We start from the raw sequence: 72,089 nt of genomic DNA, 5'->3' as shown, positions 1-72,089 counted from the left end.
TTTTCCGGATACCTTAAGCTCTTATTCTTTCTTTTTCTTCAGGGGACCTTATAAGCTCTTATTCAAGGACATCGAGTGACGAACTAGAATTTTTCGGCAAGCTTTAGTTGTTATTATTGTGTTCTTCCAATGGCGTCAACATATGAACATCCTGGCTATGTTGGCTTGCCAGTTGCACAAGGTCAACGGTTGGCAAAATAGCCGCCTGCCTGATGCCCTCATCGTCATCTATGACGACAGCGATGGATGTTTATCTTCGATTAACGACAACGGCTGCTAAGCTTTCTTTTCGGGATATGTATGTAGCATCATCAGGTTGCTCCGGTTGGAACCTGGAAGTTTCATGCTTGATACTATATCATTGTTGACCTTTTGTAATTCTGTCGTGCAAAGCAAGCGTCATTCTGAGAGCAGCGTTGCAGCGCCCGAGCACCAGTGCTTTCTATATTTGACTTTTTCAAATTCGTATTTTTGAAGTTTCAAAAAAATGTGAAATTATTTCCCGGGATGCATATACACATTTCGAATACCCGTTGCAAGTTTCGGTACAAATCTCGTTTTGTTTTGGACTATAGAAAAAAACAAATTTCTGACAGTATATTTCTCTTTTTTGTATTTCCCAAAATACAAAGTATTTCTTCTCTAGATTTCTACCAGTCCTTAGGAATATGTGTATGTATTTACATATTTGTTTTCAGATTTTTTTGAGCATCGAAAGTGTGTTTTTCAAAAAATTCAAATATCAAGAACAGTGGAGCTCGGCCTCTGCAGCCACTTTTATGCGTCATTCTAGCTTACTCAGGCCGGCACATATTGTTGTACATACACCCCATTGCAGCCCAAGGTTTGGGTTTTCCTTCAGGGCTTGTTCGGTTAATCCTCTCCCCAAGAGGATTAGAGGGGATTGGCAAGGATTGGTTAGTATTTTGACATATAATAGGTTTAAATCCTTCTCAAACCCCTTCAATCCACTGGGATTCACATACAACCGAACAAGGCCTTAGTGTTTGAACATTTGCTGGTTTTCTTGAAACTGTTGCACCAGTACAATCATACATGATCAATGATTATATATACGCTGTTCCTTTTAGAAATGATCATACACTGTTGCCTTTCTTATTAGTGTTTGTTATACAATGTGGACTCTCTAGGTGCACTTGGGAGGAGCTTGTAGTTTGGCTAGGCCTTGTCAACGCCCACATAGTGCATTGGCACAACTACAACTCAGTCGTGTATTGGTGGTGTAAAAATACATCATCAAATTGTACTTTGAGTAAAATTTACATCACCAAAACGTGCATATTAACATCATAAAAAAAACTCCAACTCCACACGATGATTTAAAGTTTACATCACCAAAAAAGCTCCAACTTCAACAGATGATATAAAATTTACATCACCGCGGAGGCGGCCATGGTGAGTGCGCCAAAGCGGCGTTGGTGGTCGCAGGGTCTAAAGAAGCGTCCATGGGGCCTAGCAGCGGCAGGAGCGCGGCGGAAAGGTTCCACGCGGTAGTTGGGGATGCGTGCGTTTTGCTTGAGCTGCCCAAGTGATACAAATTTGCATCACTTGGTGCCCTATTTTACATCACGAGCAAATCTCAAGTAATTTCTTTGCATCTACATAATGTGTTGGAGCAGCGGTTTTGTGCCTTGCTGATGTAAAAATATGGTATTTTTACATCTACATCATCTATTGAAGATGCTTTTAACCATGTCAATGGCATAACCATGAAAGGAATCACATCTCTTCTCATGCTCGCTTCATGGAAAATTTGAATGAGTAGAATGCGAGAGTTTTCTAGAAATATTCCAAACATGCCTTGTGTCATTACGTCTAAGAGCATCTCCAACAAGCGCGCTAAATAAGCGCCGCGCCACAAATTTAGTCAGTTTAGCACGCGCGGTATAAGGAGTTGGGCGCGCGGTCGGATTCACTATCTCGCGCGGTGTATTTGGGGCGCCCGCTTCCGCGCGCGGCACACTCGAGCGCTCGCGCTGCACTCTCTCTTCTCCGCCTCCTACTCCCCGTGCGCGCCGGCGCCGGCGAACTGCAGTCAATTGACGCACACGTCGGCACCCCGCTCACCCCATTCTATAGCCGCGACCCCTCCACCGCCGCCGCCGCAAACCCTAGCCCGGGTGGCGTTGTCCTCGCCTCCGCCGGAGCTCCTCCGACCATCGGCCTCGCGCGCGGCCTCTTCATGCCGCCGCGGATGACCTCGACAGCAGGTGGCGTCGCGCCGGCGCCGGCCCGAGCCGCCGCCCCCTCCTCAAAGCTCCCCAATGCGGCGCGGCCAAAGAAGGGCAAGACATCGGCGAAGAAAAACAAGGCGGCGGATGGCTCCGACACCTCGAAGGCGAGGGGGAAGAAGTTTGCAGGGCGTGCGACGGGTGCGGCGGCTACCGAAGCGCCGGCGAGCTCACTCGTTGAGCCGGCGGCCGACGCGCACAACATCTTCGACGAAATGCCCCCAAGGTAAAAAAATTCCAACTTTTCATTTTTTTTGTTATTTTTTCAATGCATTCACATATAGATAGCTTATTTGCATTGTTCAAAAAACTTTGTAGTCTCAATGATGATGCATACATGTCAACAATGGGTGTTGGCTCCAACAATTCGCATTGGTCTCAAACCAATGACATGCATTTCGAAGACCATGAGTTCGAGGTGGACGAGGAGGGTGAGGGAGTCCTGGATTAGGGGGTGTTCGGATAGCCGGATTATACCTTCAGCCGGACTCCTGGACTATGAAGATACAAGATTGAAGACTTCGTCCCGTGTCCGGAAGGGACTTTCCTTGGCGTGGAAGGCAAGCTTGGCGATACGGATATGTAGATCTCTACCATTGTAACCGACTTTGTGTAACCCTAACCCTCTCCGGTGTCTATATAAACCAGAGGGTTTTAGTCCGTAGGACAACATTCACAACAACAATCATCCCATAGACTAGCCTCTAGGGTTTAGCCTCTCCGATCTTGTGGTAGATCTACTCTTGTACTACCCATATCATCAATATTAATCAAGCAGGACGTAGGGTTTTATCTCCATCAAGCGGGCCCGAACCTGGGTAAAACTTCGTGTCCCTTGCCTCCTGTTACCATCCGGCCTAGACGCACAGTTCAAGACCCCCTACCCGAGATCCGCCGGTTTTGACACCGACATTGGTGCTTTCATTGAGAGTTCCTCTGTGTCGTCGCCGTCAGGCTCGATGGCTCCTACGATCATCAATAGTGATGCAGTCCAGGGTGAGACCTTCCTCCCCGGACAGATCTTCGTCTTCGGCGGCTTCGCACTGCGGGCCAATTCACTTGGCCATCTGGAGTAGATCGAAAGCTACGTCCCTGGCCGTCAGGTCAGATTTGGAAGTTTAAACTACACGGCTGACATCCGCGGGGACTTGATCTTCGACGGATTCGAGCCACTGCCGAGCGCGCCGCACTGTCACGACGAGCATGATCTAGCTCTGCCTCCGAACAGTGCCCTGGAGGCCGCACCCGAATCGGCTTCGACCCTTAATTCGGAGCCTACTGCGCCGATCGAGGATGGGCGGTTGGACACCGCCTCGGGGGCTGCGATCCCAACGGCGATCGAGCCGAACACCAGCCCCGCACTCCGCGAGTCTCGTGACTCCAAGGGGCCGGACTCCTCTCCGGACTCCGAACCCTCCGCGCCCCTGCCGATCGAATCCGATTGGGCGCCGATCATGGAGTTTACTGTCGTGGACATCTTTCAGCACTCGCCTTTCGGCGATATTCTGAAGACGCTAAAGTCTCTCTCTTTATCAGGAGAGCCCTGGCCGGACTATGGTCAGCAACGTTGGGATACGGACGATGAAGAAATTCAAAGCCCACCCACCACCCACTTTGTAGCCACTGTCTATGATTTAACCGACATGCTCGACTTCGACTCCGGAGACATCGACGGTATGGACGCCGATGAAGGAGACGATGAAGAACCAGCGCCTATTGGGCCCTGGAACGCCACCTCGTCATATGACGTATACATGGTGGACGCACCAAAAGATGACGACGAGGAGCAAAAGGACGAACCAAAGGCTTGTTCCCTCGAAAAGCAGTCAAAGCAGCGACGCAAGCGCCGCCCCAAATCCCGCCTCGGCAGAAACAGCAATCACACAGACCCAGCGCTGGAGCAGGGCGAACCGCTACCGGACAACAGCAATCCGGATAATCAAACCGAACAAACAAATGTTATCAAGGATAATGGTCCGGACGATATAACGCCGGACAGGCACCCGGAGCAGTAGAATGCCCATAAGGCTTGTTGCCACCGCGAGGAGTCTTAGAAAGCAGAAGCAAAGGCTCAAGGCTGCGCAAGACACACTCCAAATCAGATGGAGTAAAATACTCAACACAGCAGCGAGGTACAGCGACAATCGCCCCTCCAAGAGCTACCCAAAGCGGAAGCTGCTACCAGAATTCGATGAGGAGGCCTCAGACCCCCCACAACCAAATATCAAAGCAGCCACCTGGTCGGATAGACGACCCCTCTACCAACACAGAGCGGCATACAACGCCGCTCACAATACAACACGCGACCCATGCGAGGGCTCGCACCCAAAGGACGGCGCAACAAGATCCATCTATGGACCACGCAAGCGTACCCTAGCATACAATGCAACACAACAAGCATCCGAACAACGCGGTACACCCAGCTACAGGGGTGCCACACACCCCCTATGTTTCACCGATGAGGTGCTGGACCATGAATTTTCAGAGGGATTCAAACCCGTAAACATAGAGGCATACGACGGAACAACAGACCCTGGGGTCTGGATTGAGGACTACATCCTTCATATCCATATGGCTCGAGGAGATGATCTCCACGCCATCAAGTACTTACCCCTCAAGCTCAAAGGGCCAGCTCGTCACTGGCTTAAAGTCCTCCCCAAAAGCTCCATTGGAAGTTGGGAAGAGCTCGAAGACGCCTTTTGGGCAAATTTTCAAGGGACTTATGTCCGACCTCCGGATGCAGACGATTTGAGTCATATAACTCAACAGCCCGGAGAGTCAGCCCAAAAGCTTTGGAACAGGTTTCTTACTAAAAAGAATCAGATTATCGACTGTCTGGACGCCGAAGCCTTGGCAGCTTTTAAGCATAGCGTCCGTGATGAATGGCTCGCCAGACACCTCGGCCAAAATAAGCCGAGAACGATGGCCGCATTAACAAACCTCATGACCCGCTTTTTCGCGGGTGATGACAGCTGGCTAGCCAGATGTAGCACCAGCGATCCCAGTACATCTGAAGTTAGAGATGGAAACGGGAAATCACGGCGCAACAGCAATGACAAACGCCGGAATAAAGAAGACCGCACGAAGGGCACGACAGTAAACGCCGGATTCAAAAGCTCTCAGCCAGGTCAAAAGCCGCCCTCTAAAGGCACCAAGGATGAACTATCCAGTCTCAACAAAATTCTGGACCAAGTATGCCAGATCCATAGTACCCCTGGAGAACCTGCTAATCATACCCACGGAGAATGTTGGGTCTTCAAGCAGTCCGGCAAGCTCAACGCCGTACACAAGGGGGAGGATACACCAAGTGAAGACGAGGACGAGCCTCCCAAGCAAGACACGGGGGAACAAAAGAAATTTCCACCAGAAGTCAAAACAGTAAACGTGTTACACGTGATCAAGGGAAAAAACAACGCGGCACTCCCAGGAAAATATACCCAAGTGCCTGTCACCGCGAGGTCCTGCCACTGGCCGTCTCAACCGATCACTTTCGACCATCGCGATTACTCAGCAAGTATCCGACACGCAGGATGGGATTCCCTGGTATTAGACCCAGTAATTGGCAGATATCACTTAACACGAGTCTTGATGGACGGTGGCAGCAGCCTAAACCTAATATATCAGGATACAATCCATGGGATGGGGTTAGACCCAACACAAATTTGCCATAGCAATACTACCTTTAAAGGAGTAATGCCAGGCCCAGGGGCCCGTTGTACAGGCTCCCTCCTACTACAAGTTATATTCGGCTCCCCCGATAACTTCCGTCGTGAGCATTTAACCTGCCACATCGCTCCGTTTCAAAGTGGCTATCAAGTACTGCTCGGACGCGAAGCTTTCGCTCGCTTTAATGCAATACCACACTACGCCTCCCTCACACTCAAGATGCCCGGTCCACGTGGCATCATTTCAGTGCACGGAAATATCAAGCGATCTCTACGCGCCGAAGAGAGTGAGGCTGCCTTGGCAGCCGCACACTAAAGGCGCCCGGACCAGCGAAAGCATCCAATAGGTCGTCAAGGCCTCAGACACAACTAATCGAGTCCGGCGCCGTTACTTATACCGAATAAATGGTCACACCCCTTTTTGTCAATACAAGGGGCTCAACGCGCGCAGACAAGTGGCAATTTCTTCTCATCTTGAGTTATATATGGTTTCTTTAAAAAACTATCTTTTTTGCATGACAACTTTTTCACCTAAATTCCTCTCTTTTACAGACGATCATCGTGCTACACCCGTCCAGGATACGGCACAACGGAGACACAGGCGCAGACGTGCAGCAGGGACCCGCTCCAAGGATTCCTTTTAGATTAAGACCCTGCGTAAACCTTTTTTACTGTCTCTTGTTGATACATATCCACCGCTGAGAAGGATGCTGGCGTCTTGGCATGTGGCCACGCCAGAACAATGCACGTACCTGGACACAAGGGGCTTCTTACAAAGGCCATTATTTAGGCCCGGTTTATACCACAAAGACCAAATACCTTAGGGAGTGTTCGGCGTCGCGAGTTTGGCCCTATATGCATCAGCTCCGAATCATTGTCTTTGGTCAAATGTTGGGTTCGCCCAGCTCCTGTGTTTTGGTGCCTTACGTTCCACTTTACCGGCTAAGGTAGCACCAGGAGAACTACTGCGATTGTGCCCTGGTTCATCCGGACGAGCACCTCAGTAGAGAGAGCTGAAAACTGACTGTCATGATATAGCGTGAGACTGGTCAACCACTCGATGACCTGTGGGAATGTTAGAATTCATCCGCCTTAACGAAGGGCCGTTTTCTGGCCAGGCATGTACGCACCCCGGAATCGGGAGAGTGCGGAGCCACCAGGGGCTATCTAGTAGCCCCACTGTCAAACTCCTATGGCTAAGTGAAAGTGCTAAAGCATTATAGTCCGGTTGCCTCGCTCGCTCCGCTATCACCTCCTTAATAGGACCAAGACGTTGGGTTAAGTGTGAACGCGTGTTTTTGCGAGCACCTCCGCATTATGTGCGTGGGGGTTGAAGCCGACGACTGCTATCTTTTAGGTTATACACATGTATACATAAACGGCCGCCCAGGAGGCATCATATTACTTTCAGGCAAAAGTATAAAAATAGCCTTATAAAAATTTATACAAGCATTTCGCTTACAATGAGATTACATATCACTCAAACATAATATTTTTTGAGCACTGGGTCTCTATTAAACGAGCACCCTCAAGAACTTCTTCAAAGTAGTGCTCAGCAGCCATTCGACCTATGGCCGAATCCCGCGCTGCAACAGTGGTAGCATCCATCTCCGCCCAGTATGCTTTAACACGGGCAAAGGCCATCTGTGAGCCCTCTATGCACGCCGACCTCTTCATCGCATTAATGCGCGGCACCACGTCAAGGAGCTGCTGCACCAAGCTGAAATAGTTATTAGGTCTTGGCCTTTCCGGCCATATCTGATCCACAACAGACCTCATGGCGAGTCCGGACAACCTATTCAGTTCGGCCCATTCGGCTAATTGGTCAGTCAATGAAAGCGGGCGCTCGGGAGAATGGAATCATCTCCAAAACAGCTGGTCTACTTCACGGTCCGTCTGACCCTGGAAGTACTTGGCCGCATCGGCAGCGCTCGCCGCCAAATCCATATACACATCCTCCGTACTCAACAGCCGATCCAGAGGGGCATACCGTGGATCTCCGAACTTCCTCCGCAACATAAAGGACTTCCCAGCTACAATATCCCCGGCTTCCCGCAGCTCCTCCTTCTTTTCCCTCATAGCAGAGCGGAGGTCTTTTCTCGTCGCAGCAGCCTTCTCAAGGTCCGATGCCTTCGCTTGGTTTTCCTTTTCAAGAACCCGGCAACGGTCGGCGGCGGCTTTTAATTCTATGGCCATCTTGTCTCGGCTCTCGCCATGCGCGGCCTTCTCGGCTTGCAACTCTTCGGCCGCCTTCAAAGCAGCCGCATTACCCAACCTCGCTTGTTCCTTGGCTCGGGCAAGTTCTGCCCGCAAGGCTTCAACAGTGGCAGCTCCATCTGCAGTCACAACATATTAAAGATACTGGCATCATGCTGCTCTTCCTATGTGGCGTTTACCAGATAATGACACTTACCCTATGCCTCGTCAAGCCTTTTGTTAACAAGCTCGATGTCGGCGTCTGCCGCATCCAACTGCCGTTCTAAATGGGCAAACTCGCTAGTCCGGCTAGCCACCGGAGCTTCCATCACCTGCACATAGAGGCAGTATGGTTATTACCTGGGAATATGATCCTTTGTTCGTCGTCGTTTCCAACGACAACCAGAGTCTCAGGGGATACTATCTACACAGGGCACACCTAGCATGTGTAGGACTATCATACATTCTTTTACATACCTCAAAGCCTGTTAGTAGACTCATAAAAGCTTCATGCAATCCGCTTTCGGCGGACGAGATTCTCTCCATCACCGTATTCATCAGCACACGGTGTTCATCTGAGATGGCCGCTCGCCCCACCAACTCCCTCAGAACATCCGATCGCACACTAGACGGTGCCGGACTCTTTTGTCTGCTCTCTTTGGGAGCCGGACACTGGGGGCTTCGGGGGTCAATGGGATTATCTTCTGGCCTCACCGGACTCGGAGAGGCCCTCCGCGACGACACTTCAGGGTCGCCCGCTTCTGGAGCGGAGGAGTCTGGAGGAGGTGTTTCGCTCTCCATCATCTCTGGAAGAAGATCCCCCGAAGACGAGCTCATTTGAGAGGGGCTAAGGCCCAAACTGCAAAGATATATGCGGTGGTTATTTTCTCAGAAGAAAAAGATGGCATATTTGTACTATTAAAGTATTTCGGGTCACTTACGACTCGCGGGAGAATTGATCCCCCCGCGGACTTTGTGCGGCAACAGCGCCCCCCAAGGTAGGACCCTCTGTGGGAGACTTCTTCTCCCGTTTGGAAGCTTCGGCTTCCGAATCCCTGGGCTCAGTCCTTTTCCTCTTCTGGTCGTCTTCCTTCATGGAGACGCTCGCTCCCTCGGTCAGAATGGGCAGCGTTGGGGGCCCGCGTCCGCCCGTATTATCCTCCATAGTATCTTCCTTCAAGGGCTCCGGGCAAGGTGCGGTCTGGAGCATCTTTTCCAATACCGGATTTTCCAAGCCCTCAGGGAGGGGGGCCGAACACCGAATCAACTTCGCCTTTGTTAGCCAGTCCTGGTCAAAAAGCGAACTCTCAGAAATAACTTCGTAACAAAGGAGAGATAGTATGTTCGGCCGGAAGATACCTTACCTGTTCGGCGGCGCGGTTACTACTCAGGCCCACGTCCTCGGTAATTTCCGGACACTCCACCTGAGGTCCGAAGAATGACTTGTACGTCTCCTCGTGCGTCAGGCCGAGAAAATTTTGAATGACATGCGGTCCCTCGGGATTGAACTCCCACAGGCGAAGAGGCCGGCGTTTGCAAGGCTGGACTTGACGAACCAGCATAACTTGTATTACCGCAACCAAACTGAAATCTCCATTGAAGAGATCTCGAATGCGGCTTTGCAGTATAGGCACGTCCTTGGATGGACCCCAGCTCAGACCTCTGCTGATCCATGACATCAGTTGTGGTGGAGGGCCCGAGCGGAAAACAGGGGCGGCCGCCCACTTGGCACTTCTAGGAGCCGTGATGTAGAACCACTCCTGTTGCCACAATTCAGACACCTCTGGTATGGAACCTTTGGGCCACGGAACTCCCGTCATCTTGCGTATTGAGGCACCTCCACACGCTGCATGTTGTCCCTCGATCATCTTCGGCTTTACTTCAAAGGTCTTGAGCCATAGGCCAAAGTGAGGGGTAACCCGGAGGAAGGCCTCGCACACGACAATAAATGTCGTGATATGAAGAAAGGAGTCCGGAGCTAGATCCTGGAAGTCTAGCCCGTAATAAAACATCAAACCCCTGACGAAAGGATCCAGAGCAAGGCCTAGACCTCAGAGGAAGTGGGAGACGAACACGACGTTCTCGTTGGGTTCAGGGGTGGGGATGGCCTGCCCTCGGGGAGGCAACCGATGCAAAATCTCGGCGGTCAGATATCTGGCCTCCCTCAACTTTTTGATGTATTCTTTCGTGATGGAGGAAGGCACCAATCGGCCTTGAAGGCTAGATCCGGACATGGCTGAAGGTTCGGAGCACCTGACCTGAACTTCGGGCATTTGAGCTTGAGGTGGGGGAAGGATTCGATTGAGCACGGGAGGGAAAAATAAAATCCCAGTCCCCTTTATAAAGAGGGTGAATATCAAGCGTCCTCTCCGTGTCCGTTTGGACTTGCCTATAATCTAGGAGTCCTAGAAGCGATTGGGTTACCCACGCCCGTATTGATGAGAATCCCGGAATAAGGGGACACGATCTCTGCTTTAACAAGACGTGCCAAGGAAACCGCCTCGCATGACGCGCTGAGGTGGGATAATAAAACAACTCGGATAAAGGCTTGGCCGTGGTGTGTCACACTACGGAATACGTCAGCATATTAGATTTGTGTAAATATTATTATCTCTATGGCAATATGTGGAAACTTATTTTGCAGAGCCGGACACTATCTTTGTGTTCAAAATCTTCTATGAAGTACTTGGAGGAGGAACCCGCCTTGCAATGCCGAAGACAATCTGCGCGCCGGACTCGTCGTCATTGAAGCCTGGTTCAGGGGCTACTGAGGGAGTCCTGGATTAGGGGGTGTCCGGATGGCCGGACTATACCTTCAGCCGGACTCCTGGACTATGAAAGATATGAGATTGAAGACTTCGTCCCGTGTCCGGAAGGGACTTTCCTTGGCGTGGAAGGCAAGCTTGGCGATACGGATATGCAGATCTCCTACCATTGTAACCGACTTTGTGTAACCCTAACCCTCTCCGGTGTCTATATAAACCGGAGAGTTTTAGTCCGTAGGACAAGATACACAACAACAATCATACCATAGGCTAGCTTCTAGGGTTTAGCCTCTCCGATCTCGTGGTAGATCTACTCTTGTACTACCCATATCATCAATATTAATCAAGCAGGACGTAGGGTTTTACCTCCATCGTGAGGGCCCGAACCTGGGTAAAACTTCGTGTCCCTTGCCTCCTATTACCATCCGGCCTAGACGCACAGTTCGGGACCCCCTACCCGAGATCTGCCGGTTTTGACACCGACACCTACCTAGACCCAATACCTTACTTTTACAAGTATCAGCAAATGTGATATGACTATGTGTGGATGGCCGAAGAGTTGAGTCCATAAGTAAGCTTCGATCACCAGTCATATGATTGGTACAACCACTATCCAGGATCCATTTAGTAGCATTCGGAAGTGTTCCCTATAGTACAGCTAGTGGGATAGGCTTCACCGAGACAATTGTGATGTACAAACATTTGATGACAAACACTTTCATGAAAAGTAAGTTCCTTGGAGGATATGATATGGTAATCATCAAGAAATCCATGGACATAATAAATGGTAAGACCATTGGGGCAGTTTAACTTGTGCCCCACAAGTTTACTCAGGTCTCCAACATTGTCTTCAGAACCCAATGCATTTTGGATGGAGACATGTCCCTGCAAGAGAAGTTAATTCTTCTTAACCACCCACATTTGAAGGGGTGGTTTAGAAGTAATAAGTCTAAGTGCAGCATCTGAGAATTTTTGCTTTGAAGCCCTAGCAATTAGCTTCATGGGAGGTATATAGTACTCAAATGAATGAGCGGGAAAATTACTCGATTTGGTAACATAATGGTTTGAAGAGTAATGCTCATATTCACGAGTCTGATCATTGTTGCCCTGCTAAACATTGGCATTAAGACGACCATACATGGTCCTCTGTCTATATGAAGACTTTGGACCATTTGAATCCTTTGGTCTGGGTTTGTCTTCTTCCCAGGTGGTGTCATGAAGACATTCACATGAAGCTTTTCAAGAAGACTTTTGGGAACCCAGATCTTCTTCATAGGAGAACCATTCCTATAGTTCATTCCAATAAACCTAGCATACACTTCACCATTTTGATTTTTGAGCAGTTTATAGTTTGAGTCAAATGACTCATCAATGATGATGGGGTTAACATAGTTATAGCCAGATAATGAGGATGGATCCACAAGAGGTTCCTATGCAACAACCCATGTGGTTTTGGGGTACTACTTAGGTGTCCAGTAAGAGTCGTCAACATTCATGTTTCTTTCGAAACTAACACCCTCTTTCCTAGGGTTTCGGTTCAAGATCTACTTCTTGAGGACATCACAACGGGTTTGGTGCCCTTTGAGGCTTTTGTACATGCATGTTTCAAGCAATGTCTTCAACCTAGCATTTTCATCAGCAATAGTAGTGGTTTATCAGACGAGGGGTTAGTTACCACATCAGCAGTTCAAGATATTGCATTGTCTGAAGCATTTGAACATTCAACAAAAGAAGTAGCATTATCACGCTCAAGGCATTTTAAGAAAGGTGGCACAAACTCTTCCTGAGCAGTATTGGTCTGTTGAGAAAGAAGTGAATCATTTTCAGTTCGAATATCATCATGAGATACTCTCAGTTTCTCTAGATCTTGCTTCCTTTGAAGATAATCATAAGAAATCTTATCATGATCAGCTGAGAGGGAATCATAACAACCTTGAAGTTCGTCAAACGACATTTTTCGATAAAGGGTGATTTTATTATCTCAAAATGTAGCATCAAAGTGATACAAAGCATTAAGAGTATCACCTGGCCTCTCCATAACTAGGATGCACACAGCCAGACACCAGTAGTCTGATAAACAGAAAGATAAAAGACCAACATATGATGGAAAGTAGACCTGGGGACCATAGGTTTCACTAGAGGCTTCTCTCAAGATAGAAAATATTACGGTGGGTGAACAAATTACTGCCGAGCAATTGATAGAAAAGCGCAAAGTTATGATGATATATAAGGCAATGATCATGAATATAGGCATCATGTCCGTGTCAAATAGACTGACTCCTGCCTGCATCTACTACTATTACTTCACACATCGACCGACTCCTGCCTGCATCTAGAGTATTAAGTTCATGAAGAACAGAGTAACACATTAAGTAAGATGACATGATGTAGAGGGATAAACTCAAGAAATATGATGAAAACCCCATCTTGTTATCCTCGATGGCAACAATACAATACGTGCCTTGCTGCCCCTACTGTCACTAGGAAAGGACACTGCAAGATTGAACCCAAAGCTAAGCACTTCTCCCATTGCAAGAAAAACCAATCTAGTTGGCCAAACCAAATTGATAGTTCGAAGAGACTTGCAAAGATATCAAATCATGCATATAAGAATTCAGAGGAGATTCAAATAATATTCATAGATAAGATGATCATAAATCCATAATTCATCAGATCTCGGCAAACACACCGCAAAAAGGTATTACATCTAATAGATCTCCAAGAACATCGAGGAGAACATGGTATTGAGAATCAAAGAGAGAGAAGAAGCCATCTAGCTACTAGCTATGGACCCGTAGGTCTGTGGTAAACTACTCACGCTTCATCGGAGAGGCAATGGTGTTGATGTAGAAGCCCTCCGTGATCGAATCCCCCTCCGGAAAGACGCCGGAAAAGGCCCCTAGATGGGATCTCACGGGTATAGAAGGTTGCGGCGGTGGAAAAGTGTTTTCATGGCTCTCCTGATTGGTTTTGGAATATTTGACAATATATAGGCGGAAGAAATAGATCGGTGGAGTCACGAGGGGCCCATAAGGGTGGGGGCACGCCCTCCGTCCTTGTGGCCTCCTCGTGGCTTTCCTGACGTGTACTCCAAGTCCTCTGGATGTCTTCTGGTCCAAGAAAAATCATCGCGAAAGTTTCATTCCGTTTGGACTCCGTTTGATATTCCTTTTCTACAAAACTCTAAAACAAGGAAAAAAACATGAACTAGCACTGGGCTCTAGGTTAATAGGTTGGTCCCAAAAATAATATAAAATAGCATAGTAATGCATATAAACCATCCAAAATAGATAATATAATAGCATGGAACAATAAAAAAATTATAGACATGTTCGAGACATATCAATGCCTATGTCGAAAGAGATGGTGCACCGATCCGGAGATTATGCTGCCACCCATGTTGGGTAAAAACCTTCGTAGCCACCTGCTCCAATAGTGTACACCCTGCCTTAAATAGTTGTTGGTACTCCGCCCGTTGTATCGTACACCACGTACGAAGCGAGTGCGTACAACGGAAAATAACCTGCAAAGGAGAAGCATTTTTGTCATTAAAAACAACATCATTTCTACATGGCCAAAGCGACCATAGTAAGGCATAAGCTCCCACCCTTATTAGCGTTTTGTACCTATTTGAAATACCATCCAGCCAATGACCAAAAATATTGCCAACACTTGTGGGCGGATACACATTTGACGCTATTTGGATGGCTGACCACGTAGAACGCGCAAACTTACAGTGAAAAAAGAGGTGTTTAATTGTCTCGTCGTGAGTACAAAAACAACACTTCTTACTTCCCAACCAGTTGTTTCGTGCGAGCTTGTCTTTTGTTAGCACAACTCCCCTATGGAGATACCACGTGAATATTTTGACTTTAAGTGGTACCTTCGCTTTCCAATTTTTTTGTTATTACTCACCGGTACCTCAGAATGCGTGAGTGCACGATACATAGTCTACTGTGAAAGACCCCGATTTAGTGAGGTTCCAGTGAAACACATCACGACCTTGTGTCAGGTTAATCGAATACAGACGGGACAAGAGATTATTCCATGACATAAGTCAGGTTCCAATCAAATCCTGCCTGAATGAAATATTTGGCGGTGATGAGCTGAGCACTTGCGCAATAGTATTGTTCTTATCGCGTGCAATGTTGTATAAGGCTGGGTATTGTTCTCCGAGGCTAGCATTGCCTAGCCAGATGTCTTCCAAAAAACGAATCTCCGACCTGTCCTTTATCGTGAAAGACCCAAAGCGAAAGATATGTTTCTTTGCCGCCATTAGGCCGGCCCAAAAGTGTGGGTCTCCAGGTTTCCAATATACCTGAGACACTGCCGTTTGGCCTATATACTTATTGCGCAACATGGTTTGCCAAACACCATCCTCGGCAAGAAGTTTGAACAACCATTTACTAAGTAAGGCCTCATTCTTGACCTGTAGGTCATGAGTATCGAGGCCACCCTGGTCTTTGGGCCTACAAACCACGCTCCATTTGGCTAGCCTATATTTTTTTTCACCATCTCCTTGCCAAAAGAACCTGGACCTAAAATAGTCCAGTCTTTGCAAGACCCCTTTTGGGAGCTGGAAGAACAAAAGCATATAGAGAACCATATTTGTGAGGACAGAATTTATTGAAACCAATCGTCCTCCAACTGAGAGCAACTTGCCTTTCTAGCTGCTCAAGTGTTTCTCTAGCCACTCCGCTACATGCTTCCACTCTGCAATGGTGAGACACCGATAATGAATTGGTATTCCCAAATATTTAATTGGGAATTGTCCATGTGCACAACCAAAAAGGTCAGCATAATTGGTCGCTGCCTCAACGGCTTCTCCAAAGAAGAACAATTCACTTTTACAGAAGTTAATCTTAAGACCCGACATTTGCTCAAACGCTGACAGTAGAAGTTTCAGGTTTCTAGCCTTATCTAGGTCATGTTCCATAAGGAGAATTGTGTCATCGGCATATTGCAGAATAGAGAGACCACCATCCATTAGATGTGGCACTACTCCTGTAATCTGGCCGTCCTGCTTGGCGGGCTCAATCAAAATAGCCAACATGTCAGCCACGATGTTAAATAACATTGGGGACACTACAAAAAAAGACACATCCGTGACATTTTGGGCCGAACGAAATTTTTTTCTGTCATACATATGACACTTCTATGACGATAATTGTGACAAAACCCGGTATCATCATAGATGTGGTGGGCTCCTACTTCTATGACAAAAAATCATGACAGAAAATGGGCTTTTCATCCTGGGCGGGCCGGAGACGCAGCTGCATGACATTCTTTGGGCCGTCCATGACAGAAAAAACCGTGGTAGAAGCGAGGGCGAGGAAAATTTTGGGGAGTTCCCGGCTACGGTGGGAGGTCGGGGGCCGAGTGATGCGCGTTTCTCTCGTACACGTACGCGCGTGTGTGCGAGGCTTTGGATCTAACTGAACCCGAGTGAGGCGTTGGGCTCTAACTGAACCCGAGTGATTGCACTGTAGGCTACGCGTTACTAAGCCCGAGCGATCGATCGATGGCTGTTAACTGAACCCGATCGAGCGATTCCTTCGCTACTGCTGCTAACTGAAGCCGATCGATGCTGCCTCTGGATGAACAGTGAGCGTTGCGGGGGGGTGGATGAACAGTTCCCGGTGGGGGTGGATGAATAGAACCCCGTGGTGTTGCCTCTGGATGAACAGGACCCCAATCGATCAAGCCGGTTGGGGCTGGATGAACAGGACCCCGTGGAGGGCTGGATGAACAGTAGACGGTGGAGGGCAGGATGAACAGTAGCTCGTGGAGGGGTGGTTGAACAGGAGCCCGTGGAGAGGGCTGGTTGAACAGTAGCCGGTTGAGTAGCGCGCGGTGGAGGCTGGATGAACAGGAGCCCGTGGATGAACAGTCGCAGGTGGAGGCTGGAGGAGGTCGACGATGGATGAATAGTAGCTCGTGGACGCTGGAGGGGGTCGACGGTGGAGATGAACAGTATCCCGTGGAGTCCCGTTTTGCGGTACGCCACACCCCTCCCGATGAACAGGACCCCCGTTTCGACCGTAACGCTCCAAGACAAGTCCGTTTCATCCGTTTTGCGGTACGCCACACCCCTCCCGATCAACAGGACCCCCGTTTCGACCGTAGGAGGTCCGTTTCCTCTGTTTTGCGGTACGCCAGACCCCTCCCGGTGAATAGGATCCTGTTTCGAACGTGGCCAGTCGAACACAAGGCCGTTTCCTCCGTTTTGCGGTACGCCAGGCCTTGTTTCCATCACCTGTTCCGTCCAAGCCCTCCCGATGAACACGACCACGCATTCCGTTCCGACCCAGCCGGTTGGCTCCCACGCGTTCCGTTGCCTCCCCATGAACACGACACATTTCGTTGCCTCCCCATGAACACGACGCATTCTGTTGCCTCCCCATGAACATGACGACGACGATGTTTCTCCGTTCCGACCCAGCCATGTACACGAGCCCTGGCCGTACGTATGCGTGAGTAGGCGTTCGAGACCCCGCCCGTATGTACACATACGTGGTCATATTTTCTTTCTTTCACCCTGGCCAATGTACGTACGTGTACATGCTACGTGCGCGCCTCTACTACGACATGTGTGCGCCTCTACATCGACCAGTATGTACGAACACGTTCACGACCAGAATGACAATGCTACGTACACTTCAACCAGGTGGGTCCCGACTGTCAGGTACTTCCTTGCCTGCGAAGATGTAGCTGGTGGGTCCCAGTAGTCAGGGGGCGAATCGTTTTTTTTGCCCGAACGCACTTCCTTGCGTGCGAAGATGTAGCTGGTGGGTCCCAGCAGTTAGGGGGAAATGTTTCTTTCGCGAAATACAGTGGCCCGTCCGGTGGGTCCTAGTTGTCAGGTGGAGGGATCATTATTTTCCGCGTAATAAGGAGGCACTTCCTTGCTGCGGCCGTGGACCCAGCTGTCAGCCTCTCCACGTACAGTCCACGTTTGATGGAAGTCGTTCCTTGATCACGTTGACCACGCCGTGCCGAGAGCACCAGGGCGGTGGACGACGGCGAGGCCTAGGAAGGGGACGACACGGAGGCAGGGAAGACTCGGCAGTTGTTTCCCACGCGGAGGGGAGTACGATTGTACGAGGGTTTACTGGTTCGTCTGCCATCGCCGGAGAATAATAGCAGGTGTGGGTGAGTAGAAGGATGGCTAGGCCAGCGATGGGAGTACGGTCGGGCGGTGAGGCCTGCGCGACAGCACAGCCGGCCGCGAGGAGGAGGGAGCAGGCAGTCCCGCCGGCGCTTGTTTGAGTGGCTGGAGCAGGAAGAGCAGAGATTGAAGAAGCATGACGGCCGTTGGATGGACGTCCAACAGTTAGTGCTTGTGCGTCAACCTTTTTTTAGGAAAGCCTCAAATCTGTGGAAAATAGCATACAGCCCATCTGCCATTATTTCTAATAATTTACAGCCCATTTGCTAATTCTTAAGGTTTTTTTGGAGCCCATATTCTTTTTGTTAGCATTACAACCCATATTGTGGCAACGGTTAAAAAATTATACGAAATTTTGCATATTTCGGTGCGGTCCGAACTGTTTTTAATCCCGAAATTTCGACTCACATTCAAACTGATTTTAAAAATAAATGTATATCAATATAAAATCCAACAAATTCTCCACGCATAAAAATTAATGTTATTTAAAATCTTGAAATGAAAAAAAGATATTTGAAACTAATTGCCGGTTTGATGTGTTTTGAAAATGTACAACCCATTTCTCATTACTGATGGGCCATTTTCTCGGCCAGCCGAATGAAAGCTCTCCTCGTCTTGAAAGATTTGCAGCCCAACAGGCCTGACAAAGCGACTTACTTAGCAAATCACAAAAAAAAACTGGGCTATGACGATGGACCCAGCTGTCAACCTCTCCACGTACAGTACTCTTCCGATGGAAGTCGTTCCTTAACCACGTTGACCACGCCGCGCGGAGAGCAGCACGGCGGTGGACGACGGCGAGGCCTAGGAAGGGGACGACGCGGCAGTGGAAGCCCGCGCGGAGAGGACTACGAGGGTTCACTGCTTCGGCTGTGGTGTGAGGCTGCCGTCGCCGCAGGGCCTGGCCAGCGGTGGGAATAGTAGGGGCAGTGAGGCCTCTGCGGCAGCACAGCCGGCCACGGGAGGCAGGAGCATGCGGCACGACCGGTGCTGCTTTGGGCGGCTGGAGCAAGAAGACCAGAGGTTGAAGAAGCACTATAGCCGTTGGATGGACATCGTACGGTCACTGGAGCTAGAATCGTTCATATTGACTAAGTTGACAAAGCCCTTCGTCCCCGTCAACTTAGTAGGCCCACAGGTCAGCCTCCCAGCAAGGTGGGTCCCAGCTAGCCGGGGGAGTATTCATTTTTTTGTGCGTAATAAGGAGGCACTTCCGGTGGGTCCGAGCTGACAGCGGGGGGAACGTTTTTTTCATGAAATACGGTGGCCCATACGATGGGTCCCGGCAGTCAGGGGGAAACAATTTTTTTCGCAAAATACTGGTGGCCTGTCCGGTGGGTCCCTACTGTCAGGTGGAGGAATCATTATGTTCCACGTAATAAGGAGGCACTTCCTTGCTGCCGCCATGGACCCAGCTGTTAGCCTCTCCACGTACAGTCCACGTCCGATGGAAGTCATTCCTGGACCACGTTGACCACGCCGCACCGAGAGCACCAGGGCGGTGGACGACGGTGAGGCCTAGGAAGGGGACGACGTGGAGCCGGTGAAGACGCGGCAGTGGATGCCCACGCAGAGAGGAGTATGAGGGTTCACTCGTTCGGCTGCGGTGTGAGGCTGTCGTCGCTGCAGGGCCTGGCCAGCGGTGGGAATAGTAGGGGCGATGAGGCCTCCGCGGTAGCACAGCCGGCCACGGGAGGCAGGAGCAGGCGGCACGACCGGCGCTGCTTTGGGCGACTGGAGCAAGAAGACCAGAGGTTGAAGAAGCACTACAGCCATTGGATGGACATCGTACGGTCACTGCAGCTAGAATCGTTTATATTGACTAAGTTGACAAAGCCCTTGGTACGTCAACTTAGTAGGCCCACAGGTCAGCTTTCAAAACGGTGCGCTCCAGATGTCAGGGGAGGAATCATTTTTTGGGCGGGTGAAGCTAGAATATCCGAGATTGAAGAAGAAGCATGGCATTCGTTGGATGGACATCCAACGGCCACTGCTGCTAGAACCGTGTGTTGACTATAAGTTGACAAAGCCTTGCATACGCGTCAACTCTGTTTTTTTAGGGGACGCGTCAACTTAGTAAGGCCAGAAGTGTGTGGCAGAGAACTTATAGCCCATTTGAGACTTGTAAGAATGTGTAGCCCAATTTTGAATTCTAATGGAATTTACTACAGCCCATTTACAGTTTGTTAAAAGTACAACCCATTTCAACCAACCGTTCAAAACAGAATTCAATAAAATTTTCCACATTTTGATGGGATCCGAAATATTTTTATCCCGAAATTTCTAGTCAGATTAAATACAATTTCAATATAAATTTAAATTACGTAAAAATCCAACGAAACATTGTGCTCGCAACAATTAATGAAATTAAAATTTTCAATATCCGAAAATAATATTTTATAAAGTAATCACGTGTTTGGTGCATTTTTTATAGTTACTGCCCAGTTTTTATAATTACATCCCATTTATTATTTCTTAAAGCCCATTTTCTTGTTAAGCCTAATGCATCCCTCCTAGGAAAGATTTGCAGCCTAGCGGGGCGGAGAATAACAACTTGACCTTGCCTGGGTATTCCTAAAAAAAAGTATAGCTGGGCTAGCCATTTTCAGCTTGAAAAAAATTAATATCTGGGCTGGATATCTGGCCTGGGCTAGACGGGCCACAGCCCGCCCAGTTAATACCTGTAGCGATGTTTTCGTTGTTGTTCAGAGGAGAAAAATTAATATCTGGGCTAAACATCGAAAAACTTTGCAGTGCTCACACCTCAAAAACACAAATACTGCTCGAGCTGCTTGGTCCCAGCTGTCGGCCGCTTCTTGTGCAATTCTCTCGTTTATTGACTACTACATAGGTTGACAATGGTGTGGGACCGTGATGTCAGGAAACCAGGGGGAAGCAAAATAAATTACTCCAGCGAGCGCTTCCACCTCTGCCTCGTTGTCTCCCGTGGAAACCCCTTTCCTCCCTTTTTTGTGCTCGGGAAAGGACCAATGCATGCAGCACGTCCATGCGGTTATTAGGCAAGAAATAAAAGCGCTTTGCATGCTATGAATTACGATGGCCTGCATGGGTAGCTAATAAGGCATCCTCTTAACTGTTGTGATTAAATGTTGTGTTTAGAGGAGAGAAATATTCTTCTTTTCCACCAATCTGCTTGCACCTAGGTCGTGATGCACCTTCTAATACGACTTATTCACCTAGACGAAGGGAGTATAGTTTTATACATATATATATATAATAAGGAGGCACTTGCGTACGTGAGGCTATGGACCTGGTGGGTCCCCATTGTCATCCTCTCCAAGTAAAGTCATCTCCTCGCCCGCGCACGCTTTCCGCCCGAAACAGTCAGCGCCGCCCGCCCCGCTTCCCGGTGCAGGCGATTGCTCCGCCTTCAAACGACACAAGTGTCGTCTGTCCATCCATCTGCCGCCCACATTAATGATACGCGGTTGCCGAGGCGGCTACTCCGGCGCCACACGTCCGTCCCTCCGCCCGCCCACCATTGCTATATAAACTGCTGCGCCGGCCATAGCCGCAGTCATCCGCATCTGTTCCCTTTCTCCTTTCCACACCACTACTGCCCACCATGGCTTCCTCACGCTCCAGCGCTCTTTGGGACGGGCGGACGATGGACCACAAGGAGATGGCAGCCATTGCTGCCGACCAGCTGGCCGGCAGGCAGCTGGAAGACAACGACGTCCCAATGGAGAACATGGTAGTCGACGATCCGGCGCCAACCCCCTCCTCCGCGCCATCCTCGCCGGTGCATTGCACCATGACCATCGGTGAGGCCTGTGCCCAATATATGGATAGTGTGAGGCAGATGCCTCAGGAGCAGTTCCGGGAGGCGCAGGCCGACGCCTCCTACAACCACCATCTCCTCCAGGAGCACCTGCAGGCGGAGTAGCAGATCGCCGCGGAGCGGGCGGAGCAGGAGGCGCTGCTCGACTCGTACCGCTCCGCCCACAAGGGCCGCCTCGAGCGCTGGCGGTACCGCATGCAGGTGGCGGAGGCTGCGACCACCTACAAATAGGCTAGCAAAGAGGGCGATGAAGCGGGCGAGGTGCTGTTTGGCGAGACCGAGGACGAGGCAGAGGACAATACCGGCTCCGACGAGTCCCCGCTCCGCTGGCATCGACGAGGCCCTGCTCCGCCGAGGCCCCGCGGTGCTAACAACGAGGCTGAGGGCACCGCCGGCTCCGCCGAGGCCCTGCCCCGCCAACAACGAGGCTGAGGACATCGCCGGCTTAGCCGAGGCCCCACCCTGCCGGCAACGCGGGGGAGGATTTCCACCGCTCCACTGAGGCGCCACCCGCCGGCAACGAGACAGAGGACATCGCTGGCTCCGCCGAGGCCCCGCCCCGCTGCCAATGAGGTCGCGACACACAGAAAACGAGGAAGAGTAGAACACGGTAGGTCGCCGCCGCTCGGGTCCAAGTAAGGCCACCGCTGCTACCCTCCTGTTGAAGCCAAGCTAGGCGGGTTGACCATTGATGGCCGGTTAGCTTCTTGGCGGCGACGTGGAGTCGGGGAGTTCTGTTGGAGAATAACACTGCTTCTACTTAACTGCTGGTGTAGTTGGCTGACTAACACGTGGGCCCAACAGGCCACATGTCAGTTACGCAACTGCACCTGCAGTTAAGTCACTGAAACTTCTGTTCGGCTCAGCGGGACACAGGTGGGTAGCTTCGGTTAATTAATTATACCTCCAGCGCACCCCTTTTTAGTTGAAGAATGCATGAAATGTAATGAAATCCGGCATGTTTATATGAAATCCAACCGTGTATGAATGAATTTATTTCAATTAGTTCGAATTCCTGTATCACTGGCATTGGATGAACATGCAAAACAATATGTACTAGCATTATTCCCAGGGTGATCACCTCGTTTGCAGTAGTTTCACATGTACTCCCTCCGGTCCTTTCTAGTCTGCATACAAGTTTTGTCTGCAGTCAAAGTATCTCTACTTTGACCAATCTTATACAAAAAAGTATGCACTTTCACAACATGCGAAGTAAAAAGGAACAGAAGGAGTACTAAGAGTTTGAGCAGCTTTTTAGCGTTTCTGTACATTGCAATCAAACACACAGGCCTGGCAATTCATAGAGAACATTCAAAACAATCGATGATTATGCATCTCAGCGACTCACATGTCAGAGGAAATATTTACTTCACAACTAAAGAATAAAGAAAAAATTGATCGACGCTGCTGACAGCAAAGGGCGTCCCATTCGAAAATATCAAACGCATGTCTTGCCAAAATCAATGAGCAAAATTTGACAAGGTTGTCCCATTCCAAAATATCAAATGCCTACGATTGTGGAATGGGCAGGGTTCCATCAGTTCGGACATTGACATGGCACCTCGTGCTAAATAAACCAGCTATTCTTTTTGTGCTGTTCCACCAAAATCAACCAAATCTGCGTGTAGCTTGTATGATTTCGCCCTTATATGTTGCAACGCCTTGAACTTATCGGCACCTCATTTCTTGTGGTGGAAATGAATGATTCGATGTATTCATGAACATTTTGTGCAGTTCCCATTGAAATCAAGCTGAGCACCCCTGTTTGCACAAATACAAAAAAGTGATTAGTATAGAGCAAACTGTACTATGAATTGACAGTTTCAACAGGCACATACATGGTCCATGTAGAGCACACTTTTAGAAAAATGGAACTCACCAGAAAGAATCCTAGAACAACATTGTACTCGCGCATCACAGCAAAAAAAATGGAGATTTTGTCAGTCCTTCTGAGCTGAAGTTAGTTTGGTCTTGTGGGGAGTAATGTAACCATCCTTCAACTGCTCCTTCTGATGATAAGATGGACATGGCTTCTTCATCCTGGCATAATCGGAACTAGTCACTTCAAGTACTCCATATTCTTCTTCAGAGGAAGATGATCCTGTTGTGCAAAGACAAGAGGACTACTAAATGCTAGCATCATTGTTTGCTCGAAAAAAAGGAAAGGAAATATTTAAAACAGCACAGATGAAGCACTTCTCAAGGATAATACCACTTTTTCATGACAGTATCTAAACAGTAGCACAACACCAATAGAGATGACAAAGCTCAATCATATGGATGAAATCAGTGGGCGAGTACCAACCTTTGTCAGGAGGCTTATTGTGTAGAGCATACAGATGAAGCAATTCTCTGGAACCATCTGTTGCTATCTACGGTGGTGGCCATTCTTACTATATACTCCTCGATTAGTTTAATTGTTCCAACATCTTCTTGTGCAGTTCCTCTAAAATATATGGTATCTTCAAAGAAGATCCCTGTTTGCACAAGTAGAGATAATTACATATTACATTAAGAGTGGCATCAAATCAGTGGCAAAACAATTGCTCGTTCCAGCCATAGCAATAAATTAAGATGCAAAACTATATCATTACTTGTGTCATCACAGTTCCAGTGCTTAGTTACAGCACCGGGAGTTGATTTTTGTTTTTATTCCCCTTGTTCTTCCCCTTCATCACTTGGTTCAATAACAAACAAGCTTCACCTTCAATGTAAGATTTGGCATGTCAATTAGGGAGCACAAGTATAGTACTAAACTTAATTTTCTGATGAAAGTGGCAAAATACAGGCCAGCAGTTGTGAAATATCCTTATGTTACCTCAATGGGATATTACGATGCACATACAGATTGGAAGTCTTGTCTCCATTTGTGCAGTTCACTAAAATCAAGCAACATTATCGTACAAGTAGCGCAACATATGAATGCACACTGCAGAATCATGTGAAAGAAGGCTAGTACTGACCTCTCATGATGCGGAATTCAAACAACTCACAAGAAGAAGATCTGAACCAAATTCGCCTTAACGGATAGGAAGTAAGATCTCCTCTTGTGCAGTTCCACTAAGATCAAGCAATCAAGCAGATAACCCTGTTTACACAGAGGTGCAAAGGAAACAATTAGTGGTCAATAACGGTGGATGACACAGAAGCCAACAAAAAGAAGCATCTACCTTATCTAAATGGGAAATAAAGCAAGACAGTAGCATTTCTCAAACGGTGGCATTGATTAATATTAACATAGAGATTATATTAACAATAAAATTCGTTAAACATGTAATTTGCTTTTAACTGTGGCATTGCATCAATTTTCTAGCGGCATTATTAGAGGGTGTTTGTTTACAGGGACATTTTGGTGTAGGGACTAAAAAAACTCCGTGTCAGTCCCATCTAAACCAAAGACGAGGGACTTTTAGGGACTAAAAGTGGGCATTTGGGACTAAAGAAAGAAGACCCTGAGAGAGTCTTTTTGGGACTTTTTCCAACAGTTGCCCCTGCCACGCATCGCACCTTGTCTCTATTAGTTTATTACTAGGGGTAACATGGTCTTTTAGCATGTCATTTAATAACCTCTAGTACATGTTTAGTCCCTGGAACCCAGCAGGTAGGGACTAGGGAGTTTTTAACCAAACAGGGCCTTATATTAACAACAGCTAATGAGTTGCACGGGACAATGGACGCACCAGCACCATGTGCATCTACTGATGTACTGTGGTCATGCACAGTCTGTTGCAACAAAGAACAAACAACCAAGGAGCATATTTGTGTTGGTCCCAATTTTGTTATCTTTAGACGCCTTTCCCTATGTGAGCGCAGCAAATCTAGTCCTGCTCAAACTCTACAGCCTTGTCCCTTCCTTTCCCTTTTGAACTAGTACTTTCGCCCCTTCCTTTCCTCTTTTAACCACATCCTAGATTTATGCGATACAACTTTCCCCACTACTTTCCCCCATTCCTTTCCTCTTTGAACCACGTCCTAGATTAATGCTATACAACTTTCCCCCTTCATTTCCTCTTTGAACCACGTCCTAGATTCATGCTATATACAACTTTTCCCACTACTTTCCCCCACTCCTTTCCTCTTTGAACCACGTCCTAGATTCATGGTATACATGCAGCTAGAGCAATGCATGTGGAGTAAGTAAATTATACCTTAAGGTTCTTGGGGCGTGGTTCGGTGGGCAACGGGACAGCGGCGAAGAAGAAGGGGTCGGAGGCCCTCCCGCACCGCCGCTGGGTGGAAAGTGAACAGCTGCACCGGTAGTCCCTTGCCGACGGCGACAGCGTTAAGCCTCCTTCCCTTCCCGGCGGACGGATCCTGCCAGCTCTTTGAGCAGCAGTGAGGGGAGAGAGAGGCCAACGAAGTCTTGTTTAGATCTGGAGAGGGCGAGAGAGTGTGAAGAGAGCAACTATAAGCGCTGAGGCTCCAGCGGGAGAGGGCGAGAGAGTGTGAAGAGAGCAACTACAAGCGCTGAGGCTCCAGCATGTATATATATACTGGAGAGAGAGTGTGAAGCGTGCAAACCCTAGAAAACATTTTGACCAGTCAAAGAATCCTCCTGGCACAAATTATGCTCAAGTGTAGTTATCGAACCCGAGACCTCAAGTTTGATGAGCGAACAGGCTAACCAGCTACACAACCCTCCCGTTATGTTCAACGAGAGGGAAATAACCTTTTATACATTCCTGCATTCGTGTGACAAGCATGCCGTGTTTTTTTGGTGTGTGGGGGAGTCATTGGGATTTCAATCATAATCGTGTCATGTGGCTTTGGTGGTAAGACTATCCACAGTGGTGCAGAAATAATGCAGCCTTAGTCACCTTACCTCTCTCCACGTAGTACGTTGGGTCCCACCAGTCAGAGGGTGAAACAAAAAAATTAAAAAGAAAAATTAAAAAGCGCCAGCGGTGTATCTTACCTCACACATCTCGCTACTGCTCGGGAACACTGTCCAATTGATCCCTCTGTTTGCTCACGTACTATTTTAAGTGAACCCTTATTATAACATGCACACAAATTTTGGGCACTTGTATTCGACTTAAGTCAGTGTGCCACTGTATCTCATATACTTACTACTCCCTCCTTCTAGGTGTAATAAGTCACGTTAGAAGGTGCAACGGGACCAAGGTGCGTGCGTGTGCGTGTGTGTGTGTGTGTGTGTTTAACACCATGTGTGTGTTAGAGAGAGCGACAGATCGACCTACTCCTACAGAGAGATGTTGTGTAGTGTACGATTTTAGCCGCGAGAGTCGATGCATCCTCTCGTTTCCGGGCGTGTCCGGTAGGGACATGCGGACAGCTGCCACGCCCGCTCCTGACCAGCCTGGCCCACCCAAAGCCCCTCCATCGCCCGCGCGCGCTTCCCGCCCAAAACGGTCAGCGCCGCTCCAAAGAATCGGTGCTGCATTCATGCCCGGGCAGAGCGGACGCGACCTCTCACTGGCGCAAGAGTGATGGTTGCTTCGTCCGTCCAACTTACTGATGGGTCTATGTCATTTGTCGGCTCATTGGTCTATGCAAAGAAGTAGAGAAATATCCACAGGGAGTGATGTGGGCAGCTGGAGCAGTGGTGCAAGCCGGCTGTAAAGGGAGTTGTACCTGAGGGACGTAGCTCAACCTTGAGGAGGGCGGCAGGAGGTGGCAACTGCCCACGTCGTGACAGTGAGCAAGGGACGAAGGCAACCTCACCGGCTTTGTGAGAGAGAACGGCGGGGACCCCTGATCGGGACGTGCCGACAGTGGGTTTTCGCCGTCGGCGACGGCCACCGCATCTACACTAAGCATCCACCCCTTCCCCAAGCGGACGTGATCCGCCGGGATGTTAGAGATGTGGCCACAGTCGTTTTGTGTGAGAGAGTGTGAAGAGAGCGACCCCAGCAAGCAACCATGTAGGCTGGCCCATCCTGACTATGTATAGTGGAGCGGTTTCCTTTTCTCTCCATATGAACCTATCATATTGCGTACGTGCCACTGAAGAAAAAAAAACTTTATTTATAAATGACGCGGCACCTACTACTCGTTCTCCTATAGCCTTGCGCTTGGCATCTCCAAAATATTAACCTTGCGATTGGCTCTTCGCCTCTTCGGGAAGTCGAGCAATAATGGTAGTGCAGTATATATCGTTCTGGCTATATGAGACCGATGAATTGTTGCACGTCCACCACGTGGGCGAGGGTTGAGGGGCGAGGGAGAGTGCTACATATGGAGCAAAATGAGTGAATCTACACTCTAAAATACGTCTATATACATCAGTGTTTGGAGTATGTACTAGTAGTTCATATTGAAATCTACTAAAGGACATATATATTCCAAACAATATGATATAATCTCTATAAGCAAGGTAGTAGGGACGAGGAGTAAACGGAGGGAGTAGTAAATTTTTCTCCTCGTCCTGCGAGCCACCGCGCGCATGGGCGAGGGAGCAGGCGTAAGGCGTAGTAAGCAAGCTTCACCTCATCCTGCGAGCCACCGCGCCCGTGGGCGGGGGAGATGGCATACTAAGCAAGCTTCTCCTCATTCTGCGAGTTGACGGGACACATCAAAAGTACTCCAGTGTATAGAGCCTTGCCTCTAAGGTAGGCCCCACATGGTTTGCCTCTTTTTTTAATTTAACATAACGCGTCAAGTCGCAATTTGTTTGTTCACCCGTGGTAGACGATCCTCCCTCCACCAAGTGGACAACCAGTACACGTGCCAAATTACCACATGGGCTACCTTTTTCGTACAGAAATGAGCTCCACCGTGTACCCGCGCGGGTGTGGTTGGGAAAGAGACGGGAATACGTGCGCCATGCATGCACCTCTTCTGTTCGTGCACGTTCCCCACCTATGTGGGTGTGTGTGAGAGATACAAACCGCGTTCGTGAGTGTTTTTTGTTTTGGGGTGGGGGTGGGGTGGGGGTTGATTTCGTGAATTATTTGTGGGAATATGTGTCGATGACATCTCAAACAAAATTTTGCATGCAATGTGTGTGAAATGGAGGCCTATCCATATCATACATAGAGGGTCGGGCAATCCACGAGAAGAGAGGGAGGGGTCATAGCTATTGATAGAGTCGAAGAGAGGATCAAGTGGGTGGGTGCGAGATCGATGAAGAGAGCCATCGAAATTGTGTGTGTGTACAATTCAAAGATATAGGGAGACTGGCCTACTGGAACGTTAGAGGGCACACGTCAAGTTTGTGTGTGGCAGGGAGACATGACTAGAGCGCTCGATGTATCGGTGTGTGGGGGGGAGGGGTGGTGGGAGGGGTAGGCAGAGGCCTAACTATAGAGGTAGAATGACTCGTATATGTCTTGAGAAGGAAAGACCCAGCTATGTCTTGAGGGAGATCGGTCGACATCCATACATAACTGAAGGACGGGAAATATGATGGGAGAGAGAGAGAGGAGAGAGAGAGAGAGAGGGAGGGAGAGGGAGGGAGAGGGGTAGAGTGCTGGATGGGTGATGGAGTTGCTTCTCGAAGATGGTGGGAGAGGCCTACTAGACAAACTGAGGGTGGAACTGCAATGTTATCAATAAGAGTGGGGATGTGTTTCTGTGTGTGCCTGTGCGTGATAGATCTGTCGGGACGCATCCATGGATGATGAAGGGGAACCATGTGTTTGGTAAGCAAACCTAACTAGATCGGTAGATCAATTGTTGTTTGTCGGAGGAAGGGAGAGACACAACTAATGAGGTAGATCGATTGACGTGTGGGTAAAAACGAGTTATAAGGACCTAGCTAGCTATATGTATAGCGAGAGATTGGTCGGTGTACTTCCATTTGTTAGAGGCAAATAAGGCCCAGCGAGATGGATAGACAGAGAGAATGGAGCTAGGAGGTGGTGCGAGAGGCCCAACTACTAGCTAGATAGGGGGAGGAGTGTGCAGTTGTGAGAGCGATGAAAAGAGGGGCGAGAGTTTACACGTGTGTCTGACCGTATGAGAGACACGATGCAAGGACACATAAAGGAGGAGATTGAAGGTGTGTTTGTATGTTGTAGGCAGGCATCGCTGGAGAGATTTATCGATCGATGTGTGTCGGAAAGGAGTTGTAGAGACTCTGGGAGAACGACCTAAAGAAAAAAATGAATGTGCCCGGTGGATAGAATGCCGAGGGAGGGGGAGGGCGAGGAGGGAGTGTGCATGCACGAGAGAAAGTTAGTGGTAGCTACAAAGGTTAGAGGATTGTGTGGGTGTAAGAGACTAACAAAGATCATAATTTGATATGAAAGCGGATTCATATATTTGAATAGGAGATCATAGTGTTTTAAACATTGCATGCATGAATATAGCGGTGATACACGTGTTGTGCACATGTTATACCATAATGTGATAATGCATGGCGTTTGCAACTCCCAGCTAAATGCCGAACAATCTAAACCATACTATACATCAAACAATCTCACATTTTATTTGAGTTTGTGATAATGTGTGGCGTTTGCAGCTTACAACTAAATATCGAACAATCTAAACAATACTATATATCAAACATTCTCACATTTTATTTGAATTTGTGGTAATGTATGGTGTTTGCAACTCACATCTAAATACTTGTAGGCGTAGGGGCGGGGCACCATACATAATGTGATAAACACATTATACATATGAGACATGGTTTAGATTATGAAGATCTAGCTAGAGCTAGAAATGCAATGTGATTTGAAATCAAAATAAAGTGGATTCAAAAAATCTAGTTCAAGTTCATATAGTACACATAGTTCATATGTAACTCGAGACTAATCATGTGGTGTGCTGTGAAGATAATACACAAGCGGTGGTTTAACTTGACAATAATGATGATTGTAGATCTTATTAAAACAGAGAAAGGAATTCAAATGCTTTGACATCACAACAATCATTACTGTAGATCTTATTCAAATAGAGAAACGAATTCAAATTTAGTTCATATTGAAGCGGTAGTATATACGTTTGGAATGCACTAAAACGTTGATTTTAGTAGTAGGTTGCATGCATTATACACGTAGCGAAATATTTTAATTGAACATAACATGAATTCAAAGTTTTGAATGACATTTGTAGGGCGCATTGATTTGGTACAATACATGTTAGGCTTGTCCGAAAATTTCAACCCGCGCCTTGTTAGCCCGAAATATTTAAGATATATCTTTGTCTTGTTGTGCTCCGACAACTCCCTCCATCTCAACCCGCGCCTTGCTATTCCGAAATTACAACGGGCGCGAAAACTCCCACCTCCTGTGAAATCCCGACACGCGAAATGCTCGTGGTACCCCTGAACCGAAAGAACTGCCTCAAATCGGTGGGGGTACTTTTGTAACTTACCCCACATTTCGGACAAGCGCGTCTCTAAGCCATGGTTCCCCACTGACATCCCATCCGCCCACCCATTCGTACACCGAGGCCGCGAAAACCCACGACGAAACCCCACACCCTGCTCCGTCCGCCACCCAGCCGGAGCCTCTTCCCCGACAACGTCGTCCACGGCAACACCTCGACGTCCCTCATCCACCATACCGGATGAGGATCCGTCGTCGATCTCATCGTCCCGCCGGTTCAGCCACCCCGTCCTCCACCTCCAAGGAGCTGCCCCGACGTTCCCCTCGTCTTTCGCGCCACCTCCATTCCCACACCACCGTCTTCACCTGCACCACCGGAAGAGCATCATCATCACCGTTTCCTCGGATGAAGCTGCGGCCTAATCGGCGCCACCAAAGAGGTTGTACACTAATCGCCGCATTTTCTTCTTGATTCGATCTCACGGTGCTGCCGGCGCTCAGTCCCAAGCCGACACGGTGCGGCTCCATCCACGGTGAAGTCGCCGACCACTTCCTCCACGGCGTCGCTCCCTCGGCGGCGACATCCACATCAGTAGGACCTGCTGCTGCTTTAGCTCTCGCTCGCGCTGCTGCTCTGCTCTTGCTCTCGGTCCTCTGCCTGGTCTAGTCTTGCTATTGCTCTTGCTCACACTGCTGCTCTCGCTCTTGCTCTTGCTTGCGATGCTGCTCCGATTTAGCTACACTTCACTCCGATGCCGCCGGGGTGAAGGAAGAACCAGCCGCAGCGGGGAGGGGGGCTCGCCGGAGAGGTACCCCACTATCTATCTTAGGGTTCAGGATGGGGGCGGTGGTCGCCGGCGGTGGTGGGGCGGTGGCGGGGCGGTGGCGTGAGGATCGCTGGAGAAAAAGCTCGGCATGGGGGGGGCAGAGGGATGGCCGGGGCGGCGGCGGACCGGTGGTGGGGGGTGTTTTTGGGGCGGGCGGGGCGGCGCACCGCCGGCCGCGGGCGGCGGGGGGCTGCTGTTTGGCCGGCTCAGGGGGTGGAGGTTGAAGATGAACCGCGGGCCCTTGATTTCATATCCAACGGCTGCAAAATTGACTGACCAGAGATGAAAAAGTCAGTCGACTGACGTGTAGCCTCACCTTGCTAGTGCGTTCAGTTTCGACAGCAAAATTCAGTTTCGACAGTTAAGTTCAGTTTCGACAGTTAAGTTCAGTTTCGACAGTTAAGTTCAGTTTCGACAGTTAAATTCAGTTTCGACAGTTAAGTTCAGAGATGAGTGGCTGATGTATTTTACATCTAGCACTTTGTGTTTATGTATTTTACGTCGTGTATTGGAGATTCTATTAGAATTCCACTCAGGTTAATGTTGTTCGTTGTCTCTCTTGTCCTGCTTCAGCCTCGGCGTCGTACAACTCACCGGAGCTGCTCCAACGATGAAACCCTCCATCACAACGGAGCAGTACCTCGGGCTCCATCTCCAGACGCCTAAGATCTTTTTCCCCTCCTCTGACAGCCAAGTCAGCCGGAGCATCCTCACCGGCCAACCCAATCACGCTGAGATCGACATGGCTTTGCCAAAGAGGTTGTACACTTGTTGCATCTCTTTTTTACTCTACATGTTATATATATTGTCCACTGAGCACACAGATTTTTTCCTTTAGTGTCTCCTTGAAAGAAAAAACGTAGGAATTTTAATTTTCACTTGTCCTCCTTTTCAAATTCCTATTCATGAAGCACAAGACTAAGAGATAGTAGCATAATAGCATTATAACCGTACATTTTCTTGTGGTTTGACTTAATCTCACCATGCTTCTTTGCATCCTGTGATCTTCCAATTGTTGTGAATCAAACACCTAGATTGGCAGAAATCCTGTGTTTTTAAATTCTCTATTTTGCACGTGCATTCCTATCCTATTCCTGTCTATTTCCTATCCCTGCATTGTTGGAATCCTCCAATTCAAATGAGCCCTTACAAAATTACTTCTCTTACAGATAGTTGTCAAAGAAAACCTTGCGTGGTTTTTCCCGCTCCTGCTGCGCCATCGTCCACCCCAGCTCAGCTGCTTCAATGACAGAAGGGTCCAGCACAGCAGGGATCCGGCCTCCAGACTGTCTTTCGCCGCCTCAGATCCTCTTCCCCGCCGCTGGCAGCCATGAAAACTGCACTACCATCATCAACCGAGCATATGACCTCGAGGACTACACGGGTCCGCAAGAGAGGTCGCACTCTTTCGTGTCTGCTTACGTTATGCATCGCTTAATATTACATGCTATTTTATCGTCCTGTTCACCGATTAGACTCTGAGTCAGCTCCAAACTAATGGTCAAACTTGAGTTTTTAAATGGTTGTGGGGTACATATCGGGGCCGCTATCAATAGTATCTATCTACTATCTGGTTAATCTCCGGTGTCTACTATGAGTTTCATGTTGGGTGGGAAACAAACAGTAAAGAAGCCATTATCTGTATTTTGAACTGAAGCCATTATCTGCCTGCTATTATTGGTTTTGGGTCTATCCACAAGTTGCTACCATCACTCTGGATTTCTGCATGCACTCCTTACATAATCTCACTATGTTTTATTCCTATGCATGACAGTTATTGTAAACAATGGAACTGAACATGTAGAGCAAAAGAGACGAGCCTTGCGTGGCAATAAAATTTCATGCAGACGTGGTCCATGATAGGTGCAAAGACAGCCCCCTCCACGCATTTCGGATTGTAATCGAGAGGAAGATATCTGTTCTGAGGGGGATTCAGAAGGAGAAGACAACTCCTATTTACCCCCTGAGGTCTTCGCTCTAACTTGGCATGCTAATGTTGGTTATATCATGCATATGGTGTCTTGCATTGCTTACTTTATACATCAAATATGTCATCTTCTTAGTTTAGACATCCTTTGTGTGAATGCCATCTGTTTAGTTTATTCATCGTTTATGTGAATTATGCAACACCATCTTGTTTAGCCAGGCATCATATATGTGAATTTTGCAATGCCATCCTGCTTAGCCAGTCATCTTATATGTAAATTATATTAGGCCATCCTTTTTTTCGTTACATATTACATTTGTCAACAATGTTATTACATTCAACTGCTCTTCGTGTGCATCAGCCATTTGACACGGTGATGGCAAATTCTGGAGTGAAAACAAGGTCTTCAGAGCAGACTATGCTATCTGACGAAGCGCATATCTCGCTGGTTACGGATAGCTACTCAGAGGAGGATTCAGAGACAGATGACCAGTCCTATCCCCCCTCCCCCCCCCCCCCCCGAGGTGTATGCTCTAACTTGGCAGGGTTATGTTGCTCATATCGTGCGTATGGTGTCTCGCATTGCTATGTCATTTGATTAGTTTAGACATGCTTTGTGTGAATGCCACCTGTTCAGTGTCTAATTACCATATATGTGAATTATGCATTGCCATCTTGTTGCAAGACATTATATATGTGAATTATACAATGCTATCTTGTTGCAAAGACATTATATATGTGAATTATGCAATGCCATGCTGTTTGGCCAATCATCATGTATGTGAATTATATCATGCTATCATTTTTTTGTATTACGTGTTCCATTTGTCGACAACGTTTGTATATTCAACTACTCTTCCTGTGCATCAGCCATTTGAAGCGGTGATGGAAGTATCTGGAGTGAAAACAAGGTATTCAGAGCAGACAATGCTACCTGCTGAAGCAGACATCTTGCTGGTTACAGAGAGCTCCTCAGAGGAGGATTCAGAGACTGATGACCAGTCCTATTTTCCCCCTGAGGTCTATGCTCAAACTTGGCAGGGTTATATTACCCATGTCATGCATGTTGTCTTGCATTGCTTAGTTTTTACATCATATATGGATTGCCATCTGCTTACTTGCTTACTATATAAATCATATATTTGAATTATATCATGCCATCATGTTTACATAGTACATACACATCATCTATCTGAAATTATGGCATGGCAACCCATTTAATAAAGACATCATATAGTTATATCATCTCATCCTGTTTAGTGTTTACAGTCATCATATTTTAAATTATGACATTCTATCCATGAATGTATGTGAATTATGGCATGCCAACCTATTTAATAAACACATTATATAGTTATGTCATGTCATCCTGTTTACATAGTCTCATATTTTGAACTATGTCTTTCCATCTTTTTTAGTTAGCCATCATAATGTGAAATTGTGTCATGCTATCCTGTTTAGTTAGCCATCATATATGTGAAATTGTGTCATGCTATCCTGTTTGGTTAGACAACATAAATATGAATTATTTCATGCCCTCTTTTATTCCCCACTATCCATTGCACCTGTCTATCATACAATGTCTATACTTTCAGTTACTTTTCTTGTTTATCAGCCATTTGAATTGGAGAGCGTGATGGCAGCATCTAAGGGAGTAACAACACGGTCTTCAGAAAAGATAGTGCTACCAGTTGATGCAGATAGAACCACAGTTGTACTTGCCCAAGGACCAGATCCACCACACATAACCCAGACTCTCGCAGATTGTACCCCTACCCAGTTGGACAGAGAACCAGCTACACCCCTTCTAACCCCAACCCCAGAAGATAGTAACCCAGTTCCAGTTGACATAGCACCGTCTCCACCACAGAGCACCCAAACACGAGCAGTTAGTAAGGGAACTGCAGTGCCCAAAGTACGAGGACCACCACTCCGAATCCCAACTCAACGCTTAAAGGAGAAGAAGATTTGTTCTCAGGTCAGGTTCTGTAGCTATAGTTCATACTCCTTTGCTCTTGCATGACTGTATTTACTCATACCAACTATTTTCAAATTTGAAGGATGGAATTGAAACTCCAATGGCGCAACAGGTATGTTTTAAACCTATTTCTTTAACTGGTTTGTTGTTGTAACCTGCTCTATGTTGATTTCAGTTTCAATTGAATAAACAGTTATTGTTCTCATGTCATGCACATTACAAGTGTTTTTATTGCTCTATGGTTACCCACACTTATATTCTGTCTATTCCTCTTTGTCTTGAACAAATATTATTTGAACTGTGTCTCTATCTTGATTTGGCAACAAAAACTAGAATGATATAGACCATAAAGTGACCATGGTACATAGATATTTGTTTGTTTCATGCTGTTATCCTGTCCACTTTACTACTGAACTCATTTACCAAAATGAGTTTCATATGCAACATGGTAAACATGTGATGTGTCTGCTTGTTTCTCTTTTAGAATGCGGACAAAATATTGGAGAACAGTACCGCGTTATCCAATGGTAAAGGAAGTAATGCAGATAAGGTTCAAGATAGTGAGACATCCCTGTTGGTCTCCAAGAAAGCTGATAAAAACTATCTTGACGACAGTGAGGGAACCCAAAAGTCCTGTCTTGATGTAGTGTTCGAGTTATTGGCCAGTACTGCTGGCACAAGCTCTTCGATCTCGCTGCCTGAATCAGTTCGTCTTCTTGAGTCTCAACTTCAAGTTGAAAGACATCGATCAGATGTGCTGCGACAGGAAGCTGAAGGACTGAGGAAGTCCCTACAGAATTCAGATGCATATTTTCTGGTGCAACAGCAAGCGCTGGAGGATTTAAGCGCCAAACAAGAGAAAGTTAATAAGCTTGCTAAGCATCTTGTCAGCATTATGGGTACCCAGGATATTGTTTCTTGAGATCTTCTGTTTTGCTGCGGCGTTTATTTGCGCTGGTCGCCAACTTTGACAACCAGTGTATACGATATGCTACTTTGTTCCCTATATTTGCACTGGTGGCGAACTTTGATGCCCAGTGGATGTAATATGTGTAATAGCCGTGATAGCCTAGCATTAGTTGCTTGCTTATTTATTTCCTTATTGTCTTGTTTATTTGTTTGCTTGTAGTCATTGCAATTCTTTTTCCGCGGTTAGTTAGTGGCTGCAATAACCTATTTTTAAAACTAGGCCACAATAACCATGGGCTAATATTTACTGTAGTGACACTGGGCCTCCTACTGGCTGTAGAAACAGTGGGCCTTCTACGGGCCGTAGAAACAATGGGCCTTCTATGGGCCATAGAAACAATGGGCCTTCTGCGGGCCGTATCCTTATACGGGACGTATAATCGATTGGCCAAACATGGGCCAAACAGACCGCATTATGGCCGTAAACGGGCTAGAGTTGGAATCGTCCGTTCATGGGCCGACCATAACGGGCCATCGTTAATAAGTCGTATTTGATGACGCTATGAAATCGGCCCAACGTATTAACGGACCACAAACGGGCCGACTATAACCATGGGCTGAATTTGGCCCACAAGCAGAAAATGATAGTAATGGGCCGTAAGTAATCGAATGCTGGAAATGAGCCCAAGAATAAATGGGCTCTGAGAAGGCCGAAAGATAACATGGGCTGGAAACGGCCCAACGGAATAACGGGCCGTTAATGGGTATAAAGTGATACACTATTCATTACGGGCCAGTTTCACCACGGGTCGTTAATGGGTGTAAAGTGATACAATGTTCATTACGGGCCAGTTTCACCACGGGTCGTTAGTAGGCCAAGAGTTACATAGGGCCTCATATGGGCCGAAAGACGTCATGGGCCAGAAGTGAAAACGGGCTGGAATCATATTGGATGGCCCAGATGACGCTACTGGGCCTAATTCGGATAGGGCGTAACGGGCCTTGGGTTAGCGGGCTGTAAATGGGCTATATTCGAACATGCCGTTAACAGGCTTTCCATGGGCCGGCCCGCCAGCTTTTGACCAAGTCAAACGGGCCGGCCTTTTCACAAGAATGGGCCTCTGTTGGGCCGTGCCACGTGTCGACGTATCATAGGCGCCTTCCGTCCAATGAGTGGTTGACATCTGTCCCAACGATGAGCTGACACGTGTTTCCTCCAGCCAATGATGATTTTACACGTGGAAAATCCCCATTGGTTGGGGCTGTTAACGGGTTATCGGATCCAAAACCCGACCCGATAGCTTAACGGCGTTCCGTTACTGTGGATGCCACGTGTCAGTCACCCTTGACGAAAGCACTTCTGTGACGCGCGATTTATCGTCATGGAAGTGGACACTTCCGTGATGATAATTTTGGTAATGTCATGGAACACTTCTACGATAGCACAAGTATGACTATCTTGATTCTGTCATAAATTTGTCATGGATGTACATGCATGACAGAAAACGCGACCTACTGTGACAAACACGTATTATCACGGAAGTGTATTTTTTTGTAGTGGGATATGGCGTCACCCTGTCGTAGTCCTTTTTTATCTGAAAGTAATGCCCGACATCATCATTGACTTTGATGGTCACACTACCTCCAGTTACAAAATTTTGGATCCACTTGCACCATTTATCGAAGAAGCCTTTCATCCTTAGGGCCTGATGGAGGAAAGACCATTTGACCTTGTCATGGGAGTCTATGTCTTCAGACTACATTTAACCGCGGTCCATTTCTTCGTTCAATAGATCATTACTCTTATCTAACAATTTTTGAAGCTTTTCTAAAGCAGATTGTTACCTAGTAGCAATTTTAGCAAGCTTTGAGTAGTTGGGTGTCAAGTTTTCATCAGATTCTTCTTCATTGGAGGAGAATGAGGGATGTTTACGTACCTTGACACCCTTGGCCATTAGACACAGATCAGAAGTATTTGTGATAGGATCAACTTCCACAATGTTTAGGGATTTCTTGAACTCCTCAAACCAAGGATCATGACGGGTAAAGGCACCGTCATAGACATTAGAAATCATGTCCTAGATCAGTTTAGCTGAGTACATATGGCATACACGAGTGAACTAATCTTTGGACACTCGGGAGAATATGATGTATTTCGCCTGAGCATCCAATTGTGTGAAACTGCTAATGTCCTCAGCACACGCCTTCTTGCAGAGTTCTGTCAAGCCTTGCTCGATGATAGTTCATGGATCATGATTGGTCTCTTTGAAATGTTTGCACATCATAATCTTCCAGGAGGGATAATCAGTGCCATCGAAGATGGGGCACACAACGGAAACCTTAATTACCCCTGCAGTGGACATAGCTAAAAATCCAGGTGGTTAAACCGAATCACACAGAACAAGGGAGCACCTTGCTCTGATACCAATTGAAAGTGCTAGTTATCCACTAGAGGGGGTGAATAGGCGATTTTTATGAAAGTCTTCAAGACAGACAATGTCTTCAAAAACGCAGAGGCAAAACAATAACTAAATAGGAAACAATGGAGATAAACTACACTAATCATGTTGGTAGAACAACAACACTAGATATAAGATGTGAAGACAAACAACAACTAGGTAGAACGGAACAGTTAAGGAGGAGAGTGTCAAGACAAAGATTTAATCAGAGGTAATGTCTTCACACAATGTCTTCGAATAGAACGAGCATACAAAGTCTTCACAAAACTAAACAGTAAGTAAAGGAGAGAAATGATAGAACCAGTATCTCAGAAAAGAAAAATAATTTTTTACCAGTTCCAGTTGCTGTGATAACTGTACGTCTGGTTAGGGAGGCTGAGATTGAACTCAGAAGACCTAGTCTTCACCTTATTCCCCTTGAGCTAAGATCCACAACTCTCGCCCAATCACTCTGGTAAGTCTTCCAGGTAAACTTACAAACCTTCACAAACCTTCGTTCATCGGCAATCCACAATGACTCTTGGATGCTCAGAACACGACGCCTAACCGACTGGAAGATCACAGTCTTCAAGTGTAACAAGCCTTCGGTTCACGCAGAACAAAAAGGCTTTAGTGATGCTCAATCACTTTTGGGCTCTAAGTGTTTTGGTTTGTGTCCTCGCGAGGATTCCCTCTCAAAGGCTTCGAGGTGGGTTGCTCTCAAACGATAAAAGTCGTGTAGTAACCCGGAGCAGCCACCAATTTATGGAGGGTGACTATTTATAGCTAGGAGGTAACCCGACATGAGATGTGCGAAATGACCCTCGATTAGTGGACAACCGACACATGTCCAATGGTCAGATTTCAAACACACGCCACAGCTTGACTTGGGCTCCAAGTAATGCTGACTCAACCAACTCTGGAAGAGGTTTTCTCTCATTGTCTTCACTTGAAGACATAGGATTTTAGGTTGAGCATCGCATCAGTTTCTGACTTTGTTTACCTCGGCCCCACTTAACTGTGTGGTGGTTCCTATGACTCAGAAAAGAAGAAAATGAAACTACCAAAAGATTAATTCTTCGCGCTCCATTGTCTTCAAGCGAAAGTTTTCGTGTCCCATTATCTTCAACACGAATGTCTTCGTGAACCACCGTTATTTCAATGCCTTCATGCTTTTTAGGGTCATCTTTGATGGGTAAACCGAATCTCTGGGACTTATACATGTGTTCTCTTGTGAATCTCACAAACACATTAGTCCCTCAACCAAGTTTGTCGTCAATACTCCAAAACCAAGATAGGGTGGCACTAGATGCACTTACACTCCCTCTTTCTTTCTCGTGTGCACGGAAGACATCGTGGAGCTCTAGCGACCGACAATACGGTGGGGTGAGGGACCAGGGCGGCGGTCCTTCGGGTGGCACGGCGGTGCAATCGACGACCCGCTCGAGCATCTATGTGCGCGGCGCATCCATGGGAAGAGGAGGCGGTGGTGGCACCATCGGTCAGGTGAGACAACGCCGCTGCAGGCCCTATGACAGCAAGGCGGGCGGCATCCGGCCCTGACAGTGATGCGACTGGCATAAGCTCAGGCGATTGGCTCCCGCTATGGTGGATTGGATTATAGGGGAAGATGGGATGTTTTAATCAAAAAAATTGGGAATGGAAAAACTGTTGGTCCCAAACAAGTTGGGGAAGGATAGAAGTGGAACCCATAAGATCTCGCAACCAACTCATGGTTCTAGCACATGGATAGCAAGCTTCCACGCACCCATGTCCATGGCTAGATCTCTGGTGATACTCTAGTCTTTCAAATCCCTCTTTACGGACCCCTCCCATGTCAAGTTTGGTCTACCCCAACCTCTCTTACATTATTGGTCGTCCGCTATGCACACATGAATTTTTTTAGAATAGGTAAGTTGCTAGAGATGATCTAACTCCGGTGCTCACTGCATGATTATGTGAGAAATTAGGGCTCATAAACCTCTTTTTTGGCATGTGAAGTTTTGCACTGAAGAATGTGCTTGCAATGAGGAGGCTCGTCGATTGGCTAGGATGGTAACAACACTTAGGTGAGTCGTCATGTGTGACTCTTTGATCCTTTAGGGCATCTCCAAGGTGGACCCGCAAACCGCCCACATCCGTACAAACCGGGCTACCTGGACAGCATGATCCATCCAATGCGGGCCTGTATCGGTCCGTGGGGCGGTTCGGACGCGATTTCTCTCGCAAAACGGAGACAAAAGTGGGGGAGCTTTGCGGGAGTCCGGGCACGCGAAACATAGGAATCCGACACCCGGGGCCCACCCAAAACCCTTCCCAGACCCCGCGACTCCATCCTCCCCATTTTCTCTCTTGCCGTCGTCACCGCTCCACCACCCCGGCCACTACGCCACACCCCTACCAGAAATCTACATCTCCGTCACCTCCTACGCTCCAGCAGGGCTCCCTGTCGCTTCTCCTACGTCTCCATTCAACCCCATTTCCTCCGACCAACCCGCCAGGTACCATCCTCTACCATGCCCGACAACTGTTCGATGAATCGCCGGAGCTGAAAACAGTTATCCCTTCTTTTTAGCAATGGATTCCAATTTCGAGTACATATACGAGGAGTATGTTGAGTCGTTCGACGGCTCATCGGACGATGAGGAGTACTCCGGTGAGACGATGATGATGCAGACTATCCTTGAAGACGCGAAGCGTGCGGAGGAGCATGTTCTCAATTTCAAGGGCTCGATCAACGGCCATCGAGTGCTCAACCGCAACAGGGTGCACGGGCATTTGACACTGAAGGCCGACTACTTTGCCCCCGAGGCACTATTCGCCGACAATTTTCGTCGGTGTTTCCGAAAGCGCAAGACTGTCTTCGATCGTTTGTACCATGGCGTCCGGTCCTACGATGACTACTTCATCCTGAAGGACACCGTGGGAATGATTGGCTTCTCTGGCTACCAAAAGTGCACGCCCGCACTTCAGATGATTGCATATGGCATGGCCGCTGATTCATGGGATGATTACCTACAGATGTCTGAGAGCACATGCGGAGATGCCATGATCAAGTTTGCAACTGCCATGGTCGAGGTGTTCGGACCTCAGTACCTGAGAGAACAAACTGTGGCAGACACCGAGAGGCTCCTGGCAATCTCAGAAGCAAGATGGTGGCCATGCTTGCTTGGATCTCTTGACTGCGTGCATTGAAAATGGAAGAACTGCCCGAAGGCTTTATAAGGGCAATATCAAGGACATGTTAAGAAGCCCACCATCATTCTTGAAGCAGTCGCATCACATGATCTTTGGATTTGGCATGTCGGGGTCTCACAATGGCATCAATGTGCTGCAACGATCACCGTTGTTTTGAGGCTGGCTGAAGGAAAAGCTCCTCCTTGCCATTATACTGTCAATGGACATTAGTACAACATGGGCTACTATCTAGTTGACGGTATCTATCCTCCATGGGCTACTTTGTCAGCACCATCTCAAACCCAGTTGGCCAGAAAAAGGCTCAATTTGCCAAAAGGCAAGAAGCGGCTAAAAAGGATGTCGGGAGGGCATTTGAAGTTCTGTAGGCCCACTTTGAAGTTGTTCGTGGACCTGCTAAACAATGCAATCCGGAAATCTTGTGAGAGATGATGAAATGTTGTGTGTTCATGCACAACATGATCGTCGAGGACGAGGATGACGACGTTGCAGCAACTCTGGAATTTGAGAACATGGATGATCCTATCCAACTTTCGGACCAGAATCTGGCCACATTTGAGTAGTTTATTCAAATGCATCAACAAATTCGGTATCGACCAACTCACAAGCAACTAAAAGAACATTTGATTAAGCATCACTGTGCGGTGAAAGGGGACAATACTGTTGGGATGTAATATTTGAACTTTTTAAAATTTGTACTAGTGTTGCATGCGGCTATTTGAACGTCAGTACACTTTGCATGCGGCTACTTGATCATGCGGGCTAGGGAAAAAAACCGGAAGGCCAGATGTATGCGGCTACGTTTGGATGTCGTCCTCCCGCATCCGTCCGCGGACAGGTTGCCGTTGGAGATGCCCTTAGAACACCATTCTTTGTATCCCTCTGAACTTGATTAGATAAAATAAATCATCTAAAGAAATTAGTATCCGGCGCTTATAAGCTCCAAAAATAGGAATTTACCTTAGATAGGCTATAGGTGTCGATGTCGATGACAAAAAACTGAAATAGAGTAGTACTTACTCATCCTAATCATCGAGTTTTGTGTGGCCCACGCATGACTTAGACTCTCTGAAAGCAAGCAAGTGCGTACCAACTAGGCAGAAAATAAACCACGGAACCAACACGGAAGCAAGTGACCAATAACCAACTGAAATCAGTGTGAAAAAAACTGCGCACATCCTAATCAAAGTCTAGAACCGCGGAGTAGCACCATATATTGATACTGGGTGCTATCCCCCGGCTTTACACTAGGACTAAATGCAGTCCACGGCGAACAGAGAACAAAAATACTTGTAGGTCACCAGATCAACGTTCACACGAATTTGCGCCAGCGGTCATAAAATAATCAAGCCCGTAACAGAAGATTGTACCAAAGCCTCCTCTTCTCCGTCTCCGGTGACAATCTATCTCTGCCTCGACGTCGACCTGCCCTCAAGCTCCGGTGTTCATACTGCAGATTATTTTGCAATCTCGCGAAGTGCAGATAACACCAGTTATTGCAGGTTCTTTTTCAGGAGTATATAATTTCTAAGCTACTAGTAACTTTGAAAAATATGCCTTTTTGACGGGACATTACTCTCCAGGTACTCACAGTTTTGACAAAAATGCATAGAGTGGGTTCACTGTTTCAGTTGCCTGGTTGCTCCCCTGTTTCTTCTTTTTCTCCAGGCCAAAAGAGAGAGAGAGAAAGAAACAAGGAAAGATGCTGATTATTGCTTTGCTAAAATGCCCACTAGGGTAAAGATGGTGACACATCGATATGGAAATTAAAGGGCAATGATGACCGAGTACTTTAGAAAATATCAAGCCAGTACGTACTAGCTACTAGGACAAGTCATGCATAGAGATACTGTCAATCAGGCCGACAATACGGAGATAATAAATACTGAAACAACCGTCACCTAACGGACTTTATCAAGCAATTTTCATGGTAAGAATAGTTCAGCACAAACAACATGTGTGTGGCGTTTAGTTTTCTCAAGGGAAATTCAGAAGCACAATAGTTTGCTATATGGTTAAATAACTAAAACAGGATAGAAAATGGTCTTGTGTGAAGAAGATTACGAACGCTAGAGAGAGATATACAAATCGTGCAATCTAAAGCTGCAGCACATATGCATCTTGATTTTACCTGGAATGAAGACGAAAAACTTGTGTGAACCAGATAAGACCCGTGGAAAAACAGAACTCATTGGAGGTCCCATGTGTAGATTTCTCTTATTTGACGGAAGACATTGCTATATTAGTAGTGACCACTGTCTAATTAGTTAGCATTGACTCATCAATTAGCACTTTAATACTAATTTTGGATTATGCAATGTGGATCCATTCAATTTACACATAATCCAAAATAGCCTCCTTCTATGTATTATTTGTAAATAGTAACTGGAACAAAACATAGGGTCGCCCTCTTCACGCCCAATGTTCCATCAGTTGACATCATGCCAACCAACCCAATACCTTAATTATAGCAAAACATTGTGTACACTCTGGACCCGCATGACAACTTTGACTTCTCAGTCTAGTTTTCAATAGTTCAAGTCAGCATCTAAGATAATAGCTCTATGTGCTAATACACATCGCTAATTAAAAAGCAAAGCATTTCGCAAAAAAAAAATGCAAAGCATTTGGAACTTAAAGCTGCCTTACCACTATCTGATCTCACGCACATAAATACCCAAAGAAGAGCTCCCTGTAGAGAAAAATGGCTGCACTGCTCATTCTGGCCCTTCTTTCATCTCTCTCCTTCCACCTTTGCTCTGGTGAGTCGCCATGTGTGGCTCTTGGCTTTGATCCTTTAGAACACCATTCTTTGTATCCATGTGAACTTGATTACATAAAATAAATCATCTAAAGAAATTAGTATCCAGCGCTTAAGCTCCAAAAATAGGAATTTACCCCAGATCAGCTATAGGTGTCGATGTCGATGATAAAATTTCTGAAATAGGGTACTCACTCATTCCAAACACTTTGAGTCTTGTGTGGCCCACGGAACGCATTACTTGGACTATTTCTGAAAGCAAGCAAGTGCACACCAACGACACAGAAAAATAAACCACGGAAGCAAGTGACCAATAACTAACTGACAGCAGTGTGAAAAAAATGCGCACATCCTAATCAAAATCTAAAAACGCAGGGTGCGTCCCTTTCTCAGAGTAGCAGCGTATGTTGATACTGGGTACTGCCCCGGCTTTACACGATGACTAAACACCGAACAGAGAACAAAAATGTAGACAAATACACCAAAGACACGCCAATACTTGTAGGTCAGGTCACTAGGTCAATGTTCACATGAATGTGCACTGGCGGTCATAAATAAATCAAGCCTGTAACGATCCAGGAGACACCCAGAAGATTGTACCAAAACCTCCTCTTCTCTGACTCCGGTGACAATCTGGCTCGACGTCGACCTGCCCTCAAGCTCCGGTGTTTATACTGCAGATTGTTTTGCAATCCCACGAAGTGCAGATAACACCACTTATTGCAGGTTCTTTTTCAGGAGTATATGTTTTCTGAGCTACTACTCCCTCTGATCCAAAATAAGTGCCGTGGTTTTAGTTTGGAGTAGTAACTTTGACAAATATGCATTTTGACAGGAAGGCACTCTTCAGGTAACAATTTTCACAAAAATGCATAGAATGGGTTCACTATTTCAGTTGCCTGGTTGTTCCCCTGTTCCCTTTTTTTTCCACGGCAAAAAAAGAAAAAGAAAAAAAAGAAAACAGGGAGAGATGCTGATTCTTGTTCTGCTAAGATGCCCACTAGGGTAAAGATGGTGACACATCGATGTGGAAATTAAAGGACGATGATGACTGAGTACTTCAGAAAAGATCAAGCTAGTACTACGGAGTACAAGTCATGCGTAGAGATACTGTAAATAACTACTAGTATCTCTGGCATTCTATCCAGCTGCCTAATGAAAACCATGAATCAGGCCGACAATACGAAGATAACAAATACTGAAACAACTGCCACCTAACGGACTTTATCAAACAATGGTAATAAGTAAGAATAGTTCAACACAAACAACATGTGTGTGGCGTTTAGTTTTCTCAAGGGAAACTGAAAAGCACAAAAGTTTGCTATATTATGGTTAAATAACTAAAACAGGGTACAGAATTGGTCTTGTGTGAAGAAGATTATGAACGCCAGAGTTAGATACAAATCGTGCAAAATCTAAAGCTCCAGCACATATGCATCTTGGTTTTACTTGGAATAGAGATGAAAAACTTTTTTTTTGGAACTTATGAAGACAAAAAACTTGTGTGAACCAGATAAGGTCGTTGAAGAAAAAAAAGAACCTCATTGGAGGTCCCATGAGTAGGTAGGTTTTTGATTTGACGAAAGACATTGCTATATTAGTAGTGACCACTGTCTACTTAGTCAGCATTGTCTCACATTCAATTATTAGTTTAATAGTACTAATTTTGGTTTATGCAAGTGTGGGTCCATTAGCCTCTTTGTATGTCTTATTTGTAAATAGTAACTGCCAGTATCCTTCACGCACAATGTTCCATTAGTTGACATCATGCCAACCAACCCAATACCTTAACTATAGCAAAACAATGTGTACACTCTGGACCAGCATGACAAGTTTGTCTTCCCAGTCTAGTTTTCAATAGTTCAAGTCAGGATCTAAGATAATAGGTCTATGTGCTAATGCACATCGTTATCTAGTTAAAAAGAAAAGCATTTGGAACTTAAAGCTGCCTTACCACTCTCTAATCTCTGCACATCCATACCCAAGGCAGAGCTCCCCGGAGAGGAGAAAAATGGCTGCACTGCTCTTTCTAGCCCTTCTTTCATCTCTCTCCTTCCACCTTTGCTCTTGTGCTTCTGCTTCCCCATGGCAGACCATGACCACCGGCTCATATATGAGACCAGAAGACCATGACAGAATCTTTCTCCTCTCACCAGACACCACCTTCTCCTGCGGCTTCCATCCAGTTGGGACAAATGCTTTCACCTTCTCGATCTGGTACACCACCGTGAAAACGGTTGTCTGGACGGCGAATCCCTATTCCGCGGCGAATGGCTACTATTCCCCGGTGAACCTTCACGGCTCCAGAATATCGCTGAACCAGGATGGCAACCTGGTCCTGGCAGATACCAATGGCTCCATGGTATGGGAAAGCAAGACGTCTTCAGGCAAGCACACAATTGTTTCCCTCCTCGACACTGGCAACCTTGTAATCAATGATTCTAGCAATAAAATCGTATGGCAGAGCTTTGATTCACCAACAGACACCTTGCTCCCTTGGCAGAAACTCAAGAAAGACATAAGGTTAGTCTCTGGTTACCATCACCTCTATTTTGACAACGACAATGTCTTGCGCCTGTTGTATGATGGCCCAGATATTACAAGCATCTACTGGCCAAGTCCAGATTATGATGCACAAAAAAATGGACGCAATAGATATAACAGCACCAGGGTCGCATTTCTGGACGACAAGGGTAATTTTGTGTCAAGTGATGGGTTTAAAATAGTGGCTTCAGATTCAGGCCCTGGGATCAAGAGGAGGATTACAATTGATCATGATGGCAATTTTAGAATGTACAGCTTGGACGCGTCAGCAAGGAAATGGGTGGTTACAGGGCAGGCTGTAATACAGATGTGCTATGTGCACGGATTATGCGGCAAGAATGGGCTTTGTGACTACTCAGAAGGCCTTAAATGTAGATGCCCTCCAGAATATGTGATGGTTGATCCAACAGACTGGAACAAGGGATGCAAACCGACATTCACAATTGGTAGCAATCAACCACATGAGAACTTTACATTTGTTAAGCAACCTCATGCAGACTTCTATGGCTTTGATCTGGGCTCTAATCAATCCATCTCATTTGAAGCATGTTGGGACATTTGCCTCAACAGCAGCTCATGTATATCTTTCACATACAAGGGTGGGGATGGTTGGTGTTATACTAAAAACATACTCTACAACGGTCAGGTGTACCCGTACTTCCCAGGAGACAACTACATGAAAGTACCAAAGAGTTTCAATGGTTCAGCATCCTCAATCTCCAAACAAGAAAGCCTAACCTGCAGACCCAGTGGTTCAGAGATTATGATAGGATCAGCAAACATGTATGGAATAAAGAAGGACAACATAAAGTGGATATACTTGTATGTCTTTGGTGCAATACTGGGATTTCTAGAGTTGCTTGTTATTGTGACAGGATGGTGTCTTTTTTTCAGAAAGAGTAACATGCCCAAATCAATGGAGGATGGATACAAGATGATAACAAACCAGTTCAGGCGGTTTACATACAGAGAATTGAGGGAAGCAACTGGAAAGTTCAAAGAAGAGATTGGGAGAGGAGGTGCTGGAATTGTTTACAGAGGAGTACTTGAAGATAAGAAAATAGTTGCAGTAAAGAAACTTACAAATGTCCAACAGGGAGAAGAGGAATTCTGGGCAGAAGTGACTCTAATTGGAAGGATTAATCACATAAATTTGGTCAGGATGATGGGATTCTGCTCAGAAGGGAAAAACAGATTATTAGTATACGAGTATGTGGAGAATGAGTCACTGGACAAGTACCTCTTTGGTGAGAGAAGTACTGAAAGTCTGATCGGTTGGAACCAAAGGTACAAGATTGCCGTGGGTGCAGCAAGGGGTCTTGCTTATCTACATCATGAATGCCTCGAGTGGATCGTCCATTGTGACGTGAAGCCAGAAAACATACTCTTAACTCGAGATTTCGATGCCAAAATAGCAGACTTCGGACTAGCCAAGCTTGCGAAGCGAGACAGCGCTAGCTTCAATTTCACCCATATGAGGGGCACAATGGGCTACATGGCACCAGAATGGGCATTGAATACGCCGATCAATGCGAAGGTCGATGTTTACAGCTACGGAGTTGTGCTTCTGGAGATTGTGACTGGAGCTAGGGTTTCAAGTGGCATAATGGTCGACGGAAGACAAGTGGAGTTTCCAGACTTCATCCAGGAGGCCAAACAGATTCTGGCTACCGAGAGGATCACTGATCTAGTGGATGCCAGATTGAAGGGGAATTTCGATCTAGAGCAGGCAACTGCAATAGTGAGAATAGCTGTTGCATGCCTTGGAGGTAGATGCGAGAGGCCGACGATGGACGAGATTCTGAAGGCTCTCATGTCATATGATGATGAAGACGACCATCCTGCCTATTCGTATTGACATGCAATGCAAACTGATGTAAATATTTGAGCTATGCACACTGTTTGTTAGCTCTGTTGACGTTATAAGCTAATAGGCATAAGTAGATAAGATGCAAAAGGTGAATTGTTGTGTGCATTTATAAGCTAAGAGGCATAAGTAGATAAGATGCAAAAGGCGAATTGTTGTGTGCATTTGCAGGAACCTATTACAGAAATGTGGCAGGTTTATTTTAACGTCGTAAGGTGAGTAGTTTATATTTCACAAACACCATTTTCATGTTTCCAGTCTCGCCACTTTCATCTCTTTAGTCTCCCCAGTTTAACTGCATGAACTTTTTGTTACCACTATGGTGATATCTTCCCCATCGTCACCTGGTCAACTAGTCAAGGGCACCAATGCTACTGCCAGGCACTAACATGAGAATCGACCCATTTCTGCAAACAGACACGAAACTATAATAAGTTTGCTCAAGATAGGCTAAAAGCATTAAGATATGCACAGGCTTGGACCCTAACTAGGAACGAGTACAGCAGTTAAGCATCCAGTACATGGTTGGCGTTGGAATGTTACATATACTTGGCAACACTACCTGCGAAAATGGACGGAATGCTCTGTTCGGTAAAAGGATCGATCGAGCTCTCGAAGCGCTAGGATGTGGTCGGCCTTTCGCCCAAGCCGAATCAGGCGGAGGGAAATGGCCAATGAGGGCGCCGGATCCGCTGCAGCCGCCGGGAACCGCGGAGGGGAGGGCGCCGAGGAGCGGCGGCGCGCGCTGCGGCAAGGGGCTCCAACCTGGGTCTGGCGGCTAGAGAGATACTCGCATCAGGCATGGGCTGAATTTTTTTTTATTTTTTTGAGACATTCAGGCATGGGCTGAATGAAGTCGATGGACCAGTCCAGCCGAAGCACACTAGCATCTCTGAAAACCGTAATAAGGCCCATTCGGGAGTTTTTTTTAATAATTTTTGGGAAACTCCCATTAGGGAGCTATTGGGCTCCCCGCTCGGTCTAAAGGCGGAACCGACTATGTGAATTTGGAACGATGCGTACTGTATTTTGATGGAATATCAAAAACCCATCGATGAAAGCTTAAGATTAGAGGGGGGAGTGTGAATAGGAGATCCTAAATTTTAACCAAAAAAGAGTTTTCAACCAAAATGAGGACTAGAAGTGATGCAAAGTGCGGAAGCATAACAACTCTAGGTAAGGATGAAAACAAATGCATCAATACATAGATGCAAGAGAAGTATTTAAGTAGTAACCGAAGCATTAGGCCGGGACTTAGCAGATATCGTAAACAGAACGGAAAAAGCGAGAAAATGCTAAGTCACAAGCAATGTAAAACAAAATTCTTCGTGAACAGTAGTGCATACAAGTAAAGCACAAGGATTCGGAACTATAAGGCTGATGAGGACACATGATTTGTTTATCAAGTTCAAGTTGTTGGCGACACCTTTATGCCTTGCTTGGAGAGGCTGAGCACACTCTGAGGTCACAGTAGATATCGTCTTGTTCTTCTTGTGTTAAGTTCCTTATATCTCGACCAACACTTTTGGTAGATTTTGTGATGCTTTTTGGAACATGCAAACTTGTTCTTAGGCAAATCCACACATAGGATTCTCACAAAACAACTCTTAACCATCTAGAGGATGCAAAATCATCAAGAGTAACAAGAAGAATGGTTAGGCACGAATATGTATCACTCAGGTTGTAGTATTGCCCACCAATACATAGGAAGGGTAAACTCGATGCACACTTAGCATACAAATGTCGGGCAACACCCCAAACAAGAGGGGGTAGAGGGATGTGCATCGCAAACAAGCCGTTGGTCGGAATGCTCTGATCAACTTGCAACTCACAAAAGAACTCCAACTGTAGCATCATATATCGACCACGGGTGAATGGGAGATTCAACACTTCCTTCGGAAAAGCAAGTTCCTCAAAGAAAAATAGAGTACATAAAAATAAGACAAAACAGAATGACGTAAACCTAAACAAGCAACAACTGACTTAGAGGAATATCAAGTTAAAATGGCCAAATACGATAGTATTTGTATCATCCATTAAAGAAGAAGCGGTAGAGAAGCCGGATACAACTCCTTTCGGCCATTACAACACTAAAATCCGAGGTTAGCAACCACACCCACCATGCCTACCACAAAGATGCCTCCCCTAGTCCAACATCTGTCAAGGCTTCAAAGGCAACGAGGCAAGACACAAAGCAACTTGGTCGTATAAAGAGCGAATCTAGAGACATATACAATGACCATGACTCCCAAACAACCTAAACCAACGTACCCCCACCTATGCGCCTAAAGGGAGTCATCAAGTGGATGACACGACTCAGTCGGAGCTAAAGAGTGTGTCATCGAGGAAGCGGTGGCATCAATGTACATGGCATCTTGGAGGTCCACGCCCTAAGAAACAGCCAACCTCGACTCTAGCAGCTAGCATAGGGACTCCGGAGATGAGGCGTTTTGCTTTCGTTTCGTGGTTGTGGCCTCTGTGTTCATCATCTTTGAGATCTGATCACACAGGGTTGACGTAGTTGGGCAGGGGAGACGCCATTGTATGGTACAACCAGCGGTATTAGCACGTCTTGTTGTACCGTCTTCTCTCTTGGATAGCCCGGCACGGTTGGGTTTCTTCTCACTTGATCTTTGATACGTCCATTTTGCATCATGCTTTTATATTGATATTTATTGCATCATGGGTTGTTATTACCTATTTTGGTACAATACTTATGCCTTTTCTCTCTTATTTTACAAGGTTTACATGAAGAGGGAGAATGCCGACAGCTGGAATTCTGTACTAGAAAAGGAGCAAATCTGATAGACCTATTCTGCACAAATCCAAAAGTTCTGAAAATTTACGAAGAATTATTTTGGAATATATAAAAAATATTAGGCGAAGAAAATACCTGAGGGGACCCACCAGGAGGCCACAAGCTTGGGGGCGCGCCCTACCCCCTGGGCGTGCCCCTATGTCTTGTGGGCCCCCTGGCAGGCCTCCGGTGCCCATCTTCTGCTATATGATGTCTTTTGACCTGAAAAAAGTCAGAAGGAAGCTTTCGGGACGAACCACTGCCGTCTCGAGGCGGAACCTAGGTAGAAGCAATCTAGGGCTCTGGCTGAGCTATTCTGCCGGGGAAACTTCCCTCCCGGAGGGGTCAATCTCCATCAACATCTTCACCAGCACGATCTCCTCTCAAACCCTAGTTCATCTCTTGTATCCAGTCTCTGTCTCAAAACCTTAGATAGGTACATATGGGTTGCTAGTAGTGTTGATTACTCCTTGTAGATGATGCTAGTTGGTTTATTCGGTGGAAGATCATATGTTCAGATCCTTAATGATATTCAATACCCCTTTGATTATGAACATGAATATGCTTTGTGAGTAGTTACGTTTGTTCCTGAGGACATGGGAGAAGTCTTGTTATAAGTAATCATGTGAATTTGGTATTCGTTCGATATTTTGATGAGATGTATGTTGTCATTCCTCTAGTGGTGTTATGTGAACGTCGACTACATGACACTTCACCATGATTTGGGCCTAGGGGAAGGCATTGGGAAGTAATAAGTAGATCATGGGTTCCTAGAGTGGCAAAAGCTTAAACCCTAGTTTAAGCTTTGCTTCGTAAGGGGCTGATTTGGATCCACATGTTTCATGCTATGGTTTGATTTATCTTAATTCTTATTTCGTAGTTGCGGATGCTTGCGAGAATGGTTAATCATAAGTGGGAGGCTTGTCCAAGTAAGGATCACACCCAAGCACTGGTTCACCCACATATCAAATTATCAAAGTAATGAACGTGAATCATATGAGCATGATGAAAACTAGCTTGACAGTTCCCATGTGTCCTCGGGAGTGCTTTGCTTTATATAAAAGTTTGTCCAGGCTTGTTCTTTGCTACAAAAAGGATTCGTCCACCTTGCTGCACCTTAGTTACACTTGTTACTTGTTACCCATTACGAATTATCTTATCATCAAACTATCTGCCACCGATAATTTTAGTGCTTGCAGAGAATACCTTACTGAAAACCGCTTGTCATTTCCTTCTGCTCCTTGTTGGGTTTGATACTCTTACTTATCGAAAGGACTATGATAGATCCCCTATACTTTTTTCTGGCGCCGTTGTCGGGGAGTGAAGCGCCTTTGGTAAGTGGAATTTGGTAAGGAAACATTAATATTACGTGCTGAAATTTATTGTCACTTGTCACTATGGAAAATAATCCTTTGAGGGGCTTGTTCAGGGTATCTTCACCTAGACCAGTAGAGCAAGAAGTTGCTACTGAACCTACTGAAAATATTTATTATGAAATTCCTTCGGGTATGATAGAGAAATTGCTAGCTAATCCTGATGCAAGAGATGGAACATTACATCCTGATATGCATCTAATATATGTGGATGAAGTTTGTGGATTATTTAAGCTTGCAAGTTTGCCCGGGGATGAAGTCAAGAATAAGGTCTTCCCTTTATCTTTGAAGGAGAAGGCATTGACATGGTATAGGCTATGCGATGATATTGAGACTTGGAACTACAGCCGATTGAAATTGGAATTGCATCAGAAGTTTTATCGTATGCATCTCGTTCATCGTGATCAGAATTATATTGATAATTTTTGGCCTCGTGAAGGAGAAAGTATCGCTCGAGATTGGGGGAGGCTTAAGTCAATGTTATATTCATGCCCCAATCATGAGCTCTCAAGAGAAATTATTATTCAAAAAATTTATGCTAGGCTTTCTCGTGATGATCAATCCATGCTCGATACTTCTTGTACTAGTTATTTTATGAAGAAGATTATTGAATTCAAATGGGATTTATTGGAAAGAATCAAACGCAACTCTGAAGATTGGGAGCCCGACGAAGCACTACTGCAGGATGCTGCTAATGTGACACTACGATCGGAGACCCTTTGACGAAACTATGTGTGATGCATTAATCCCAAACGGTGATGTAAAAAACCCATCAAAAAAGATGCAAAACATTTGCGATGGCGGGGCCATCAAACATGGTTCCGATTTTAGTTGCGTGTGCGATCACTACAAAAAAATACACTTCCGTGATGATACGTGTTTGTCACGGTAGGTCACATTTTTTGTCATGCATGTACATCCATGACAATTTCATGACAGAATCAAGATAGTCATACCTGTGCTGTCATAGAAGTGTTCCATGACATTACCAAATATATCATCACGGAAGTGTGCACTTCCATGACGATAAATCGCGCGTCACAGAAGTGCTTTCATCAAGGGGACCGACACGTGGCATCCACCATAACGGAACACCGTTAAGCTATCGGGTCAGGTTTTGGATCCGATAACCCATTAACAGCCCCGACCAATGGGGATTTTCCACGTGTAAAATCATCATTGGTTGGAGGAAACACGTGTCGGCTCATCGTTGGGACAGATGTCATCCACTCATTGGACAGAAGGCGCCTATGATACGTCGACACGTGGCACGGCCCAACAGAGGCCCATTCCTGTGAAAAGGCCGGCCCGTTTGACTTGGTCAAAAGGTGGCGGGCTGGCCCATGGAAAGCCTGTTAACGGCCTGTTCGCATATAGCCCATTTACAGCCCGCTAACCCAAGGCCCGTTACGCCCTATCCGAATTAGGCCGAGTAGCGTCATGTGGGCCATCCAATATGATTCCAACCCGTTTTCACTTCTGGCCCATGTATGGCCCATGACGTCTTTTGGCCCATATGAGGCCCTATGTAACTCTTGGCCTAATAATGACCCGTGGTGAAACTGGCCCGTAATGAACAGTGTATCACTTTACACCCATTAACGGCCCGTGGTGAAACTGGCCCGTAATGAATAGTGTATCACTTTATACCCATTAACGGCCCGTTATTCCGTTGGGCCGTTTCCAGCCCATGTTATCTTTCGGCCTTCTCAGAGCCCATTTATTCTTGGGCTCATTTCCAGCATTCGATTACTTACGGCCCATTACTATCATTTTCTGCTTGTGGGCCAAATTCAGCCCGTGGTTACAGTCGGCACGTTTGTGGTCTATTAATACTTTGGGCCGTTTTCATAGCGTCATCAAATATGACCCATTAATGATGGCCCGTTATGGTCGGCCCATGAACGGACGATTCCAACTCTAGCCCGTTTATGGCCATAATCCGGCCTGTTATTGGCCCATGTTTGGCCAATCGATCATACGGCCCGTATAAGGTCCATTGATGATACGGCCCGTAGAAGGCCCATTGTTTCTATGGCCCGTAGAAAGCCCATTGTTTCTACGGCCCGTAGAAGGCCTGCTGTTTCTACGGCCCGTAGAAGGCCCACTGTTTCTACGGCCCGTAGGAGGCCCAGTGTCAATACAGTAAATATTAGCCCATGGTTATTGTGGCCTAGTTTTAAAAAATAGGTTATTGCAGCCACTAGCAAACCACGGAAAAAGAACTGCACTGACTACAAGCAAACAAATAAACAAGACAACAAGGAAATAAATAAGCAAGCAACTTATGCTAGGATCATAGCTATTACACATATTACATCCACTAGGCATCAAAGTTCGCCACCAGTGCAAATATAGGGAACAAAGCAGCATATAAATGCCGCAGCAAAACAAGTCCAGAACTGAAACCACTTTAGAAGAGTTCAAGAAACAATATCCTGGGTACCCATAATGCTGGCAAGATGCTTAGCAAGCTTATTAACTTTCTCTTGTTTGGCGCTTAAATCCTCCAGCGCTTGCTGTTGCACAAGAAAGTACGCATCTGAATTCTGCAGGGACTTCCTCAGTCCTTCGGCTTCTTGCCGCAGCACAGCTGACTGATGCCTTTCAGCTTGTAGCTGAGATTGAAGAAGCCGAAGTGATTCAGGCAGCAAGTTCGAAGAGCTTGTGCCAGCGGTACTGGCCAGTAACTCGAACACTACATCAACGCAAAACTGTGGGGTTTTCTCACTGTCTACAAGATCGTTTTTATCACCTTTCTTGGAGACCAACAGGGTTGTCTCACTATCTTGAACCTTATCTGCATTACTTTCTCTACCATTGCATAGTGGGGTGCTCTTCTCTAATATTCTGTTTGCATACTACAAGAGAAACAAGCAGACACATCATAGGTTTAGCTTGTAGTATACGAAACTCATTTTGGTAAACCGGTTCAGTAGTAAGGTGGACAGGATAACAACATGAAACAAACATATATCTATGTACTATGGTCACTGTATTGTCCATATCATTCTAGTTTATGTTCCCTAATCAAGATAGAGACACAGTTCAACTCATATATTTTTAAGACACAGCAGCATAGACAGAATGTAAGTGTGAGAAACTACACAACATTGGCAGCACTTGTAATGTGCATCACATGAGAACATAACTGTTTATACAACTTAAACTGAAATCAACATAGAGCAAGAAGTTAGAACAACAATCCAGTTAAAGAAATAGGTTTAAAACATACATGTTGCGCCATTGGAGTTTCAATTGGATCCTTCAAATCCGGAAGTAGTTGGTATGAGTAAATACAGTGATGCAACGGCAAAGGAGTATGGACCATAGCTACGGAATCTGACCTGAGAACAGTTGCTCTTCTGCTTTAAATGTGGAGTTTGGGTTAGCTGTGGTGGTCTTCGTGCTTTGGGCACTCCGGTAGCTTTACAAACTGCTCGTGTGGGGGTACTCTGTGGTGGACATGGTGCTTTGTCAACTATAAGTGGGTACTATCCGTTGGGGTTGCGGTTAGATGGGTTGTAGCTGGTTCTCTGCCCAACGGTGTAAGTGTGCAATTTGGAAGAGTCTCGATTATGTGTGGTGGGGCTAGTTTGTGGGCCAGTACAACCATGGTTCTATCTGCATCGACGGGTAGCACTGTCTTTTGTGAAGAACGGGTTTTTGCTCCCTTAGATACTGCCATCACCCCTCCAATTCAAATGGCTGATAAACAAGAAAAGAAATTGAACGTACAAACATTGTATGGTAGATAGATGTGGCAATTCACATATATGTTGTCTAACCAAACAGGACAACATGACACAGTTTCACATATATGATGCCTAACTAAACAGGATAGCATGACACAGTTTCAGATATATGATGGATAACTTAACAGGATATAATGGCATAATTCAACATATGATGAGTACCTAAACAGGATGACATGACAAAACTATATGATGTCTTTCTAAAATAGGTTGGGATGAAATAATTCACATACAATTTGTCTAAGTATACATGATGGCATGATATAATTGACATAATTGATTCATATACTAAGCAGCTGGCACTCGCACGTATGATCTCTAAACTAAGCAATGCAAGACACCATATGCATCATATGAGAAATATAAACATTGCAACTTAGAGCATACACCTCAGGTGGGATATAGGACTGGTCATCTGTCTCTGAATCCTCCTCTGAGGAGCTCCCTGTAACCATCGAGATATATGCTTCAACAGGTACCATTGCCTGCTCTGAAGACCTTGTTTTCACTCCATATTTTTCCATAACCGGCTCAAATGGCTGATACACATGAAGAGTAGTTCAATATACACATATTGTCGACAAATGGAATACGTAATGAAAAAAAAGATGGCATGAGATAACTCACATATATGATGCCTGGCTCCATGGTGGTGCATAATTCACATATATGATAACTGGCTGAAAAACATGGCATTGCATAATTCACATATCTGATATAGAAAGCAAACAAGAGGCATTCACACAAAGCATGTCTAATCTAAGCAGATGGCATGGCAATGCAAGACACCTTATGCATGATATGAGCAATATAACCCAGCCAAGTTAGAGCATGCACCTCGGGGGGGGGATACGACTGGTCATCTCTCTCTGAATACTCCTCTGAGGAGCTATCTGTAACCAGCAAGAAATCTGCATCGACAGGTAGCACTGACTGCTCAGAAGACCTTGTTTTCACTCCAGATTTTCCCATGACCGACCCAAATGGCTGATGCACAGGAAGAGTAGATGAATGTATAAACATTGTTGACAAATGGAATACATTATGGAAAAAATATGGCACGATACAATTCACATATACGATGACTGGCTAAACAGGATGGCATTGCATGATTCACGTATATGATGCCTGGCTAAAGAAGATGGCATTACATAATTCCCATATACTCCCTCCGTTCCTAAATATTTGTCTTTTTAGATATTTCAAATGGACTACCACATACAGATGTATATAGACACATTTTATAGTGTAGATTCACTCATTTTGTTCCGTATGTAGTCACTTGTTGAAATCTCTAAAAAGATAAATATTTAGGAATGGTGGGAGTATGATATAGAAACCAAACAGGTGGCATTCACACAAAGCAAATCTAAACTAAGCCGGCGACATATAAGATGTATAATGTAAGCAATGCAAGGCGCCATATGCATGATATGACCAACATCAGCATGCCAGGTTAGAGCAAACACCTCAGGTGGTAAACAGGCATGGTCGGCTCCTTCTGAATCTCCATCTGAACAGTTATCTTCCTCTGGAATACAATCTAGAAATGCAGGAGGGGGGGCACTTCGCCCACCATGGAGCGGCGTCTGCATGACATTATATTCGCACGCAACAGACTTCTCTTTTTCTCTACATGTTCAGTATGATTGTGTACAATATCTGACATGCATAATAAAAAATAGTTAGATTTTGTAAGGCCTAAGGGGTGCATGCAAAAATCAAGACTGATGGTAGCAAACGAGTGGATGGATCCAAAACTAATGATACCAGGTAGATTATAGCTTTAGTTTAAAAAGATAGACAATGGATCATCTATTGTTTGTTGCCCACCCAACATGAACCACATAGAAGACCCCAGATGAACCAGATAGTAGACAGATACTATTTGTTACTGGCTCGATATGAGACCCATGGGCAATTCAAAACTCAAGATTGAACGATAAAGTAGCAGGTAATAAGAACCGATGTATAACGTAAGCAAACACGAAAGACTGCGACCTCTCTTCCAGAACTGTGTAGTCCTCAGGTTCATCTGCTCAGTCGATGATGGTAATGCAGTTGGCGTGGCTGCCGGCAACGGGGAAGATGATCTGAGGTGGCGAAAGGAAGTCTGCAGGGGGATCTCTGCTGCACTGAACGCTTCTGTCGATGGTGCACCTCAGGTGGGGTGGATGACGGCACGGCAGGAGCAGGACATAACACACAGAGTTTTCTTTGACGCCTATCTGAAAATGAAGTAAATCTGTAAGGGCTCCTTAGAATTGGAGGATTCTATAAACGCAGGGACAGGAAAAACACAGGAATAGGATAGGAATGCACGTGCAAAACAGAGCATTTGGAAACATAGGATTTCAGTCAACCTGGGTGTTTGGCTCACATGAATTGGAAGAATAGAGGAATGGAGAAACAAAGTGATGCGACGAGTGTACAACCTCTTTGGCATAGCCTTGTGGACCTCAGCATCATTGGGTTGGACATGGAGGATGGTGATGATGCTGATGTGACTGTCGAAGGCGGGGAAGAAGATCCGAGGCCTCTGGAAACGGTGCCAAGGGTACTGCTCCGCTGTGATGGACGGTTCCATCGTTGGAGTAGCTCTGCTAAGGTGTACGGCGACGAGGCTGAAGCATGACAAGACAGACAACGTTAATCTGAAGTGGGACCCTAATATCATTTGCAATAGATGATGTAAAATACATCACCAAAAAGTGCTAGATGTAAAACGCATCAGTCGCGCCACGACCGCTCCGACAGATGCTATAAGTACTGTTCACTCTGAACTTAACTGAAGAAAATGAACTTCACAGTCGAAACTGAATTTTACTGTCGAAACTGATTGAACTAGTAACAGAGCATTGCAATAGATGTTTAGGGCGTTCGAGCACTAGTAGCAGAGAAGAAGTGATCTAAATTAGCAGTTGCTCGAGCAGGGAACACACTAGCAGAGAGCAAGTCGTGGAGTAGCACCGCGAGCGAGTGCTAAAGTAGCAACCCCTGTAGCTGCCGGAGGTCGTGCAGCAGCAACAGCAGCGCAAGCAAGAGCAAGAGCAGAGCAGCAGCACGAACAAAAGCAGGAGCAGTGCAGCAGCGCGACCAATAGCAAGAACAGAGCCGCAGCGCAAGCGAGAGCCGGAGCAGCTGCAGCTAGTGTCGTTGTGGAAGTCGTCGCCGAGGAAGCAACGACATGGGGGAGAGACGCCGTGGATGATGTGGACGGCGACGGCGCCGTCGATGGAGACATGCCATGTCTGCTCGGTATCGAGCACCAGCAGCCCCGTGAGATCGAATAAAAGATAAAATGCAGTAGTGAGTGCAGAACCTCCTTTGTGGCGCCGAGTTGGCCTCGGCTTCATTGGAGGAATTGGTGAGGGTGCTGCGGTTCCGGTGGGGCAGGTCAAGACGGCGCTATGGGGATTGAGGTGGCGCGATAGACGAGGCGAACGTCGGGGCAGCTCCTTGGAGGTGGAGGACAGGGCGGCTGATCCGGCGGGACGACGAGATCGACAACGGATCCTCATCCGGTGCGGTGGATGAGGGACGGCGAGCTGTTGCGGTGGACAACGTAGTCGCGGAAGAGTCTCCGGCTGGGCGGCGGTCGGGAGGTCGACGGAGGAGCGTGGGGTTTCGCGGGTTTTGGCGGCCTCGGTGTATGAATGGGAGGGGGCAAAGGGGGAGGGGGAGCCAAGCTTAGGGATGCGCTTGTCCGAAATGTAGGGTAAGTTACCAGCGTACCCCCACCAGTTTTGACACCGCGACGTGGAGCTTCATTTCTGGCTAAGGGGTAGAAGGGGAATTTCGCGTGTCTGGGCTGCGGGAGCGATTTTGGATGAGGAGCGAGTTCTCGCGCGCGTCCAAATTTCGGGATAACAAGGCACGACGCGGGTTGAAGAAGCGGGAGTTTCAAAGCAGGTGAGACAAAAGATACTCGAGCTTGAAAATTTTGGGATAACAAGGTGTGGATTCCTTGTTCGGTAGAACAAACTTAACGTGTAAAAAAACAATTCATACAAGACACAAGAGACTCATGTCCCCTTTTACTATATTGCTATAGATGCCATTGAAAAAACTACAAGAAAATGTAAAAAAATCGGGAGAACAAGATTACCCTGCACAGTACCAAATCGATTCGCACTTCCCTCAACAACAACAAAAAACAAATCAATTCCCACCAAAGAAAGAGTAATGTCCCTTTTTATATGATTACAGATGCCATGATCTCGAATTTCAATTTTTGAATCCACGTTATGTTGAATTCGAATATATCGTTAGGTGACCTTGCGGTTTATAATTGATGTAGTCGTACATTTTGATCTTCCATCATATATGAACATTTTACTCCACCATGTGAACATATATATTGTCGTCTACCATATGGACTAAATTTGAATCAATTTTCCTTATTTGAATACGATTGTTGTCAAGTTATACAATAATTTAAATATTATCTTGATAACAAAAAACATACATATAGTAGTAATCATATTTCACTATGAACTACATGTACCATACGCTCTCCAATTCAAATATTTGTAACCATTTTATGTTGAATTCAAATCATAGTACATTATTGGTCTAGGTAGCGAGATGTTTGGGATAATCTAAACCCTGTTTTCATACGTATATTTTTTGGCTGAATTGGGACAAGTTTTGGTATAAGCCTCTTGCAAAACCGGAGATTCTCTCAACAAGCCTCATGGTTCCGAGAGGGAACGTGTCACCTTTGTGTGCGAAACGATATACGCTACCTCCCCCCTGATTTTATTTACAAAGGCAACATAGAACTATATGAGTGCCCTGTTAAATTTTGGAATTATTTCGGGTTCATTTGACCTTTTTATACATTAATTGAGTTTCTGGACTTTTAATGTGCATAATCTAAATATGAATTGCATGCACATGCTTCGGTGCACCAAAGTGGGTTGAAAAATCACATGTGTGTCCTTGGTTGAATTTCCAGGTCCCATGGAAGAAATGAGAATGAAATTCAAACATCTGGGCGTCATGACTCGGCCGAGAACATCGAGAAACTTTGATTTTAAATTCATGTAAATCAAAAACTCGCCTGGAAATCATGAAACTTGGCATGGTGTCATGTCATGGCACTAACATGTTGTGGTAAAAAATTGGGCCGATTTGGAAGCTCGTGGTTCTAAGAGGGAACGCGCCACCTTTGAGTGTGAAACGATATACGCTGCCCCCCCTTAAGTTTCTTAACAAAGGCAAAATAGAACTACATTAGTGCCCTATTAAATTTTGGAATTATTCCGGGTTCGTTTGTCGTTTTTTATACATTAATTGAGTTTCTGGTCATTTAATGTGCATAAGTCAAATTTGAACTACAAGCACATGCTCTCGTGCACCAAAGTTGGTTGAAAAATCACATTTGTGTCCTCGGGTGAATTTCTATGTCCCATGCAAGAAATGAGAATAAAATTAAAACATCTGGGCATCGTGGCTCGGCCGAGAACATTGAGAAACTTGGTTTTAAAATTCTTGTAAATCCAAAACACGTCTGAAAATCATGAAACTTGGCATGGATGTCATGTCATGGCACTACCATGTTGTGGTAAAAAAATTGGCCGAATAGGAATAGATTTTGGTATAAGCTTTTGCAAACCGAAGCTTCTCTCAAGAAGACTCGTGGTTCTGAGAGGGAACGTGCCACCTTTGAGTGCGAAATGATATACATTGTCCCCCTTGAGTTTATTTACAAAGGCAACATAGAACTACATGAGTGCCCTGTTAAATTTTGGAATTATTCCGGCTTCGTTTGGCCTTATTTACACATTAATTGAGTTTTTGGTCATTTAATGTGCATAATTCAAATTTGAACTACAAGCACATGCTCCCGTGCACCAAAGTTGGTTGAAAAATCACATTTGTGTCCTCGGGTGAATTTCTACTCCCTCCTTCCATCTATATAGGTCCTAATGCATTTTTCGAGGCTAACTTTGACCAAACGTTAGAGCAATAATATATGACATGCAACTTACACAAAGCATACCTTCAATTTTGTATGTCAAAGGAGCTTCCAATAATATAATTTTCATAGTATACATCTCATGTGCTATTAATCTTTTCAATAGTCAAAGGATGTCTTGAAAAACACATTAGGCCCTATATAGATGGAAGGAGGGAGTAGGTCCCATGCAAAAAATGAGAATAAAATTCAAACATCTGGGCATCGTGGCTTGGTCGAGAACATTGAGAAACTTGGTTTTAAAATCATGAAACTTGGCATGGTGTCATGTCATGGTAGTACCATGCCGTGGTAAAAAAAATTGGCCGAATAGGAACAAATTTTGGTATAAGCTTCTTGCAAATCGGAGCTTCTCTCAAGAAGGCTCGTGGTTTTGCGAGGGAACGTGTCACCTTTGTGTGCATAATTCAAATTTGAAATACAAGCACATGTTCCAGTGCACCAAAGTTGGTTGAAAAATCACATGTGTGTCCTCGGGTAAATTTCTAGGTTCCATGCAAGAAATGGGAATGAAATTCAAAATTCTGGGCGTCGTGGCTGGGTTGGAAACATTGAGAAACTTAGTTTTTTAATTCCTGTAAATCCAAAACACGCGTGAAAATAATGAAACTTGGCTTGGTGCCATGACATGGCACCAACATGCTGTGGTAAATTTGCAGTCTGATTTGCGAAGGCGCACACATTAACAATCAACAAAGTCATTTTGGAACAAGTGCTGTCACGTTACAATCGGAAACACAAGTATTATTGAAACCGTGGGCGTTCTACTTACTAGTACCATTTATGTGCCGCCACGCGTCCCCATTTTTTATTAGCTAGGAGGCGCCGTGCAGGGTAGCTATTTGAGTATGAGAGGTGTGCGATCAGACCCCTGCGCGTGCTTATTGGGAGGAGAGCCCTTTGACCTCCATCTGTCGTCCACCTCTCTCCCAAGGTCTCCATTAATGGCGCCCGAGCCTCTGTTTAATGGCGTGGCTATGTCTCACTCGACTGAGATTTAAGAGAGAAAAAAGAAAATCTGAGAGCACGGATCTTGATGTAAGATTCGACAGACCTATATAGCATCTACTGCGACTTATAGCAAGACTGATGAATATATAAGGACGATTAAAAAAATTGATCAAAGAAGGGCTTGCCCCTTCCGATTTTCATTACTGAAAACCACCATAATTCACAAGAAGTTCAGCACAACTCCAGCCTAACACGAAGGACTAAAAGCTACCAGATTGAAATCGCAACATCCCAAGAGGCCAACAAAGGCCAAACATCCGCGCTAGAACCCAACATTTCACTACCGACGACACAATCCACATCCTAAACCGATTATTACATCAAAAGAAACCAGGAAACTAGTCTCCGCGGCGAGTGGCGATGAGCTCTTTCGTGTCCTCAAGACGCTGCCTGAGAACATCCATGGATTCCTCCACCAGCCTTTGGCTCGTTGCAGAGCATGTCATTCTCATCCATAAGTTTCTTCAACAAGGCACTGGTCTCCTCCTACAGGTCTGCACTTCGGACGATCTTCTCCCTCAGCAGGTCATGCTCGGCCCGGAGCCTCTCATTGCCCTCCCTTAGTAGCAGGATGACACCGGTAGCCTGTTCAAACGAGGCTATCATGTTGTCCTGCAACCTCGCCGAGCCGGAGATCTAATCCATCTGGCTATGGACGATCGCATGCATGTGCCTGTAACAGTCGTCGCCTGCCCGCGAGAAATTTTCCCAGGCCGCCGCGGCGCGGCGGGACATCTCTGCTGCTTCCACGGTGCGGCCGGACCAGTCTGCTGCATCGATGGCGCGGAGGGACCTCCGTGCTGCTTCAGCGGCGTGGCGGGACCTCTGGGCTGCTACTTCCGCGCGGCGGGACATGTTGGTTGCTCTTGCAGCGAGGTGGGACATCTCTCGTGCTTCCGCTTCCATGCTCGCCTCTCCCTGGTGGCAATCTCTCGACTCAGAACTCACGCTGGCCATGGCAGACGCAAGGGAAGGATGCTGAATGACTTGTTTGTTTTTGTGGATGAGGAGTTGAGGAGGAATGTGCAGTCATCTTGGCATACTAGTATTTATAACCGAGTACTAATACGCTCCTAAGTGGGAAACCGTTTAGGTTGTGATCGGTGTGAACATGTTTGTAATTCAATATAGCATGGAGTAATTTGGAATGTGACGAGACGCAAGCTCAAAATTTATTAACGGTTCTAGTTTCGAAGTGCGGCACTATTCCCGGATGGAGTACTTCTTTTTCTACCCCCTCCTTTCTGGTTTTATAGGGCTTATCTCAAAATTTTAGTTTTTCCATTTTATAAGGCTCAATTTGGTTGTCCCCAACACATGTTCAGATTCCAAGGTGCATTAAATCATTGCATGTAAGTATTAAGAGAAAATTGACCAATGCGTGTACTTTATGCATGCATGCATTGCAACTAATGCATTAAACCTATCTCTCGGGACTTCTCGAACGCACCATCATGCCACCCACAAAAACTTGTACTCTGAGTTTAGTAGTACGTTATACAGGAAGAGAAGAGGTGCACGCACGCACTCGTCCTCTCACACACGCATCTGTTTTTTCTCGGAAAGGAGGATGATGACCCCCGGCCTCTGCATCTGGGAGTCACACACGCAAATTATTGAAATATATCGAGTGCAGTGCTTTGATGTGTCGCGTCAACTCGTACATCAACGAGAAGTTTGATTATCCTCTCCCTCGCGGACTTAACTGCACCTACCTTTGGCTGTATGACAGGTTGGCCACACACCTGTAGGGCCCACCTGTCATACACGCAAAGGCATGAGCGTCCCTCCCTCGCCCATGAGCGTGGTGGCTAGCAAGACTAGGAGAAGCTTTTGCTACACGCTCTCCCTCCCGCACGTGGTGGACATGCAGCAGTTCAATCAGTGTCAGATGGCCAAAAGCGTACTGTAGTACTCCTCCAGTGCAGTAGTATTCCATCATTGATTGACTTCCCGAAGAGGCGAAGAGCCAAGCGCAGTCCAGACGCTCGTGTGGTAGTTTCATGTGTATAGTAGTCTAGGATAGCGTGTACCGTGCCTGTAAGCTTAAAATCGTTGGGGTCGGCTCCATGCTATGTGGCCGTCTCGAAGTTTAAAAAATATATTAAAATAGTCTTCTAGCCCTACTCGAAAACTGCCGCGTGTACTTCCCAGGAAAAGCCTCGCCCTCAACTTTTAACTACGCGAAAATAGTTCGAGCTTGTTCGTTCTATATAAATACAGTACTTACTGTATGTTAATTCACCTGTGGGGTTGTTCAATGAATGGAGGGGCGGGGAGCACAAGTGAACAATACTGTAGTACTACTAGTAGTAAGTAGGAGTCGTACAGTAGTCACCTTAAATAGAGAGTTTCTTTTCTTTAATGCCACGTACACAAATTGAAACGCTTGTTGTGGAAAGAAAAAATATAATCACTCCACTATATATGGACGCAGGGGCCTGAGCGCTTGCTTTACTAGGGTTGCTCTCTTCATTCTCTCATCCTCTCCAGATATAAACAAGACAGCGGTAGCGACATTTTCTCTCTGCTCACCGCTGGTCCCAGATCCGGCCGGATCCCTTCGGCCGGTGTGTGTAGAGGACTAAAAGGTGCATCGTTCACGCGGTCATCACCGCCGAGGGAGGAAACCCACAGCTGCCGGAGGGGCCCGATCCTCTGCCCATGCCATTCTCTCCGACACATGGCCGGCTCGGGAGGTCCTCCGACCCTTCTTCCTCCCTGCCGTATTATCCGCAGATCTGACCTGCCGCTGCCGACATCCCGGCGACCCTCAGGTATAAGTTCTTCGAAAGCGGCCTTGCTCTACTGCCCCAGCTCCCCACGTGTCTGCATGTGCATCTTTTTCTACTCCCATAAGCTCTTCCAAAGCCACCTAAATTTTTAGTATTATTAGAGGTAAAGCTACTTCATGCATTCGAATCTAGGGCTTTGTTCAAACAATGAAGAAAGGGGGAAAGTTGTAGCATAAATCTAGGACTTGATTCAAAGAGGAAATAAAATGGTGAAAGTAGTAGAGACCGGATACCCAACCGGTCTCTTGGTTGAAAAGGGAAATAATGGGAAAACGCGGTACAAACTGGATAAGGAACAGATCTATTATTGGTTGAAAAAAGGATAGAAAGTGGCGGCTGGTGGACAAGTCAACAGAGTATGTCCAGGATTAGATTTGCTGCCATCACATAGTAAAAGGTCTCTAGGATTAGATTTGCTGCCCTCACATAGTAAAAGGTCCCAGGATTAGATTTGCTGCCCTCACATAGTAAAAGGTCTCTAGGATTAGATTAGCTTCCCTCACATAGTAAAAGGTCTCCAGGATTAGATTTACTGCCCTCACATAGTACAATGGCACTCCTGCTGTTTTCCCCAGTATGATAAGTAAGTTGCTCCTTTACGCTGCTGAGTGTCCTGATGTCCCAACGGTCCCATGCCCTTAAACCAACTCTTTAGCTGTTGTTGATTTACTGTGTCTGGTAAACAAGCAATGCCACCATTAAAGTAATCCCATATTTGAGGAATCTCATGTTGATCGTAATGCTTCTGGTAACATGAAGCATTGCTGACGTTTTAAAATTTCTACTATCCTTGCGTGATTGCCATGAACATAATTAAGATGCTTCTTTTCATTTTGTATATGTTTCGTATATTCTTATTGACCAACAACTGTTTACTTTCTATCTTTTTGTGTAGATAGGGATATCCATTTCACCTTGTTGCTATTGTGACCTTTTGGTGAACTGCACAAAACACATTTTTTTGGAATGAGTGTCTTGTGCAGTTCAACTAAAATGTCACGTGGGCAACATCTCTCAATTTTGGTGGAACTGCACAAAATGGTGATTGGAGTTTCCAAAATCTCCGTCAAGTTCTGCTGGTAATCTTGTGCAACATTTTATTAGCCTTTGCAAGATGGAGCCGTCACTGTCACCACAATGGCACTTTATTTTAGTGGAACTACACAAAAGGATAAGAAAATTATAGTTGCACCTTACATGAGCCAGACAACCAACCTTAATGTTCCTCAATTTTAGTGCAACTACTAAAGAAGAACCTGCCAGCTCACAAGAGCAAGTACTTCTTGCTAGCTGAATGATGCAATCTTTGCTTCATTTCAGGTGAACTGCAGAAAAAGGCATATGAATTGAATCATGGAACTCCAGGCAGACCTCATCCAAGTAGAGCTGGAGGTTGAGTTCAAGGAGGCCGCTATTAAAGCAAAATCATGCTCTCCTGTCTCCTTGTTTGTGCTGTGCAAACAGGAATACTCAACTACAGATGTTGTGACGGTCAAGAGCATTCACCAAGTTCTTCGATTGTATGACATGGCTAGCCAAGATGGATTTAATCCCGATATTCAGTTTATCAAAAGGCTCTAATGAGTTGGTTCTGAATCTTGCAAGCTGGGAATCAGTGAGATGTGTAGGCATCTTTGTTGTACTTATTATTTGGATCTTATTTGTTGGTTCTGAATCTTGCAAGCTAGGAATCAATGAGATGTGTAGGAATCTTTGTTGTACTTATTATTTGGATCTTATTTGTTGGTTCTGAATCTTGCAAGCTGGGAAACACGGCATGATGATGCAGAGGACAACAACCATAACAAACAGTTCAAACCTGGTAGTATTATATTTGTGAAAGTGTGACAATTGTGCTGATCGTGTGCGTCCTGAGAATAATAATTCAAATTGTTGTGCATGTTGATCCCGTGGCACTGATAGAACGAGCGAATGCATTGCGTGTTTTAAGTACAAATTTCTATTAAAGCTAATTAAATTTAAGTAAGTGACCACAAACTCCTGTTATTATAGTACCAATACAGACCCGCTCGTGAACCGACGTGTGGCCGAGGGTGCATCTTCTGCCGGGCGTGCAGCGGACGAGGGAGGGGTAGTAATTGTTGTCGCCTGTACACACTCAGCTTACTGTTGAATCCAGTTCCCCAAGAGCTAAAAAACGAACTGCTGCCGCCGCCTACACACTCGTTCACTCGAAGAGACTCCAATGGCGATCCGAGGGGTGAGCCTGCTGGATATGGACTTCAGCAAGGAGTTCCCCTTTGAGTTCGTCGTTCAGTCCTATGGCTGCACCAAGTTGAATGTGATGTACACCAATGATACGGACTCGGTGAAGCTCTGCCTCACCTCAGTCCTATGGCTGCACCAGGTTCTGGAGCATTCGCCCGTTTCATCGGCAGCGCCGACTGTGAAGGAAATATGCCCTAGAGGCAATAATAAAGTTATTATTTATTTCCTTATATCATGATAAAAGTTTATTATTCATGCTAGAATTGTATTAACCGGAAACATAATACATGTGTGAATACATAGACAAACAGAGTGTCACTAGTATGCCTCTACTTGACTAGCTCATTAATCAAAGATGGTTATGTTTCCTAACCATGGACAAAGAGTTGTCATTTGATTAACGGGATCACATCATTAGTTGAATGATCTGATTGACATGACCCATTCCATTAGCTTAGCACCCGATCATTTAGTATGTTGCTATTGCTTTCTTCATGACTTATACATGTTCCTATGACTATGAGATTATGCAACTCCCGTTTGCCGGAGGAACACTTTGTGTGCTACCAAACGTCACAACGTAACTGGGTGATTATAAAGGAGCTCTACAGGTGTCTCCAAAGGTACATGTTGGGTTGGCGTATTTTGAGATTAGGATTTGTCACTCCGATTGTCGGAGAGGTATCTCTGGGCCCTCTCGGTAATGCACATAACTGAAGCCTTGCAAGCATTGCAACTAATGAGTTAGTTGCGGGATGATGTATTACGGAACGAGTAAAGAGACTTGCCGGTAACGAGATTGAACTAGGTATGGGATACCGACGATCGAATCTCGGGCAAGTAACATACCGATGACAAAGGGAACAACGTATGTTGTTATGCGGTCTGACCGATAAAAGATCTTCGTAGAATATGTAGGAGCCAATATGAGCATCCAGGTTCCGCTATTGGTTATTGACCGGAGACGTGTCTCGGTCATGTCTACATTGTTCTCGAACCCGTAGGGTCCGCATGCTTAAGGTTACGATGGCAGTTACATTATGAGTTTATGCATTTTGATGTACCGAAGTTTGTTCAGAGTCCCGGATGTGATCACAGACATGACGAGGAGTCTCGAAATGGTCGAGACATAAAGATTGATATATTGGAAGCCTATGTTTGGATATCGGAAGTGTTCCGGGTGAAATCGGGATTTTACCGGAGTACTGGGAGGTTACCGGAACCCCCCGGGAGGTATATGGGCCTTAGTGGGCCTTAGTGGAAGAGAGGAGAGGTGGCCAGAGATGGGACGCGCGCCCCTCCCCCCCTTGGTCCGAATAGGACAAGGAGAGGGGGCTGGCCCCCCTTCCTCCTCTCTCTCTCCTCTTTTCCCCCTCCGCGAATCCTATTCCAACTAGGAAAGGGGGGGGAGTCCTACTCCCGGAGGGAGTAGGACTCCTCCTGGCGCGCCTCCTCTTGGCCGGCCGCCCCCCCCCTTTGAGCCTTTATATACGGAGGCTAGGGGCACCCCTAGAGACACAAGTTGATCCACGTGATCATATTCTTAGCCGTGTGCGGTGCCCCCTTCCACCATAGTCCTCGATAATATTGTAGCGGTGCTTAGGCGAAGCCCTGCGACGGTAGAACATCAAGATCGTCACCACGCCGTCGTGCTGACGGAACTCTTCCCCGACACTTTGCTGGATCGGAGTCCGGGGATCGTCATCGAGCTGAATGTGTGCTAGAACTCGGAGGTGCCGTAGTTTCGGTACTTGATCGGTCGGGCCGTGGAGACGTACGACTACATCAACCAAGTTAACGCTTCCGTTGTCGATCTACAAGGGTACGTAGATCACACTCTCCCCCTCTCGTTGCTATGCATCACCATGATCTTGCGTGTGCGTAGATTTTTTTTTTGAAATTACTACGAAGCCCAACAGTGGCATCCGAGCCTAGGTTTTATGTGTTGATGTTATATGCACGAGTAGAACACAAGTGAGTTGTGGGCGATATAAGTCATACTGCTTACCAGCATGTCATACTTTGGCTCGGCGGTATTGTTGGACGAAGCGGCCCGGATCGACATTACGCGTACGCTTACGCGAGACCGGTTCTCCCGACGTGCTTTGCACAAAGGTGGCTAGCGGGTGACAGTTTCTCCAACTTTAGTTGAACCGAGTGTGGCTACGCCCGGTCCTTGCGAAGGTTAAAACAGCACCAACTTGACAAACTATCATTGTGGTTTTGATGCGTAGGTAAGATTGGTTCTTGCTTAAGCCCGTAGCAGCCACGTAAAACTTGCAACAACAAAGTAGAGGACGTCTAACTTGTTTTTGCAGGGCATGTTGTGATGTGATATGGTCAAGACATGATGCTAAATTTTATTGTATGAGATGATCATGTTTTGTAACCGAGTTATCGGCAACTGGCAGGAGCCATATGGTTGTCGCTTTATTGTATGCAATGCAATCGCGCTGTAATGCTTTACTTTATCACTAAGCGGTAGCGATAGTCGTGGAAGCATGAGATTGGCGAGACGACAACGATGCTATGATGGAGATCAAGGTGTCGCGCCGGTGACGATGGTGATCACGACGGTGCTTCGAGGATGGAGATCACAAGCACAAGATGATGATG

General features: G+C 46.2%; 3 protein-coding genes across 3 annotated transcripts in view; 2 read left to right on the top strand and 1 right to left on the bottom strand.

Annotated features, from left to right (window-relative positions):
- The window catches only part of LOC125544350 (putative receptor protein kinase ZmPK1), a 4,096-nt gene extending 4,082 nt beyond the window's left edge, over positions 1-14 (bottom strand). Inside the window, exon 1 of the mRNA XM_048708001.2 lies at positions 1-14. This exon is cut by the window's left edge and continues 4,082 nt beyond it. The gene's annotated coding sequence lies outside the window, so the exon portion shown is untranslated.
- A 41,726-nt stretch (positions 15-41,740) lies between these two features.
- Positions 41,741-42,358, top strand: LOC147980067 (uncharacterized). Its single transcript, XM_087515461.1, has one exon. It carries the CDS (start codon positions 41,741-41,743, stop codon positions 42,356-42,358), a length of 618 nt encoding a protein of 205 aa, XP_087371587.1.
- A 4,772-nt stretch (positions 42,359-47,130) lies between these two features.
- LOC125544353 (putative receptor protein kinase ZmPK1) lies at positions 47,131-50,127 on the top strand. The gene has a single exon (XM_048708005.2). The coding sequence runs from the start codon at positions 47,131-47,133 to the stop codon at positions 49,519-49,521; it is 2,391 nt and encodes a 796-aa protein (XP_048563962.1). The 3' UTR covers positions 49,522-50,127.
- Positions 50,128-72,089: the final 21,962 nt, after the last annotated feature.

This window comes from Triticum urartu, chromosome 3A (genome assembly GCF_056163025.1).
Source record: "Triticum urartu cultivar PI428250 chromosome 3A, HENAU_Tu73, whole genome shotgun sequence".
Taxonomy (NCBI): domain Eukaryota; kingdom Viridiplantae; phylum Streptophyta; class Magnoliopsida; order Poales; family Poaceae; genus Triticum; species Triticum urartu.
The sequence above is the reverse complement of the archived record's forward strand: the minus strand, read 5'-3'. Positions and strand labels throughout refer to the sequence as shown.

What these genes read in the sequence shown, in the direction of transcription:
- LOC125544353 (XM_048708005.2), top strand. Translation starts at nt 47,131, where the DNA reads ATGGCTGCACTGCTCTTTCTAGCCCTTCTTTCATCTCTCTCCTTCCAC.
- LOC147980067 (XM_087515461.1), top strand. Translation starts at nt 41,741, where the DNA reads ATGGATTCCAATTTCGAGTACATATACGAGGAGTATGTTGAGTCGTTC.